This window comes from Phragmites australis, chromosome 3, assembly GCF_958298935.1.
Source record: "Phragmites australis chromosome 3, lpPhrAust1.1, whole genome shotgun sequence".
NCBI lineage: Eukaryota > Viridiplantae > Streptophyta > Magnoliopsida > Poales > Poaceae > Phragmites > Phragmites australis.
Genome location: NC_084923.1, coordinates 21,903,541 through 21,975,629, shown reverse-complemented (window position 1 = coordinate 21,975,629; position 72,089 = coordinate 21,903,541). Strand labels below are relative to the sequence as shown.

Genomic DNA, 72,089 nt, shown 5'->3' with positions numbered 1-72,089 from the left:
ATAAAATGTTTGTTAACGGGTTTAAATGATACTATTGAGTATGTCCAGAAGGTTTGAATCATACGGTTTTTGAAGTCTGTGTATTACGATAGCTAGAGAGGACATGGAACTAAAGGTGATGACGTATACTATTGCATGATTCCTATTGCATTCAACCCTTTTCGTGGGTACAATAGACAATATATGCAGTCGTCTTACAATCTAATTACATAGTTGCCACTGTACAGAGGTTGACATCATCGGTATGGAGGACCTTGTTCGCACAGGACTTTGCATATCCTTCGGATTGCTCAAGCTTTTCAGTCTTCGACCTGCCTTCGGCTTGACTTCGAAATCTGATGTGCTTCATAGCTCCTCCAAGGTGGGATGAAATATCCTTCCCCAACATAGCTCTTCTCAATTGTTAATTACTTCAATATGTTTGGACGAAGCTTCCAACGGAAAATTTGTTATTATCATCAAAACATACCATGCTTGTAATAAATTGTCAAAAGTAGAGCTTTAATTACCGCCCCCTCTCCCACAACAACCTCTAACACACGCACTGTTGGGGCCACACTGCAGATCCCTAGGGGGTAAAAAAAATGTACAACATTGCTGTCGTATAAAGTAAGACTATAATACCCTTATCTCTTGTACTCTGCCACTGTCTCACCAAACGTCTTCTGGAGCAAATGTGGTATTTGTGACCCCCACTTATGTATAAAAGGGCCCTTCAGAGTAAAGATAAGGAGAATTCAATTTTCTTGACACATATTCTTCTCTCGTTCTCTCTCCATCTCCCTACTCTCTTATGCCACGCCCAACAGCTTCCCTTCGTGGGTGAAATTCTCGTCGTGAAGGGATTTTTGTTCTCTTTAGCGCTTCAACAGTTTACCTTCACGACGAGATTCCCAGAGTCATTCCTTTCAGGACGGGATTCTCTCTCCTTTTCCTTCGCGATTCCCCTCGAAGAGAAGCTGTTGGAGATGAGAGAAAATAAAGAGAATGGAACGGAGAAGAGAATCAGAAAGAGAACGAAATGGAAGGAATATGGTTGGAGATGATCTTATAGAAAAAGGAGCGGCACCGCCACCTCCACATAGTCTGTCTGTTGGCCATGTTCCAACACGCACATTCTCCTATATCTAATCTTAGGCTCCAACGCTATAATGCAAAGTGTCCAAATTGATTGAAACTAGGCTAACTCAATTTTAGATAGACTATGTGTACATGCAATAAATGTTAAAACCAATACAAATGGCTACTCTTATGCATACTGTTGGCCATAAACTCTAAACCTAAACCTTCGATGCCCTACATGAGAAAAATGCACTGCAATGCGTAACCAAAAATTGCCCCATGAGTCCATGACGTACGGATAAGATGATGAAACCAATGTCGTACCAACACAAGAAAACAAGAACACTGGCAATGATTTGTTTACTTGGTTTAGCAATATGTTTACGTTCGCCAAATTCCGAATCACGACGATGATTTATTTGCGTGGTTCCTGAGGGTCTGAATAGTGGCAAGGCTTTGTTTGCGCCATTGGAAAATATGTATACGCCCTTTTACAGCTCCATCTATGCGTGGGTTTCTTTCTCTCTTTTTTCCTCACTGATAAAGGTTATAATGATTTTGGGTATATTTATAACCCAAGTGACGTGTCCGTACCGCATGGGTTTCGCCGCATACCCCAAGCCCAAGATTAGGTAACCTGACCAACTTGCTATATGAACAATCATTTGCTTGTGTTTCTTCGAGTTTTTTTTATTTTTATATTTTTTCGATGAAAAATTTAAATAAATAGATTTTTCGTGGAAAAAATTACAAAACTAGACACCTACCGCCATCTGAGGGGGCGGTAAGAGCCTTACCGCCCCTTGAGAGGGCGGTAAGCAGGGAAGAAAATTATATGAGACCCTTTGCAGAAAGGCCTCCGTGAGATCCTGATCTACGCCGTTCATTCTGGATCCAACGATCTGATTGAATATATATGAGAGAAATACAGGACACGTGTCACGCAGAGATGAGGGTCTTTCTGTGAGACCCGGTCTCACAGAATTTCTTTCCGGTAAGCAGGGCGGGTAGCTACAGTACGTGAACAGTAAACCTCAATGGACAGTACTTCGACATTTAATTTTGCTACTATCTTCTCTATTCAAAATAGTGATGTTCTGTTACTCCAAAAATCCTAAACCTTTTTGTACGTGTTACATAATACATGTGCAACCTATTTTAATTGAATTCACCTAAAAATACTGTGTAGAATTTAAACTAAAATTCTCAAAAAAGACTACTTTTATAACTTCTAGCAATTGTTAGCGTCTCAAATAAATCTCTAAAAATCTGGTAAAATTCACTAATATTCTTCTTATGTGATGTGATAATTTCTAAAATTATTTTTAGCACTAGTTTTATATATGTTTGAATTCAAATTAAGTTAAAAGAAGAATATCACATGAAATTATAAAAATACATATAAATGGTGCATTACAAAGGAATCCACTTTTTTACCATATAATCGGGATGAAAATAATTTTAGAAATTAGCACATCACATAACAAGAATATTAGTGAATTTTACCAGGTTTTTAGAAATTTATTTGTGGCGCTAACAATTGCTAGAAGTTATAAAAGTAGCCCTTTTTTTTGGAGAATTTTAGTTTAAATTCTACATAGGATTTTTGGGTGAATTCAATTAAAATGGGTTGCACATGTATTATGTAACATGTACAAAAAGTTTTAGGATTTTTGGAGCAACAGAACATCGCTATTTTGAATAGAGAAGATAAATAGCAAAATTAAACTTCGAAGTACTGTTCATTAAGGTTTACTGTTCACGCACTGTAGCTACCCGCCCCCTCATAGGGCTGTAAGGCTACCGCCCCTGAGAGGGCGGTAAGAGCCTTTGAGACTGCTTACCGCCGTCTCAGTGGGCGGTAAGGCTCTTACCGTCTCCTCAGAGAACGGTAGACGTATAGTTTTGTAATTTTTTCTACGAAAAATCTATTTATTTAAATTTTTACTCGAAAAAATATAAAAAAAAAACTCTGTTTCGTCCCCAATTATGAAGAGGGTTATTGCCCATGGACCCATGTTGTCTTATATGTTGGTTAATCGCACCCTAAATATGGAAGGTGGCACTGATTCTAGTTCTTTTGCACACAAATGCCCATGCACAGTCATAATTCAATAAGGCCAGGGATTCCACATTGGTGAACCCTTTTGGTTAGTGTGAGTCACAGAGAGTAGGTCGTACCACATGCAAAAATTATATTTTCTCTATTTTTTAAAAAAATACCAGGATAACTCATAGTTGTATATATATTCACACCATCATATGTACGCACTCACATAACATCTATTAAAAACCAGATATCCAGAGTTTGAAAATTAATGAAGTTACCACACATGTCTCGCTGTTGATAAATAGATCATCTAACATTGAAAGAAAATTCTACTTTGGTGAGACATATAAGAGCAAATCTGAGTTTTGGAGTTTTGATTGCTAATAGATAAGAATATAACTACCTCCACTAAATATCCAAGCCAAAACTTGATTCTCCTACATTTCTCTACTTACCTATAACTAAGTTTGATGTGACATGATTTTAAGTTCCTTGGCCCCTATGCACTGAGGATGCACTAAGTTTCATTCAAGTAGGTTCGGTGGGATGGGTAGAGAAATGCTGTTGCTTATTAGGATTTGTCACATGTGGTTGACCCTAACCAACGGTTTAGAAGTCGCGTGCTCAAAATGCTATGGTGGTCTTAGGACCCGTTTGGTAGAGCTCTTCCTGATTCAAATTCTCTATGGGGAGTGATTCTCTGGAGGAAGTAATTCTGTGACTGAAAGTGATTCTCTAAAATAAAATATATAGAAGAAGTGATTCTCTGTGGGAAGTGAATCAGGGGAAGCTGTTTTTTTCAGCTCCCCAAATTTTAGTTCATTTCAGAGAATCACTCCCACGGATTCCACTCAGGGAGCTAAAAACTGAAAGCTGCTATTTGTCAGAGCTCCCCCTGATTCCAGCCGGGAAGCTGCTCTAGGAGCTCTGCCAAACAGGCCCTTAGAAACACAGCAAATCAACTGCATGTCGGTAGAATGATGAACCAATAACGCCAACAACCAATAAAACTAATAATGTTGACACAAGCCAGCGAGATGTGACGATGGTTCAAAAAAACTGTTTGAAGTCTGGAACCACTTGGCTGTGATTTTCCAAAATTCGCAAATATCGCAAAAATGCTCAAAATTAGGTGAGAGTTCACTCAAATTCAGTCGATCAAATTTATACATCAGAGGCAAAAAAGATAGAATCGACGATTTGTTAACCGGTCGATTTGAACCAAAAACTGATCAAACTGTACCAAAAACCAATCGCATTTCCTGTATTTCATTTGTGATAAAAAAAAACCGCTCGAATTCGGTCAAAAACTGCTCAGTTTTATCGAAAACCGCTCAAATTCTAAGAAAAATAAAAAAATAACTCAATCTTGTAAAATCGATAACTAATTCATCTAAGTTTTAAATCAAATGAAATTTTTTGTTGGTTTCCTTGTAACATGATCTACATGATAAAAGCATTTATAATCATAAAAAAAAAGTTGTATATTTTCTGTGAGAAAATGTATTTACTAAACCTAGTTAAATGCATAGTTAATTCTTTGCTAATCCAAATATCATGAAACCAATTTTTTTGGTCTTCTTACATAATCCCATGTCTTTTAAAAATATATGAACTCATGAAATAGTTATTGTAATATGTATGATTGTGTAAATATGTTGCAACTATATTAATTAATAACTAACCCATTTATTAACCCATCACATCTCCAAAATTAGTGAAACCACTTTTATTAGTTTACTTATATTATTCTTTATGCAAGAAAAATAATGGCAGTCATGAAAAAGTTAATTACAGTGTTGTTTCTCAACATGTTTATTTTATGCTTGTGAACTTTGTAAAAATCAAGGAGAAATTAATAAAATTCTAATGAAGTGAAACAAATTTTAAAGATCATCTTAAGATATGTCCTACATAAAAAAAAATATGTGTTTGTATGTTAAACTTTTCCTTAGATGGATCAAATCATCATGTTTATACGGCTCATTTTAGTATTTTTTTTTCAAACTTCTTCTCCTTAAAATATGATGCAAACGACATTATTTTTAAAAAAATTCACATAAGGTCTTAGAATTGTCTCTAGTATTTTTAGATTTTTTTGTGTTTTTTGAATTTTTAAATTTAAATTTAAAAACCGATCAATGTCTAAATACGATGCGGATCAAATTGGCTGATATTCGCAAATACCACGCGGTTTTCAACGATGTTTCAAACTCTGGATGTGACTGCTGCACCCTCAACCACACCGTGCGCGCTCTAGCTCTCTCTCTCTCTCGTCCCTCACGCCGCTCGCCTGCCCTCTGCCGCACTCACACCAGCCAGCGAGATGTGACTGCCGCGCCGCTGCGCGAAGGTCCTCTTCGTTTACATGCTGCAGAGATCCATCCTGTATTCCTGTGGCTGTGCAAGGGCTACGAGTGGATGTGGACATGTGGTCAGGGAGACGTCCTTCCATTGCCACATTGGAGACAAGAAAAAAGATCATGCCGGGGAACGGGAGCACATGGCGTCATGGTAAAAGAACTAGTGTTGTGTTGATGAAAGGACCAGATACAGTTTACTCGGCTGTTCATGGATCATCTTCTATATCTAAATCTTCTATATCTAAACGCCGTTGAATTCTCGATCCGTGGTTGAGCCACGGCAGCAAAAAAAACAAAAAAAAAAACCTTGGACCATCAGATCAAGCCAGTAAGCATGATCTTGGACTGTGAACATCGGTGTCCGGAGTCTTCGCGGGTCCTAGAGCATGCCGCTCCTCATCCTTTCTTCTCCCGCTGCCTTGCTCCTTCCTCCTCTCCTTCACCCTCCTCCGCTACTGTGGCTGGAAGGAGCACGGCCGCATGAGGAGCGATGGGCACATGCCACACAAGCTGAAGTGGCGGGATGAAGGTTAAGGTATGATCCGTGATGAGGAGATTGCCTGTCCGATGCACCTCGGCCTCTAACGTCTGCGCGCCGCCGCCCCGCCATCCTGGGACACGCTAATAGTGGCCGGCGATACAGCAACGCGAGGCGCCGCTCTGATGGTTCACGTGCGAAGGCGAGTCTGGCGACACAGATTTGGGTGCATGACACGCACGGTGAGCTGACAAGGCCAAGGTTTTCATTGCCGGTAAATTTTTATTTAACAGGGTCACCGGTAAACATAATATATCAGATTTATCGGAATCAAATTCAAACAAATTGACATGAAGTTACTAGAAATTATCTCTAATCAATTAATTATCATAAATTGCATATAACAACAAAAAAATAAGACGATTTCGTAAATCTATAACACATTAGATAGATTCATTATATCGAACGTAACAACATCATCCTAAATGCATAGTCCTTCAGCATGATTGAGAAAAAAAAAAACATAATCTCAAATGTTATATGTTTGAACTTTATAGCACATACCATCAACAAAGTGCTAAATGAACCATTGTATTCTAAAATATCGCCAACAAAACATTCGAACTTGTTAAGATACAGATCAGCAAAGTACAAAAGAGTATTGCCCAAAACTGAACGGGCATCTCTCTTTGAGAGCACCTCAGACAGGCATATCTACACTTTAAACATTGTATTGTTCATGAAGTGATGAACAACATGTTAAAATGGCTCAAGAGTAAGGCGTACAAAAACCAGATATTTCAAACTGCAAGCAAATTGTTCAAACAAACTGAAGTCAACAAACACTGGTGTTGTACTTCGAACTTGCAAAATCAACAGAAATAACTTTAAACCTCCAAAGTACAGTGACGAGCATGCGGTTTCCAGAACCACAGCAAATTAAGATAGCTTGATGCTATATACATAGGTGACAATCAGAAGAGACATAAACAAGCAAATAGACAAAGGGAAACACTAACTCATAACCATAACAAAAAACTGACTTAAAAAATCCCAAACTAACAAGTGTGCTGCACCAATTTGTAAATTTGAAATTAAGTTTCAAATTCCACTTTGAGAGTTTTCTCTGCTTCACGTTTTCCTGATCTCACTTTGAGAGTCTGAAATGGATATTTTGAATCTCACCCCACTCCAGGCCTCAACAAAAAAAAAAAAATTATCTAAAAGACTTATACACACACATCTGGACAGGGAAAACCTGCGAATTGTGCAACATAAGTTGAAAACAACGTGTAACATCAGTACAGAACCAATGCAATAATAATAGCAGTTGCAGGAACAATGCTTCATGCGTGCAACATCAGTACAGAAACAATGCTTCATGCTGCACTGCAAGCTTCGAAGGAGATGACGAGAGATTGAATCAAATAAAACGGGTTTTCATAAACACAGCCTGACCACATGCTGGACCCTCAACAGCAAGATTCCATGATCAAGAAGTGGCCACAAGTGAGATTTTGGTCATAGATACAGATCACAGCCCCTTCTTCTCTGCACCTATAAACATCAGACACTATCCTATTTTTCTCCCCTTTTCACACCTATAAACATTTTTTTTCTGAACAAACTACGGTACAAATGAGCAACAGTAAGTATATCACCTGCAACACCAACCTTCCTCGACCAGACCAATAATGAAACAAGACAAAAATCAGTGTCTTATACAGTATACACCAAAAAATAGGCAGCCTAAATATCACATGCACTTAATATTTCATCAAAATTCTGCTACCATAGGTCCATGTCAATTATGAAAGCACTTAGGATTTTAAATACTAGTGATATACTAAAATCGATTAGCACCTTCAGATACTTCAGTAATCCAAGTGATATACTAAAAGAAGTGGCGTTCGGTAAAGGCAGATAGCGTAAGGAATTGAAGAGAGCAGATACACATGCACCCAAACGCAGCTCAGTTTCCTGAATGGAGAAACACTAGTACGCAAAGTGTACATGCAAGCATGCTTACAGAAATCATGAGTGATAGCAATGGAAATGGCCAAGATCTGTAGCACGGCGCATGGCCTAGACGGCCTAGATGGCGGCGGACACGTAGAGCGCATCGGAGCCAGCGGGCGTCGAGGAGGAGCTCGGATACGAGGCACTCACCGGAAGCAGCAGCTCTCTCGAGGTCGAGCCATCGAGGGGCGTCCGTCCCCGGCTCGGTGCTGCTCAGTAGGATCCCGCCGTCGGCCGTCCAGGACTCCAGGACGCGCACCAATGCCGTCTCCCGTCTGGCACCCGCTCAGTCAGGGCGTGGCATCGGCGGCGGATTGCAGCAGCCGAGCCCGAGCCCGCGCGCCGCCAGGAGAAATTTCTGGATGAGGCCGGGAAAGGAAAAGGGCAGTTTGGGGATAGGGTTTTCACTGTTGGGCTGGGCGGGCTTTTTTTGGACGGTTGTTTTGTATGGGTATTTACCCAACCCCACCGGTAGAACCGAAATTTCGGGTAAACCAGTTTTCTCAAACCTGTTTTTGATTCCCTGCCATGGACGGGTCTCGCACGGACGTAGGGGCGGCGCGGTGGACATACGTAACTGGATCGGCAGCGAGGCTATTGTGGTCACCATGCCTAACTGCTCGGACTGTGTTAGGGACGAGCACGTTGTAATCAGGGCCTGAGCACATGCAGGATACAATTACTCAAGCCAAGCACATCGTCGACTTTCGTCTCCTCTGCACCGCCACCCCGCCTGTCGTCAACCTCAGCCTCCTCCGCATTGCCGTCCCACCTTGCCTGGATCCGGCACTTACGTCATTTCTCTACGCCTCAAGCTCCCAGTGAGGCGATGAGGAAGATGTGGCGGTGGCCGTTCTCGGCGTGGGTGCCCGGCGTCCCGCGAGAGGGGCCGAGAAGAAGGCAGCATAGAGGCAAAAAGCTGCAGCACCCCTTAACCCTTCGCGCACTCCTGTTCGTTGGCACTGGCGGCGAGCAGATTATCACTTTGCCGTCTCCATCTGCCTCCGTGCGTGGCAGTCCATTCACGTATATATTTCCTAACTTCACATCTTTTTTTGCTAATCAGCACGGTCGACAATGGAGAGCCATCTAGCACTGCCCCTGAATGATTTGGAATTGCTTCATACAACCTAAACAACATGGCGCTTCTTTGTCAATCTGTATATTTGTATGAAACTAATCATACATATTTAATCTTGTACAGGTAAAACCAATCAAGTTAGAACATGAGCGAGGGAAAAAACTTCAGACTAAAGGTACAACCCATAATCCCTACTTAAATAAATAAATTACTTTATTTGCTTGTGGTTACTATCATGATTATCGACCACTCTCTCTCATGTAGGGTGTGTTGTGTTTTTCTGTTTCTGTTTCTTTTAATGCTCTTAGATAATGTTAACTATTCAGATATCACTCATTGATTTGCTGAATAATATGGTTACAGAATGTGGGATAAATCATACATCATTTATATCTGTAATCACTGAAGATGGAAGTGTATTAGTTGGTATGAAATTGATATATCGGTATTTCCATTGTGGTTACATAATGATGCCCGAGTATGACAAAAATGGCAATATACAAAAAATAAGATTATTCAGTCACTATCGAATAGCGATGGGATAGGATTGATGTTCATATTATACAAATAAACATGCTACTCCATTTTCTTTGGTCACTCCATCTACTTGAGTTGTGCAGAATTTTCTCAACCAATGATTTTCTGTCTGTTGCGCCTAAAAAAAGATACTTTGGCTATAAACTCGTAAAAGACTAATTAAGGCGCTCGTTGTCGTCCCACAAAATCTCTCCACTTCCCAACTCCATATGGGCGCCTGTTTTGTTGTATACCATCGTATGATCATCTTCACATTTTTGGGTATCTTTGTTACCCCAACCTCATAGTCGCTACCACCAATAAACTTGCCTCATGCTCCACTGCGTCCGTCTTCTTGGGCTATCCCTCTTCCCACAAAGGCTACCAATGCATTGAGTTTTCCTCTGATAGGATCATTATTTCTCGCCACACTAAGTTCAATGAGATGTCCTTTCCTTTTGCGTCTTTGACACTATCGCCTCCTTCCTCCTCCCTTGACATTGTCTCCAGCCAACCGTCACCACCCCTTCCTTCTATCGGCATGACAGCCCCTCCTTTCCTAGCTGCTGCAAGTCCCATACACATGCCCTCTCCTGTAGTCAGTTCGGCACAGACATCCGCGCCTGTCTCTCAAATAGTGCAGGTACCCAGCTTCTCCTCTCTGTTGCCCGCTACCATGGCTTCCCATGTGCCCATCCCTATTGCTCATCCAACAACTCCCCAGACTTTGCTGCGACCAACTCCCGGCCCATACATGACTGTCACAAGGGCTAAGTTGGGCCTTGTCTTTCCAGTTGATCACTTGAATCTTCATGCCACTCATATTTCTCCTACCTCAGAACATATCTTGATGCTCTTAAGGACCCCAACTGGTGACATGCTCATAGAGTATAAGTTCCAAGATCTTCGCAACAATGGAACGTGGACCTTGGTTCCCTCTCCACTAGAGGCCAATATTGTTTCTGGGAAGTGGATATATAAGCATAAGATTCGTGCCGATGGTACACTGTCTCACTACAAAGTCCATTGGGTCATGCTTGGCTATTCCCAATAGGCTAATATTGAATTCGACGAAATGTTCAGTCATGTTGTAAAGCCATCCACCATCTATGTTGTTCTCAGCCTTGCCACCTCCCGTTAATGGCCAATTCACCAATTAGACAAGAAAAATGCTTTTCCTTCATGTCACACTTGATGAAACCGTATTATGTCATTATCCATCTAGCTCTGTCGATCCCTCTTGACCCCGCCATGTTTGTCACCTACACAAGTTGCTTTATGCACTTAAGTAGGCATCCAGGGCTTGGTATCAGCGATTTGCAAAGTACCTTCGACACCCGCAAAGTACCTTTGAAACATTGGCTTCACAATCACCTCACTTTTCGTTCTTCATCAGGGGACTAAGCTCGCCTACCTCCTCCTCTATGTTGACGATATCATTCTGACATCATCGATCCTCCACTTCGCTACTACATCGGCTCATTCATGCTATGAGCAACGAATTTACCATGACCGACCTAGGTTAGCTTCATCACTTTCTCGGTATCTCTGTTACTTGATTTTGTGATGGTCCCTTTCTCTCTCAATGCCACTATGCAATGGAGCTCCTTCAATGTGCGGGTATGTCTGATTGTCACCCAACCGCCAGGCCCGCTGAACCATGCTCCAAGTTTTCTGCCTCCAATGGCATGCCCATTTGCGATCCCTTGGATTATTTTAGCCTCATCGGGATTCTTCAATACTTGACCTTAACCCAGCCTAAAATTGCCTTCACCATCCAACAAGCATGCCTTTTCATGCATGCTCCGCGGGATTCCCACTTCACCTTGATCAAATGCATCCTCGCTACATCAAATGCACATTGGACAAGGGCCTCCACATTAATGTCTCTTCCTAATTCTCGTTGATGGCTTATTCCGATGTTGATTGGGTTGGCTGCCCGACATGTGTCACTCCACCTCCGGTTACTGTGTTTTCCTTGGCGATAACATTGTCTCTTGGTCCTCAAAATGTCAAGCCATGGTGTCCTACTCAAGCATTGAGGCCAAATATCGTGTCATGGCCCACGTCATTGCCAACATGCTGGCTGCATCAACTACTCACTGAGTTCTGCCACCCGCCGCAGTTGGCCACAATTGTATATTTTGACATTGTAAGTGTTATATACATATCATTGAACCCTGTTCAACATCACCAGACGAAGCACATAGAGATTGGCATACACTTCGTCTAGGAAAAGATGACCCTCGGTGCAGTCCTCGCCCTACATGTTCAGCAACTGTTTGCGGACATCTTCACCAAGGGCCTCTTCACAACGTTGTTCCATGAGTTATGTTCTAGTCTCGGTGTTCAACTCATCCCGCTTTGACTGAGGGGGATATTACCGATATGCTTTCATTGGTTCATTAGTTGAGATAATGCACTCGCTTGTGTGTGTGTGTGTGTGTGTGTGTGTGTGTGTGTGTGTGTGTGTGTGTGTGTGTGTGTGTGTGTGTGTGTGTGTGTGTGACATGAGCAGACGCCCGAATTGTGTGGTGATTTCTCCCATCGAGTCTTGCTTTCACTTTGAAATATATGAAATGATTATAGCTCCTAGAAGAAATAACTAACTGGGAGTTTTGGATTCATCTCATAACAAGATACCCTCTGGTACATAAGCATATGTAAAGTATAACATGAACATGTGCAGATACTTGCGGTAGCCTTTTAACCGCAACAAGCAAACAAAACCGAAAGCTAAAGACGCGCGACAGGAATAGAAGACAAAGAGAGTGAGATGGCTCCGACAATTCCGGGTGCTGCTCTCGTGCCCTTCGAGGGGCTCGAGCATCCCTGATCCTCAACGTTCCTAGCTTCTTCTTCACTGGTGGTGCTCCACCTCTTCTCTCTCCCTAGTGGATTCTGTCAACTCTTTCTGCTTTTGGCGGTGATAGTCTCCTCCTATGGATCTCCCGTGTCTGGATCTAGCTCTGGGACATGCCTTCTAGGAAGAGGTGATTCGTAAGTTCGAAAGATCGGTGGTGCCTAATCTTGGTGAGTTCTCTATGTTTTTTTTGGTGGTCTCTTTCGGACGTGCTTGCTTCAGACTCTCCCAAGAATCTGTTGCTTTGGTTCTTCACTCAATTCTTGGTGGCTCTCAGAAAGGTTTTGCTATGGCTCATTTGAGAGATCGTACATTTTGGTTCTTAGTTGCTTCAAAGGATATTGGCGTTTTCATTTACAAGTCTAAGTCTTATGAATGTGAAGCTTTCAAACTTTTCTTCAATCTCTAGAGTAATGGGGGTGCTCATTGGCAGTAGGAATATGTAACATTCTTTCATGAGCAAGAGGATTCCTGGACACCTGTTCGAAGAAAGTTTGGTGATAGATCTTTTGTTGAGGTTCTCAAGTCTAATCCATCTTCTTCTATGCTTACTAGTGCAAATACAATTCATCTTGGAACCAGGGCTTCAGATCCTTCCCATAGGGTTTTAGTTTTTAATCGTCTTAGCTTCCCACGCAAATCAGTGTTCAGTCGTTTAGGAAATCTAAATTCGTTTCCTCTGCGACCTCGTGTTGGTTTTTTGAATGGAAGGTTCCCTGCTAATCTCCAGTTGCCTTCTTCGCTTTCCTCCAAGGGTTGCCCCAGATGTCTCTCCCCTCTTCGTTCCCGTGAATCATGCACCAATCAGATTAAATGCTATATTTGTTGTGAGTGGGGTCACATTGCGTCCTTTTGTCGGACTACTGTCAGAGGCGGGATTCCTGTCTTGCCATCTTTCATCCCATCCTGCTCTTTCTCAAATTTGATAGAGGCCGAAAAATGGGAAGGACATCTAGTAAAATCCTGGTTCCATCAGCCTATTCCTTCTCTCTTTGGGCCCGGGCCAAATAAGACGAGTTTTCTCCTCTTTTCAAGAATTTGGGGTTGCCGTTTTTGGCCTTCCGCTAGTCACCTCGACATCATCATTGTCTTCTCCCCTCAATTCGGAGCCTAGGGCTATCTCAGAGAAGATGAGGTGTGAAGAAGGTGATAATCAGAGCCTAGTACAAGTGCAGTCTCCAATGGCGTTCAATGAGATTGATCTGACACCTCTCATGCTTCCGGGCTTTGCAAGACAAGAAGTTCAGCATCAACAGCTATTTGCTCTTGTGGTGGTGGACGCTACTGCTATTCGAGTAAATGAAGATGTCGCCATCGCCTCCATCCTGCCGCTTCCTCAAGCTGAGGTGGATTTTGAGAATCTCCATGAAGTTCTGTTGGAATTCCTAGTGGAGCATAGGAATGCTGAGGTGAAGGACGTTCAGTTATGCCCGTTAGGGAGGGGAATGGCTTTTGTCCGATTCTCTTGTGTTTTTGACAAAGATGCTTTGGTTCATCATAGACCACATCTTGCGGGTGGCCTCCAATTCAGTTTTGTCAATCATAATGAAGGGCCTAACCTTAGAGCCGTGAACTTTAATAGAGAGTGCTGGCTCATGCTAATTGGAACTCTTGACTATTGGACCACGGAGCACATCACTGGAGCTATTAAGTCTTTTAGTCGTCTGCTTGTTTGGGAAAGGGATGATGCCTGCCTTGCTCGAATCATAATCAAGGTTAGTGTGACTGACCTTCAAGACATTCCCCGCTTTATAGTGATTACTGAAGGTGACAGTTTCCAAGGTTACTCATGGACAGGTCAATGCGAAATTATTCAGCAAACTCTTCTTGGAGTTCTTCCTCAAGATGAGGATGTTCCTCCTGATGACAATCAGCTTTTGCTTGGTCTGGGATGGAATAATATGCAATAGCAAGATCAGCCTCTTGGTCAGCAATGGGACCTTAATGTGTTTCCCCATCAAGGTGCCCATTTTGTCTTTCAACCTGCTACCCCTCAGATGGACTTGAATATGCCAGTCCCCCACGTTGCAAAACCAATGCCTAAGGGTTTGGGACCTGAAGGGCCTTTGCCGCCAGAAGTGATAGCTCCTGTGTAGCAGTTTGATCAATTCATAGAAGAAGGTTTCCAGGAAGGTAGTGGCTTAAGTTTATCTCTTTCTTTGGGATCAGTAAATTCGGGATCCAATGCCAATTCTGTTAACATGCATGATTTGCCAGATCTCAATGCACTGCTAGTCCTTGCTCTTGAGGCCTAGCCACATCATCCCCAAGTGGAGCAAGAACAAGTGGTTTTTCTTCCAGGCGATATTCAAATTGATGAACTGGTGGTGTTAGATGCTCCTGTAGATCAACATGTTGAGCAGCATGTAGCAGGTGATTTTAATGTCAATCAGCAAGTGGGAATGATGATTTTTGAAGGCAACTTTATTGTTGATCCTGTCTTTGAGTCCTTCCATCAAAATCTAAATGGCACCTGGAGTGTACAAGATCATATCGTGGGAAGCAAAATATGGGCCAAATATCTCTCTCCAGTGGGTTCCAACCTTGACTGGGCCGCCTTTCTCATGATAGCCCTTTCTCCCCCCCATTTATTTTGAATGGGCCAAAAGTTTTCTCTCTTCTAAATCTTGTGACTTTTTCCTTTAGCATTCAAGTAGTAACTCTTTAGTTCAGATTAATCTCCCTAATTCATGTATCCGAATTGAAGAGTTGTCTTGCTCTGAGCATATTCGCAGTGGCTCAGATGGAGAAATCAAATCCACTCCAAAAAGGAAATGAGATGCTGGAGGTCTGGTCCCCCCTCTAGTAGACTCTGAAGTCAAAAGAAGCAACATGCTTAGGGCCAAGAATTATGGCTTCAAGAAGAACTCTTTTTGTGAGAAAAATTGTTTAGCTTGCACGGTAAATCCACCAACTGTTTCACCTAGAGTGATTTGAAGTCTAGGAGAGACTTTCTGCAAGATAACCCCCAACAAATTATTTGATGAACTTCTGGGAAAGAATAAAGTTGTTGTCCTCCTGGTTGGCACCCAAATAGCTCCCACCTCAGGGTTTAGCACGGCTTCCTCCTCTTCATCTGAAGTTGCTAATAAGAACAATAGCACAGGAAGACCAAAGAATAAAAATTCAGCTGGAGATGAAAGAGGGAAAGCAAAGAAGTGAAACATTAATGTGTCTTCTTTTTGTCTATTGTCATTCTGTGAATGATGCCTCTTGGGAGATCTATAATAACTCTATGCTTATAAGTATGGACCTGATAATTTACAACATTTATATTTTAAGTTGGGCTTGTGTTTGCTGCTCCTCTCATGTTTCTCTTAAGATCATTCTTTCTTACATGTTAATCATGTGGAATTATATTCAGACCACTAACCTTAAAGATGAATGGACATCAAAACAACCCAAATCATGATTGGAAAGTTCTTTGTTGGAACATAAGAGGGATAAATTCTGAGGGTAAGTGGAATGCCATAAGAAGTAAAGTGACTGAGTCCAATTGTGATGTTTTATGCATCCAAGAGACTAAAATAGAACACTTTGATTCTGCTTACATAAAAAAAAGTTGTCCAAGCTCTTTTGACAGCTTTGAGTATCTTCCTTCCAATGGAGTCTCTGGTGAGTTGATCACTATTTGGAAAGGCTCTAGATTTTTAGGGAGCAAGGTTTTTAGTAATGAGTATGCTCTCTGCACTGAATTCATATCCATACATTCTGGTGCATATTGGTCTCTTATAAATGTTTATGCTCCTTGTACTCATGAAGGGAAAGCTCTCTTCCTTGATTTGTTCAAGAATTTTGATGTATTAGATGAAGATGACTAGCTCATTATTGGTGACTTTAATTTTTCAAGATCTTTCTCTGGTAGAAACAGACCAGGTGGCAATGTGGGATATATGCTTGGTTTTAGTGAAGCTATAAGCCATTTGAGTTTACTGGAGCTCCCTCTACATGGGAGATCTTTCACTTGGTCCAATAACCAATTTTCCCCTCTTTTGGTTAGGCTAGACTGGTTCTTCACCTCTTGCTCTTGGACTTCCAGCTTCCCTAAATCTATGGTCACTACTCTCTCCATGCAGCTTTCTGATCATTTTCCCTATCTTGTTACTATTGCCACTAATATCCCCAGATCTAAGGTTTTCCATTTTGAAAATTACTAGATGGAACATGAACATTTCTTGCAAATTATTCAGCATGGCTGGTCTATTCTAACTAACCAATCTAACAAGGCAAAGAATATTGTAGCTAAATTAAACAAATCTAAGAAGAGTTCTATGGCTCTCGCAGAAGCAGCTCTCTAGTATGTCGGCCACTATTTCAAATACAAAGATGATCATTCTCTTATTTGATACCTTGGAAGAATTCAGTGATCTTTCCCTTCAAGAATGGAATTTTAGAATCATTCTCCGAGATCATCTTGAACATTTACTTCCTCAACAGAAGATTTACTAGAAACAAAGAGGAACAATCAAGTGGATCAAATTTGGTGATGAATGCACTCAATTCTTTCATGCAAATGCAACTATCAAGCATAAGAAAAGTTGTATTCTCTCAATTTCAGAAAAATCTGGAAACAGCCTTAGTTCTCATGAAGATAAGTCCAAGCTGCTTTGGGATGCTTATAAAGAAAGATTGGGTTCTTCTAAATTTACTGAGATGTTCTTCAACCTTTCTGATTAGCTGAGTGCTACAGATTTGAAGGAGGAACCATGTTCTGTCAAATGTTTAACAAGATTTTGCATATTACATTCGGATTGACGGTGATTAGCAAGGCAGTGTCATCGTTGGCATATTTCCTTAATTGGTCCATAGGATTTCCTTTGTATAATCATTCATAAGTGATTTGCCTCTGATCTCTCATCGTTGATTTATTAACAAATTCGATTGATGTTGAGCAGAAAGACACGTTATGAGACGATAGATGCAGATTCGCAAACAAATAATTTGGCCATTGATAGAAATAACCTGACCCCAAAGATATACTGATAGAGTCATCATGAAAACATCAAAAGAAATCATAAAATTCTGCATCATGATAGCAAGTACAAAGAGTCAGATCACAAGTATGTCAATCAGCAAAGATCCGTCATGAGAGCGGATCCTAAGACTGGGGCGACAATTTCGTATCATCATCCTCCAAGGTAGAGAAAAGTGAAGAGAGCACGATTCGCTAAGAACCCAACCTCAAGCCAAGAGAAACAAACAAAAGAGTACAAGGACTGCAGAGAGCAAAGCAAGAACACGAACAGAGGCATATGCATTGGCCATGGAGTCAGAATCGATAACATGTCAATCAACACAGATCCGGAGGCCGGATCCTAAGTCTGGGGCGACAAAACCATATCATCATTCTCCAACACACCCAACAAAATCAATAATCAAAATATAATTTGAACAATAAGAGACGAGTTTAACTATTCACGGAAACCAAAAAAACTGCTAGAAAACCCAAACATAGCCGGAAGAAGGGTACGAAAAAGATGCTCAAAACTAAGGTGTAAGACTGAGGAGGGCCGGGAGGGGCGCACGTGATAGGAGGAATGAGGAGTTTAATGGGGCGCGCGTCAAAGTTTAGAAAGGTTGACTGACATGGATTCTAAGAGTCAGAGTTTTTTAATGTTATTTTTATGATATTTCAAAAAATATTACACAAATTTGAAAAAATATAAAAATAACCCACTGTCGCTCAATGGTTGAGCAAAATCTAATTTTCACACAATAAAAAGCGAAAATAGAGAAAATATTTTCTACGATTGAAAGAGCAAAAATTCAATTTTTCTAAGGAACTTTGTGCAAAAGCAGGAGCGAAAATTGTTGTATGAACAGTAACCAGCGGATTTTTTTCCCTCTTTCTCTATTTGGAAAGTTGTCGTGCTCCAAAATTCATAAAAATTGTTTTGCAGATCCTATAATTCATGATAGATCCATTTTAAAAAGATTCACCTCAATAAACCATGTAGGTTTTAAAATAAAAAACTCTAAAGAGGGCTACTTTTAGACAATCTAGCAATTTTTAAGGCCTGAAATTTTTTTTCCAAAATTCTGGAAAAATTTATTAATATTCCTCTTATATGGCGCAATAATTTCTAAAATTATTTTCATCCCTAGGTTATTTGGTAAAAATGTAAGTTCCTTTGCAATGCTCCATTTATATACATTTTTATAATTTCATGTGATATTCTCTTTTTGATTCAATTTGAATGCAAACATACATAAATTTATCCAAACTCTTATGAAATACATATAAATATAAATGTGCACAATTTGGGGGTGTGGCATCAAATAAAAAAATATCGACAATCGGACAAGTACCTGCACAACATTACATCGAACTATTTTCGCTCTTTATCGCTCAATGAAAGAGCAAAAACCGTTCAATATAATTTTGTGCATGTTCATCCAAACTCTTGTGGAATACATATAAATATAAATGTGCAAAATTTGGTGGTTTGACATCGAATAAAAAAAGAAATATCGGCAATCAGACAAGTAGTTACACAAAATTACATTGAACGATTTTCGCTCAATGAAAGAGGAAAAACTCTAGTTTTTGCACAACTGTCCAATGATAAATTGAATTTTCACTCTTTCAATCATAGAAAATATTTTCGCTATTTCAATGAGCGAAAATTCAATTTTTCGCACGTTGAAATAGCAAAAATCTAACTCTCGCTTTTTTTATTGTGCAAAAATTAGATTTCTCTCAACCATTGAGCGACAATGGGTTATTTTTGTAATTTTTCAAATTTGTGCAATATTTTTGAAAATTCTGTAAAAAATAATATTAAAAAACTCCTAGAGTCAACAAAAAATGGACGGAGGGAAACTGGATACAGATTAAACTCATAAATGCGGAGCACCAGAAAAGGCGCTTAATAAATTCGGTTATTATAACACTAAAGCACTAAAGAAATTGCATCCCTACCCCCACAATAATGAATAAAGCTCTCCCCAAAACAACCAGCAGCAGCTGCTGCTTCTGCTCCCATTTCTCCCTGAATACAATGTCCTTCTTCGTCGGAGTCGACGGGAGCGGCATGGCGGCGCCGGCACCACTAGAGGTGGAGCGATGGCTGGAGATCGCAGAGATGCTCCTCGCCGCGCGCGACCTCATTGGCGGGAGTTTTGACATATGTGCACCAAATATTTTGCAATGTTTATATAGGTTAAACAGCCACAAAATAATTTAAGCTTTTGAGTGAACCGGTTAGCTTCAACTTGTAATGGATTGGTGGGTCTTCCTAGTAACTACTCCAAATATTTCGCTGTGTTTATATAGGTTAAACAGCGACAAAATAATTTAAGCTTTTGAGTGAACCGGTTAACTTCAACTTGTAATGGATTGGTGGAACTTCCTAGTAAACTACTCCTACAAGGACGCTTGACTGAATTAAACTCACACACGTACTGATCTCTAGTACTAGTACTAATCCTACTTTGTCTAAATCAACAAGATTGCATCCCAACATTATCTACTCTCTCCAATAAAAAATAATTGACATTTTTTGACACAGCACGGTACATGTATTTATAAATATATGAGATTATGAAAATATTTTTTAAGATAAATCCACATATATAATTTTTATATTTTAAAACTATCAAAGTTTCAAAAATTTAACCGTGCATTATTTATATATATATATATGCGCTCGTGTGTGTGATGGAGTAACAGGATCCGTTTATTAAATACCTTCCCAAACGGCGACTAAATATAGCCTCGTCTCCCTACTTGCAACTTTCGAGCCGCCAAGAACAGAGACAATCGAACGTGCGCGCACACGACCGTGTCAATGGCGGACACGGCCACCACCCCGCTTCTAACAAGCCACAGGGCCAAGCCGGCAAAGACGCCATCCATCGACGACGTGATTGAGATGTACATAGGCGCCGCTGGCGCCTGGCAGCTTCTCAAGGCCGTCTTGGTGGCCTTCGCCTGGGCCTTCGACGCGCAACAGGTGTTCATCTCCGTGTTCACGGACGCCGAGCCTCAGTGGCACTGCCTCGGCTCTCCCGGCAACTCGTCATGCTCGCCAGCCGCGGCATCTCCATGCGCGCTCCCGCCCAGCACGTGGGCGTGGGACCGGCCGGCCGAGGCGTCGGTGGTCTCCGAATGGGCCCTCGAGTGCGCCGGCCCGGCGCTTGTCTCCCTTCCGGCGTCGTCGTTCTTCGCCGGCTGCCTGGCCGGTGGCTTCCTGCTCACGACGCTCGCAGACTCGCTCCTCGGGCGCAAGAAGATGCTCTTCGTGTCCCTGGTGTTCATGTCCATCGCCGGCGTGCTCACGGCCTTCGCCCCGAACGTGTGGGCGTACGCCGCCCTACGATTCGTTTCCGGATTCTTCAGGTCGATGGTGGGCACGTGCACGTTGGTCCTGTCCACGGAGCTCGTCGGGAAGAGGTGGCGCGACATGGTGAGCGTGGCGGCATTCTTCTGCTTCACCCTCGGGTTCCTGTCTCTCCCGGCGCTCGCCTACGCGTTCCGCAAGGCGTCCTGGCGGAACATGTACTTCTGGATGTCCGTGCCTTGTCTCTGCTACTCCATTCTGCTCTACTTCCTAGTCCAGGAGTCACCGCGGTGGCTGCTGGTGCGAGGCCGGAAGCAGGACGCCATCGAGGCGCTGCGGCAGATCGTTTCACTCAACGGCAGCAGCACCACGACCAGCTTCTCCATGCTGGACGCGTGCACCGTGCACGAGGACGCCGGGGTGAGCAGCTTGAGCGTATTTGCCACACTACAGACTATGTGGGAGCGGCAGTGGGCGCTCCAGAGGCTGGCGGCGATCATGGCGGCCAGCTTCGGCGTGGGAATGGTCTACTTCGGCATGCCGCTAAACGTCGGCAGCCTGGGCTCCAATCTCTACCTGAGCGTCACGTACAACGCGCTGGCCGAGCTGCCGTCTGCCATCCTCTCGTGGCTCCTCGTCGTCAGGGTGAACCGGCGGAGCTCGGTGATCGCGCTCACCGCTGCGGCGGGGGCGTGCAGCCTCGCGTGCGTCGCCATCCCGCGGGGCGCGGCGGCGGCGCGGATGGCCGTCGAGCTTCTGTCCTTCTTCGCCACGTGCACCGCGTTCGACGTCATCCTGATCTACTCCATCGAGCTGTTCCCGACGTGCGTGCGCAACTCGGCTGTGGGGCTGGTGCGGCAGGCGATGGTGCTGGGCGGCATGGCGGCGCCCATGCTCGTCGCGCTCGGCCGTGAGAGGAACTTCTGGTCGTTCGGTGTGTTCGGGCTCGCCATCGGATGCTCCGGACTCTTCGTCGCCTGCCTGCCGGAAACGAAAGGGAGGAGCATGTCGGATACCATGGACGAGGAGGAGCACAAGGAGGCCACCGTCGCGTCTTGCACTGGCGCGGCCGCCGGTGCCACGTATAGCGATAGCTACCTTGTGTGATTCCGCACGTTCATGTTGTTTTCACGGTACAGTAACTTCTGCTTGGATATCAACCACGTAGCTTAGCTGTCACTCGTGTAATTAAACTGCCATTAATTTGCTGTGTACTACTTCCTCCACTCAAAACACAACTACTGCTCGCTCCAATTATAATTATTTGTTGTTTTAACCAAGATTTAATCAAAATTTTAAAACTTTGATTATTAATAACTTTTAAAATATTTAGTTGAAAAATATAAAAATCACACGTGTAGATTTGTATTGTAAATACTTTTATAATATTATATTTTTATTAGATATTATAACTATACTCTAATAGAAAATAATATTCGAAGTTGCACATAAAAACCTTGAAAAGTCAAAAGCGATAAATATTTATAATCGGTGCATATTTTAATGTAATATGTTTGTAAAATATAGCAAATTTATATTATTATGAAACTATTTTTTAAAACAAATCCACTCGTATCGTTTTCAAATATCCAAACCCAATACATAAAAAATAATTTATAACTAAAATTTAAAATATTAAATACACATAACTCAATACAATACTTATTCGTGACTGAAAAGAGTATATAGTATTAGGTTACAAATTTATACAACCTTGCTAAAAATAAACGAGTTGTGTATCTGCAGGCTTGAGCCAATTAGTGCTCGCTTGCTCTGTAGCAGAACAGCAGACATGTTAATGTCACTCACGCTGTCATGTACATCCATGAATGTCAGCGAGGACTTGATCAAAAGATAAATTTCCATGGTGACTTAATCAAGAACTTAAGTACCACAATTTAATTGTTGAAAAGGAAATCCACGCAGTGTTTAGATGATACTCTTTGCTTAGTCAAGAATACTATGCTCTCCTCTGTTGTTTATGTCAATTATGGGAGTGCGACTAATTTTTTTTAAAGTAAAGCTAGCATCTGGATGTCCGATATTTCGGACGTTGTAACTGTCCATCGCAATATCAAAGACTAATATCTGTAATATTTGAAATCAACGTTCGTAACATAAAAAAATGCACTAAAAACATACAAATCCGAACCAAAAAAATTATCCATTTAAGTTAATTCTATATTCCGATATGCAACATACGAAAATAACTTCTGCAACAAAATTCCATAATATCTAAAATATTCAATTTGAACGTCTAAAACGTTGGAGATAAAAAATATAGGAATTAACTCGAATGGATAATTTTTTCGGATCCGGATCTGTACAATAGAGGTTTTGGGATGCAACATTCTCGAAAAACTTCTGCAGCAAATTTTTATAACGTCTGAAATATTAAATTTGAACGTCTGAAATATTGGAGATATATAAGAATTAACTCGAATGGATAATTTTTTCGGGTCTGAATATATACGCAAGAGATACCCGGGATACAATATACGAAAATAACTACGGCAACAAATTTTCATAACGTTTGAAATATTAAATTTGAACATCTAAAATATTAAAGATGCAAAAATATTTTTAAGCCGGCCCGATGATACTATGGACTGAGTGGGCCGTCCGTCCGATACATCGGACACGTGAAAAGAGCATTTCCTTTTTTTTAAAGGAAGCATTACGACCTATTTTTTCTTTAAGAATCAATGGGGCTCAGTAAGCGCGCCTAAACATTTTTACTTCTTCGAACCGAGATTACAACAAAACCATAAGTGCATGCACCTAAACATTTTCGTATCTTCAAACCGAGATTACAACAAAAAACACTAGTACATCACAACGCAATACAATTAATAGTCTATAGAGGTTCAACTATCCCGGCACAAGCCGAGCCTTGTACCGCTGCTAATACAATGAATAGTCTATAGAGGTTCAACTATCCAGGCACAAGCCGAGCCTTGCACCGCTGCCAAAAGCATGTCGCCGGATTGTATCACCGCGCCATGCGACCAGAGTTGCCGGATTTTCGCTGAACAAAAGTGAAAATCAACTCCAGTCTTCATCAGACCAAGGTGTGGAACATCTTCACACGTCCCCGGCCATCTAGTCCCCACTCTTGTCAACGGCCTCCAACGCCCTTCCTGGGGAGGAACCCTCAGAGAAAGGAGGGACGTTTAAAGAGAATGAGAGGATCCAAGGAGGACCTAAGATATTGCTAACCCGGCTTTTGACAAAAGAGGAAACCACTCTCGTCGACAACCATCGGACACGAAGACATTCACTTTATAAATTAATACTCATCAAACATGAGGCCCTCTGCCACACACAACAGTTCATCATCTAGTGTCTACCAATTGTGGTGGACCAAAACCCCCAGACTTCTCAGGTTGCTATTTAGGGTGTGTTTGGTTACATGAGAACTCAAGCTTCGAGATCGTTCAGCCCAGAACGGAGAACCATACAGTACATGAAACCTCACTTTTTTTTCTGCTCAAACGGGTGGCGAATCCTCGAATTTTCACTTACTATCGTGGTACTGCAATGGTTTCCTACTCCGGTTCAACTCTCTAGCGTCAAATGTCAATAGCCTGCTTCTTTTTCATCCATTTCGTCGAGGGGCGGAGTCAGGAATCGAACACAGAGGCCAACATAAGAAGTATAACATGACGGTATATATGCATAAATACTGACTCAATCAGAGTATAGATAACAATTACAGAATTATAGTAACATATATTTTGCAATACAAAAGAAAATCAATATCTTGTCTGCTAATTAGCTCCAACATAGGATAACAAAACAAGGTAGCATATGCTTGACTATAAAAAAGAATTACATCTCTATTAACTTGAATTTAGCTCTACGAGAACTGACTAGATCATAAGATTTAATAATATCAGCGGAGCTGATCTTCGCTGCTAATTCCTTTTCAATATAAACTATCATATAACTTCACAGAAAATCATCACCTATTTTATTCCGCAAACATGTCTTTACTAGTTTTATAGCTGAAAATGCTCTCTCGGTGGTTGTAGTTAACACTGGAAGAGTTATGACTAACCTTAATAACTTGTCGACTATTGAATAAGTAGAATCTTTTTTCAATTTAACTAGTCCATTTGTCAGATCGGCAAGTGATGGCAATATACTTAGGTTAGGATGGTTGCATACATCAAGTTGAAAATATGGTAGTTGGCACTCCAACTGAACCCTTTCTTGATTTGAAAAATCGATAGGATAGTATTTTTCCACTAGAGTGCATATTTTTAATGGATCAAAGGTGTCGAGTCTTGGATCCAATGAGGCACAAAGTGATAGAAACTCCGTCGTTTAAGAATTAAATCGTTCTTCTAACTCAAACAACTGTTGATCTATAGCAACATTGAACACATCTATTTTATAATGGTGAAGAGTTATGGTGTTGTCATGCTTATTCCAAGACTTGGTTACATCAACATACCTACTAAATGCAATGTAGAGATAAATAAGTTTTATATCATAGACAAAAATAATATTGATGTATTACCACTCATACTTAGGAATTAGGTAACGGAACATACTTGCAATCTAGATCGGGAATCTCAATTTCATGCTTCATGCAAAAGGATTTGACCTCCTCAAGAAGTGGTTCCCAACCATCATTTCGCAAGTCACCAAATAATACCTTTGTATTAGAATAAGTTCCCAACCATCTTCATTATCTTTTCCATCATGAGTAGAATAAATACAAAATCAAATGTAACAATAATCCAAAAGGCACCTGTAGCATCTCCTCGAGAATATCTTGAAATTGAACGATCATTTGCAATATTGCGTAGAACTGAAAGTGTGGCACCAAACATCTTCTTTAAGCTCAAAATTGACTTGTAATGGGAACTCCGTCTAGTGTCACCTGGTCTCTATAGAGAGCCCATCCGATTTGCCTCTCTTCCTGTATTAAGCTCTCCCAATTCAATTTCACGAGCAATTTTCGCAGCTTGATTTGCTAGTAACTCATCATTGCACTTAGGAGAAACGCTAACAACATTTATGATGAAATTTGCATGCTGAAAAAAGTTATGCATTTCTTGTACCTCCCTTGATGCTGCAACAAGAGCCAATTGGCGCTGATGAGCCATACAATAAATATGATGTGCATAAGGGCACTTATTGAGAATTAGAGCCTTTAACCCATTCCATTCCCCTCGTATGTTACTTGCCCTGTCATAGCCTTGACCTCTAATATCTTGTATAATCATGTTATTATCCGACATGACAGCACAAATTGCCTTCTACAAAGTCAATGCAACAGTGTCATTAACATGAATAAGGTCAAGTAAACGCTCCTTTATAAGTCCTTCTGTGTTGACAAACTGAAGAACTATCGCCATATGCTCTTTCTTAGATTCATCTTGAGCTTCATCAACTATTATGCAAAATTTGCTATTATCAATTTCTTTTCTAATTGCAGTTTGCACTTTTTGAGCATATGTGCTAAGAATCTCAGTTTGGATTTCATGTGAAGTGTACTTTGTATTTCTTGGAGCATTTTTTAACACAATTTGGTTCACTTCCTTACTATAAGAGGCCAACAATTTGAGCATTTTAAGAAAATTGCCTTGATTAATGGTATCGGGAGATTCATCGTGGCCTCTAAATGGACATGCTTGAAATGTTAACCACCTAGTGATATAAAGAATGCATAATTTTTAGATTGTACAACATGTATTATTCTACTTGCAATAATAGAAATGGAAAGAAATTCTTATTACCTAATGGAATCAATTGTAGTTGTAAGCCTAAGCCTTGCATGTGCCACACTTTTCTCTTTTTTGTTTAACCATCACATTGTCAATATGAACCATACTATTTTTAAGATTATTGAAACAATAAACTGAATAGTTATGAGCTGAGCTAGCATCCTGGCCCATGTGACATAGAAAAGCACATTTATCTCCATCATTAATATTCTTCCAACTTTTAAATCATGTGACTGTGAACGTGTTCGAGCCGCACTTCCCAGTTGGTTTCTTTAAAAATAGAAAATAATGCAGACAATATGCATGATCAATGTGAGGAGAGTACTCTAGCCACTAAAAATTTGTAAACCAATTGCTATTGAATCGACGATGATGCTTTGATGAATTATTAAATGGGTAGTCTATTAAGATTGGTTGATATGAGCTCTTAGATATATAAAACTGCTTAGCTTCATCTTGTTCCGCAGGAGGGAGTGTCTAAATTTGAAGGTGTTTACTTGGATCCCTCTCAAATAATGTAGTTACAATTCTTACTTGTTGATCTTGTAGTGGTATAGAAGTATTCTGATCAGTAGTTTGCACATCAACCGGTTGGTTCGGTTCAATAGCTTGATCAATAGTCATATTAGTATTTTCAGCACAACCAGAACTTGAATTAACTGGCTTATAAAAACTATCAATTGTCCTTAGCCTCTTCATGGCTAAACAAGTCAATAATTAATTGCTATCAACGTAGGCTGCAATCAGAAATGAAGCTAAATTAGATTTTTCACGGTATGTCAGCATCATCAATTAATCATCACATGTAACAAAATACCTAATATAAGATTGATCATCATCAATTAAAGTATATTGATTTGTGATTAATTTACCACTATGGTTGTTGCTAATGTTGGCTTGACTTGCTGAGTGCTAACTCTGACAGTCTGACTTGTTATGCGATGATCACCCTCGAATCTTTGATGTTACCTGTTAATGACTGGACGATGAACTCAATTTATGAACTAATCTGACAATTAATATTAGCAGCAGCCAGCAGGAACGATCAAATCAGACATCAACACTTTAGTTCAGGGCTTCAGGCTTCATGCCTTCGGCTTCGGCAATCGAGGAGATAGGAACTCGATCCGGCGACCGACAGTCCGGTCTCAAGTGATGCGATCGCCCAGGCCAGTGGCAAAGCGAGTGGAAGTTCAACCGACGAAGTCGCGACTAGCAAAGATGCTAACTCAGCGTTTGGGCGAACGGCATCTCAGCATCGCGTTTGTGAAAGCGGAGTCTCAGCGTCTGGGCAAAGTCAGCGTGGTGTTTTGCACTAATTTACCTCCTGCTGTGTAGGCTTACTTTGGCACTTTGCTATTTGCCTATTAAGGGGTCCCAGATTCATTGGGGGTCAGCCCCTGCGCACCCCCCCCCCCCCCTCTGCCCCTGGTTTCGCCAGTCTTGCTTTGGCATCTACAAATAGATGATAACTCGAGTTCAAGCCATGACAAGCCTGCACTTGTGCCTGTTTCATAAAAAGGCTCCTTTTCCACTCTCTCTCTCTCTTTTTCTCCCTTTCTGGACTGTTCCGTTTCCATGTATCAGTCTAGGAACAAAAATGCCATTGCCATGCATGCCATCAACAACCAAAAGGAACAACAATTTCATGTTTTACTAGCTGACTAGGTGGTTGGGACGTGGGACGAAAAGATAATTTGCTGACACGCAACGGCAATGGTGACTGTCAGTAGAGGAACGTGAATGCAATTCGGTATTCAATAGGTACATTTTGATTACTATTTAAGTAGGTCAAAGTGCATCTTTTGATTACACCGGTTGCCGCCTTGTTTGTTCTGGAAATGCATTGCTGTTTCATGCTTTTATCTTTCTCACATAGGAAGGTACATATAGAGCTCTGTTTCCGGTAACTCGCGAGAAATTCTTCTATTAGAAGATAAGTATGAGAAAATTTGATCACCACAAATTATATAGGGACGAAGATGAAAACAAGAATGAGAACAGGGACGGAAAAATGTTCTCTATCTCCACTCCTCACTATATCATCGATATCATTCATATATATTTTTCTTAATATATAAATAAGCAAACATTACATTATGTAAGGAAAATAATAAATTACTCTTATATTTTTATCTGATAAATCCTGATATGCATCAATAAATTATTTATTTATATTACGAACATATTATTAATATATAAAAATAATCAACTATTTAATTTACATCTTTATTAGAGATCCATTTCTCGCAAAATTCTCCGTAAGGATGATAAAAACTTCCCCATAATTAATTAAGGATAGGAATAGGAAAACATTCCCATAAGATTTGGCCACATTACAATTCCTACTTACTAAGGAACGATAAAAAATAGAGACATGCAAAGAGGATGGAAGATTACTAACCGACAAATCAAAAAATTGAAATATGATGAGTAGCGCAATGCGCCCATACCAGATTGTAGCTGCTCGGGCAATTCGATTGTTTTCTTACTCAGTTTCTCAATGTCTGTCCAGTCCGCGTACCTAGGCGAGGCAATACTTGAGTAATAAGTCATAGAACTATACAAATGACGCACCTGTCTGGCTTAGTAAATAGAAACAGAAATTCCTAGCTTGTAACAAAACATTTGGAAACGCTGGGAAATTGAATTGATACCTTGTTTACCCACGTAGATCAATTCCAATTACCAGCTCAGAAATGCCCAAATCCAAATCCAACAGAACGATGTGACCTGTATGATGATGTCCTGTCTCTCTCTGTATCAAACGGTCTGGAATCTGGATACCAAGGAAAATAATAAAATGCGTCCCCCCTAGAAAAGGTAATTGGTAATTATTTATTTCGATTAATACTGCATTTTCCCCGTTCCCGCACCGTAAAGCTCTCTCCAAACCAAAGCAGCACACAGACAACGCACCATTCCCCGAAATACCATGGACTCCTCCGTCGGCGGGAGCGGCGGCGCCGCCGGTGGCGGCGACGGGCGCGCGCAGGCGGAGCAGTGCCTGGAGGTCGCGGAGAAGCTCCTCTCCGCGCGAGACCTCGTCGGCTGCAAGCGGTTCGCGGAGCGCGCGCTGGAGTCCAACCCGCTCCTCGCCGGCGCCGACGAGCTCCTCGCTGTCGCCGACGTCCTCCTCGCCTCCCAGAACACCCTCCTCTCCGGCCACGCCGACCCGCTCGCCGTCCTCCAGCTGCCCCCGGGGGGCAGCCCCGACCAGGCCGCCGTCTCCCGCGCCTACCGCCGCCTCGCGCTCCTCCTCGGCCCCAGCAACCAGCACCCCGGCGCCGAGATGGCCCTCCGCCTCGTCCACGACGCCTACGCCCTCCTCTCCGATCCATCCCGCCGGCCCCCGCCGTCCGCCGCTGGTACCCCCTCCCAGCCCGCCGCCGCCGCCGCCGACCGCCCGGAGTTCTGGACGGCGTGCCCGTTCTGCTGCTACGTGCACCAGTACCAGCGCGAGCTGGTTGGTCGCGCCCTCAAGTGCCCCAACGTGGCTTGCCGCCGCGGGTTCGTGGCCGCTGAGATCCCGACCCCGCCGACCATTGTGCCGGGCACCGAGATGTACCACTGCGCCTGGGGATTCTTCCCCCTCGGCTTCCCCAATGCGGCCGACCTGGATAGTAACTGGAAGCCATTTTACAAGGTGTTCCCGTGGAACACAGCTCCGAGTGGCGAGGGTGCTGGTGGTGGGAGTCATGGGAAGCGTGGTGGGAGCAATAGTGCTCGGCAGCCACAGGGTGTCAGTGCTCGTGGTGGGTCTTCTAGAGGTAGGGTGAAGAAGACGACTGCTCGCAAGAAGGTCGGGGTGGGGCTCAAGAGACGTTCTTTCGGTGGTGGTGTGGAGAGCGGTATTGATTCGTCCATGCTTGGACAGGAAGGGTGGGCTGGGGGTGAGGAGGATGGAGATGGACAGGCCGAGGAGGTGAGGGGGATTAACATAAATGAGGCGGCACAGACCACAGATGGCACCAGCAGGGTGAATGTCAGTGGTTCTGGCGGGGTTGTGGATATGGGAAACTTCCATATTGATGTCGATGCAACAGAGGATATATTAGGGAATTTGCACAGCATTCCGTTCTTGAGGGTCGACAATCTTGGGCGGATGCTTTAGCTGTTGCTATGGTTCATTGGGGCTAGATAATTGTATTGTATAATTAGCTGGGTCAAAGCAGATGTCTCAGGGGCTGACCCTGGCTGTTCAAGTGTTCATGTTATTGTAGTGTTCCTCCCCCTATCACGTCATGTTGTAGTAGCAGTCTACCTGGTGCTTGTAGTAACTTAGCTGGAGGTTAAGTCGTACCGGGAGACTTTGTGATATCCCCATTAGTTGGGGATTGTACCCTTTGCCTTTGGCAAACAAGATTGCGGAGTTTTCTGGTGATGGGAATAACACTTAATAGACAGAGCACGGTTTGACTGGTTATGCTTATCATGCCACTTTGGTTTCTTCATGGTACAGTGACTGGAAAAGTTTCTGAGAGCAAGTAAGTGAATTGTCCTCTGCTTTATGAGTACATAGATCTTTCTTGGCTACAAATGTATAAGTCTTAGTTAAAACTTATGTGATACATTATTGATTTGATAGTGATCATTACATAATTGTACTATGTGAAGTTGATACTGTAATGCTTTTTGATAGCTTGCTTCGGATTCTGCATGTTAACTAATGAGCTCTATTCAGTTTGCTATTGGTTTCTGCTAATTACAATCGAGTGTTGTTGTTAGGATATATTCATGTAATTGATGTTTACATGTCAAGTGAATGATATATTAGCAGTTAAATATGAGTTATCGCATTTCTGTTTTATATCACAGTTGAAGTGTGCACCAGTCTACAGAAGAGACATGGATCCATAGGTGACTTGGGATGAAAGACAATTTTCTATTAGATCTATTTTTTAGATGAAATATTGTATTGAAGCAAAAATGTTTCTACTCTTAATGTCCTTGAGAATGATGCAACCCAATACCCTTTATGTTAATACCATTTCTTCAATGTATTCAATCATAAGAGACGTGGTTAATCATATAGCAGCCCATTTACTAAATACAAATTCTCAGCTTTCCTGGTTTATCTAATCTTTGAAACACACATGCGGAACCTGTCATTGCATAGAATCTTAGGGATAATATGGATTAGAAATCATCAATTTCTGTCTTATCCATGTTCATTGTGGCATCGTATCCATATGAATGCCATAGTTTATTTTGTTGTCACTATTTATCATAGTTCATTTCCTTATCACTATTTTGCACTGACAAGCATGAAACAATGGCTTCATTCAGAAGGATACTTATGTACAGATGTGATGTGTTCTTCCTGTTATGTAGTTTAGATTGCCCTGAGTCTGTTCTTGAAAAGCATATTGCAGAACTGGGCTAGAGCTTGTTTTGTACTGCTCCTTGGTTTGCTCAATAGTTTATTGGCTGTGTTTATGTGCGATTGCAAGCAAGACTATTTCAAATTTTAAAGCAGTTATATACACTGCCAAAAAAAAAACGATTGCTATTGTGATTGGACATCTGGGGAGTTCTTAGCCGAGCAGTAGTGAAGATACCCTGTATGAACACATGCACCAAATGTAGCCAAGTTCATGTTATGTGACTTTTTACTGTACATTTTATATATGTGGCTTCATATAATTTTTTTACTTATTGCCCAAATAAACCTGTTTGAAATTGGACTAAGTTTTTTTTTTTTGGGGGGGGGGGGGGGGTTTCTTTCAGGTAGGAAGTGAAGCGACTTTGCCCAGCTTAGGGGGGATATCAGTAGTCCTAGCCTGAAGACAATTTCTTTTTCTGTTTTACTAGTTTGTTAGGCTGTTTAGCCCTCTATCTGGAAGAGAAATACATGCAGAACTCCGCCATAAATTTGCCAAGAAATGTTAACTGTAGTCGTTCTGTTGCTAGCAATATCAAGGCTCCAATTATGATTATAATTGCCCTATGCTTATGTTACATATTTAAGCTTTAAGCTTGAAACTTGCAGGGTGCCATCTCAAGTTCTCAACTGATACTGATGGATAATCATTTACCTCCTCACACTATCTGAATGGGAGCCGTTGGATTTCATGTTCCGAGAATGTGATGTCCATTGTTACAGAATGTGGTTGAAGCTTTTGGGTGTCTGAAATTCGGAGCTTCAACCACTGGATGGTAGCACAATTTTTTTACATGTAAATTTGGCATCCAGCATAAAATCATCACATAACTTTTCGTTTTTGAAGCATGCTTGATTGTCTGCTTAAAGGACAATTTTCTGAAGCTTATTTACTGATGGTAATCCAATATCTCTGGGATTATCTATCTCCCTGCATGACTCCACAGTTCATAAGGCAGTAATTGGAAGTAAACGCAAAGGAAGCTGAAGTCATTGTGAATTTGAACTTCTAATCTATGCGTAGTAAATTAATTCCACGATCATGACATGGAATTTATTCTTTCCTTTATCCTTTCCAGTTTTCCCATTTACAAAGAACATGACATGAGTACATGGCTCTTTGATCCTCTACACTGACACTAACCTAATACAAAAAGCAGTGATATAAACATGAATCCTTTAAGGATCTTTAGGTACAGAAGAATGCCAATCATTAAAACCAAACGAATTGCCTCGCCATCACCACAGCATAAGGAGTTAATAACCCAAACATTTTTTGCAGCAGTCTGGTCGATTCGTAAGGGTGAACTTTGTAATCATGAGACGCCGCAATGGCTGCTTATGGATGCAGAATTAACGTAAGCCCTCGCATCAACTGCTTTGCTCTTTAACAAAATCATTGATCACAACTGCATACGGACATTCTAAATTTGCCCAGCTGCACCAGCACGAGTCCTTAGCGCCTCAGTACGTTTACTTCTTTCCATTTGTTCCACGAGCCAGTCTATACCAGATTTGATCCCCCTCCTGCCAGAAAAGCATCAGTGTCACATTAATAGACCTGTAAAACACTATGCACCCAGTAATGGATCAAGTACTTAAGTCAAAAGCTTCTCAGTCTGTGTTGTTGCAGTATCATTCAACTTTTTATACAACCAAAGTGCAAACATAAGCATGAGCAAGTAGTTATTCGACAATTAGACAAATTTGCAAAATTTTGCATGACTAAATTTGATAATTTTTTGAACTCTCATGTGTTGAGTTGAACTATTTCAGGAACCAGCGGGTTTTCTGTGCTCACCCATCATAGGCAGATACAGCCTGAAACATATACGGCCTCTCATCCAACTCTTTAAGATGCATATATCCAGAAAATTCTTCATCAGCAATGACCCCGGGTAAATCCTGATCAAAGAAATCCAGAAGCACATCAAAACATGAGAACATGAGACGCATAATAAGTAAGCAATTTAACAGGTGTGGATCCAGAGTTACAAAAACTGACGGTATAGTTATTGGTTGTCATGTCATGTGAAGTTTTCGGGCAATTTTAATTGATTTAGATACTGTTCATTATTATTATTATTATTATTATTTTGCAAGGAATAGTGTTCATCATTATATGTTGTTTGATTCTAGAAACTCCAACATGCGTTGAGAATCATAATTTGTCTGCATTCCCTCCATTCTAAGGGATGCAAACATGAATATAGCATGGTTGCTGAAAAATTACATCACCAAATTTGTTGTTGAAACTCTAAATAACTCCCATTTTTTTCAGAACATGTTTTTATGAAATAAGTAGTCAAAGATGTACGTTGGATGATGAAAAATCTAAAGTGAGGGAGCATGATCTTTTTTTTCTCTCGTTTCAATGAATGTCAAAATGTTTTAGACTGCATGTCACTGTGGGACATCTGCACATTAATTGGGCAAAACATTTGGCACAGTAATGAGGTTTAGGCTCTTTGTGATATAAAGATGTAGGTTCTTGTTCCTCACAGCATGAGGACTTGACAAGAATGTTATTTTGACTGTAGTGCAGACTTTGTTGTAATCACTGCATCTTTTAACTTTAATAATACATGTATTCTGGTACAAATATATCATAAAGACAAGTCAATACAGGAAGTGAAAGTAAACCCCTTTACCTGTTTGTTTGCAACTATCAAGAGCGGTGCCTCTCTCAGATGCTCATGGCGAATAACCTTCTCTGAAGTAAGAAATTTACGTTAGGTTCTCTACAATGAGTTTTCTCCTTGTTAATCAGAATAGGCAATGCATCTAACAGCACTACCTTTCCGAAAGATCTAACAATAGCAATACACCACAGTTTAGAATTAATTGAAAAAAAAAAACTTACCCAGGGTAGATTTGGCATCTTCAAACGATGATGCAGAGGCAGCATCAACAACATATATTATGGCATGAGCCTCTTCATAATATTTCTCCCAGATTGTGCGTAGGCCAACCTGCCAAGCAAGTAAAATGTGTCAGAAATCTTAACTTGTAGCATGGAATCTTATAGTACTGGCATGTGGTTATTAATATATATGGAGTGAATTTAGCTTTACATTAAATCACGTAACAAAGAGAAGGTGATTCTACCAGTGGAGTTCCCAACTACCACATTGAATATGCGTATCAATATTACAGATAACTCCAATATTGGGCCATATCTCATGTTTGTCCCATAATTTCCTCCTTTGTCAGGCAAATTAGCAAAACACACATATAGCAATGAAAGAAGACATGAAAACAATCCAAACATTCCGAATGCAAATGAGTCAATAGAGCATCCATTATTTTAAATTTGCAACAAAGATTCATGATGAATGTGCAATAATTTAGCAACGAAATTTCTAGTGCATATTCAGTACAATTAAAAGTTCTACTTTGCCAGGAACACCTATGTTACGGTCAGCAAGCAGTAGGCGCAGGCAGTAACAGTCCTTCAATTCAGATAGAGTCCAATTCGGTTTGTTAGGTGAAGTCCAGTTTGGTTAGGAAAGATAGGTTTAAACCAGTATATCTTCTAGCCGGTTTGGATAGATAGAGTCCAGTTTAAATTAAGTTTGATATGTTATTAGAGTCGGTTTGGGATTCCCAGCTGGCTATTAGATCCTGGCGGCTATATAAGCATGGCAATAGCATGTATTAGGAATTAAGCAATAAGAAGTATCTATTTCCTATATCTCTCTCGATATGCCTTTTCTACCTCTTGTCAACCCTCTGCTCCTCCCTGTTCTTCTCTCTTCCCCTCCCTGCTGCAGCTCTGTCTCCATGCTCCCTCTCGATTGCCTCTATTCAACAAAGCCGTGATCACCAGGAGGGTGATCACGGCTCCTACCCACAGGAACTTCAAGACCAGGCCTCGTGTTCATCACTACAACCTACGAAGGCGAGGCCTTACCAACCTATATGATAGGTTACCAATTTAAGCTACAGGATCCTGGTGCTGTAATTTTATAATATGCATTAAAAACATGAGATGACATGTAAATGTAAATTCATGATGCAAACTCCATTAGCTTGACAACTACTGAAAAGAATATCAAGTATCGACCGTAATAGAGGGAGCTGTGGCAACAAAGAGCTTAATAAGAAAATTCAGTCCATAAGATGCATTAGTGATCTAACCTGACCACCCAGATCCCAGAAAACAAGTTTTGCATTTGCATCTTCAATGCGGCCAATGTTAAGTCCAACAGTGGGAGCAACACGATCTGGTGGAAGTCCTCCCCCCTTCAGATATATTGATTTTAACTTCTCCAGCAAAGTCTACACCATCAATTGTAGAAACATGCCAATATAGGTAAAAAATCTATACATCACAATTTAAAACGTAAAACGTTTGCAATGTAATGTAACAACATAGTCACATAGAGCATCGTGGTAAGCAGATTAGGAACTGAAGTATGGCCATGGCACTATTCTCCACTACATCTTATGGATACTTAAAAAAAATCCAGGTTAAGAGTTGATAATTTTGACTAAACTGACAACGTGAACCATAATTGCATAAAGACGTATCAATTTCCTGTTATAAAAAAAACTGAGAGCAATTACCGTCTTGCCAGCCTTGTCGACCCCAAGAATAAGAACACGGAACTCGTCCTTGTTGAACACGTACTTCCATAGGCCATAGAACAAGGAGAACATTGCTCTATCCTGCTGCTCTCACCAAGGAACCAACCGCTTTTCCGGCGATCCAACACCAGCGCGCTGCGTCCTGAAAAGCAAACGTACCATTAGCCATACAATTCTCTACCAGTCCGCCAGATAATCAAAATCACAGGAAACAAATCCTCCATAAACGCTACTTATAGTTAACCACTCCCCAGTACAGGGCCAATGCATCATCAACAAACTTGCAGTGCTCACACTGTAACGTTCCTTCCCCTACCCTATTACTAAAAAAAATTTCGATTTCCCAAAGAACCACCAATTGCCTGAATTGAGGCGTGAGAACCGATGGCAACACCAGTTTAGCCCCTAGGCAAACAACCAACCAATTAAGGCAATTGAGCATGGAGCCGGTCGAACCCAATCCCATTCGTGCAAGCAAAGGGCCGAATCCACGACCAATCGACAGCAGAACAAAGGAAAAGAAAAGAAATGGAGAACTCGATATAAATAAACCATTTGGCGGGATCAGAAAGGGCGGTGGAGATCTGGGTCGCTCACCGGGAGGCCGAAAGAACGAGCTGATTCCGCGATCGGATTGGCGACCGCGGCGCTCCCCGTCACCTTGGCTCGAGCGAGCGCGGGAGGCGGAGGGGGTTTTTGAGTCGTCGGGCAGTGGGAGTGCGCCCACCGGAGTTGGGAGTTGCGGCACTCACCAGTAACCACCCCGTACCCACCCGCTGGGTTTGCTTCGGTCCAGTTGACTCACGATGTTGCTCCGCATGACAGGTGGGGCTACCCATGGTGGGTCCGTCAGGACGGTGAGACAGAGAGTTCCCGCCGGTCCGTGATGGGATGGTGTCGGTGTGGTGGTGGGTCGTCGTGATGTACTGCGGTGGAACGAGATGGCCCACCATATGCTAAGTGTAGTATTAGTAGTACTGTGGTTGACCCGCTAACAGCGGAAAGTACAATTTCGGTAGGCAGACTTGCATACACACACGTACATCGAGGATTCGATTTCGCGTCCTCCTCCTCCACCTCTGTCCCTGCATCCAATCTAAATGCGCTGGTCAAAGTCAAGGGCACCTCTAATAGTGTAGTCCGTTTGTTATTACGGATCAGTTTGGTTAGTTGCTCGTTCGGCAAGACTAGTCTTTCTCTCGCGCTAGCAAGATGAGCACAAGCATTGATACGGTCAGTCCGCGATCCAAAAGAGAAACCTTACCCAGCCAAGAAAGACAAGTCACGACGCGTTCCAAACGCGTCTTACCTCAATTCTCTTATACTCTCGTTTATTTTACTACCGTTTAAGATATTAACATAGTCTCCAATACATATATTTTAACATTTTTAATTATTTTTTAGTAAATTTTGTTATATATAATAATATAAAAGTATATTTCATGATGGATTCAATCATATTATTTACATGTATTGAATCCTAATAATTTTATGTATATTAATGGTTAAAGTTTTTGAACTTTAATTGTACGTATTCTAAAACGACATCTATTCGAGAACGGGATAGTATAAGAAATATACGTCAGTTACCGAATAAGAAAATATATGTGAGCTATCGAATAAGAACATATACATCAGCTATAGATACCACACTACAGGACTGCACGCTAGAATTTTTATCCATCCACCTACCCATCTTTATCTTCGTCCATTCAACATTACCTACTTTCTTCCTTTATCCGACGGCCCGGCTCAATCACTCCCCATCCCCCACCGCTTTCCGCCCTCTCTTTTCCCCGTCGCTCATGTGTATCGAAGTCTCCCTCCCGCCTCCTCATCCATCTCCGATGGCCGGTCATTGCCCCTCCCCCTCAGGAAGCACCGAAGATCCATGTTATTTCATGAATTGTATAAGTTTAGATCATATTGTATGAGTTTTATGAATTATGATCCATGTTATTTTATTTTAAATAGTATCAACATTACTTACATTCTTGCAATTGGTATCATTTATTATTGTATTATAATTTATGAAACTCTCTCTTAAGTACTATAACATTTTTCTTTAAGTTCAACATGTGTTGGTAGTCTTTTTTGATATTTTGACGGCTAAAACAAGATGCATGATTGTTAAGTAAGATGTAAAATTATTTCTTGTATAGGAGAATTTGCATGGGTCGTAAGGGAGATAGTGGCGATGGAGAAAGGGGGAGAATTATCTTCATGGCAGTCACAATAAAAGATGGACAAAATGAAGGTAAGAATAAGGTATAACAAAGATAAGATATATCCCTTACAATTGGTTTATTTTTAATTGGTATCTTTGGTGCACTTCTGGAACATCCTAAATCCTTAAACATGTCATATTAATCATTCATGAGCATCATTAGCACCATAATTGAAGCTTTGAGCAAGTAATTGATTTTTGAAATTAAATATAAATTGATAAATTTAATGGAAAATGATGAGTTGTAAAGAAACTCACAAATTTTCTATGCAACCTAGGGCTTGAAATAATTTGAAATTAGTTCATAGCATATGAGTAATATTAGTGAGTTTTATCGGATTTTTGGGATTCATTTTGAGGCCTTCAAAATTGAAGCAAGTTAGAAAAGGTTGTAACTTTGAGAAATTTTATTTAAAGTTTGGCTTAGAATTTTTGGGCCAAACCAATTCAAAAGGGTTGCACCTGAATTATAGTATCAAATAAAATTTATCCCACAAATTTTGGAGCTTGGAAGATCTGTAAATGGATCAGAACAGAGGAGGGAAGATCTTTTTTCTGTCGGTTACTGTTCACCAGACACATCATCCTCCTCTCCCAGCAAGTTGGTTGCCAGTTTTGTTGACTATCGTGGCCAACGTCATGTCGCTAGCCACCGAGCCTCTTCTAGAGAGAATGACAGCCACACCCTTACCACCTCCCTCGGTCTCTCTATTTGTCTCCCTCACTTGCTCTCGCTACTCTGGCGCACTCTCACTCAGCCCGTAAGAACATAGCAGAGCACAACACACCGAGCAGCATGCCCTGCCAGCCAAATTCACCACACCCGCGAGCCGACTAGCCAGGCTCGACCCTCGTGGAGCATGGAGAAGGCCGTAGGGAGCCTCCCCGTCCATCTCTCATGCGAATCCCGCCCTCTTCCCTGCCGATTCGAAGCTCAAGCCATTGTCTTCCTCGACGTCAATGTCTTCCCTCTGCCCCTCACCATCGAGCTGCCTCCCCATAACTCTTTCGCATCAACCAGCCCATTGGTGAGCTTTCTCGTGACCCTTTGAAGCTTTCATGCGCGTCCTTTCACTTTCAGCCCACTGCTAGCGTGGTTGTACACAGTGGCTGAGTCGCTACCACCTCTAACCACACGCCACCGGCCGAGCTGTAGCCGAGCCCTTTGGCTAATAGCCGCACCGTTGAGTCCACATGCCCGCTGTCGGTGACATAGGAACCAGGGGTCCCCGAGTCCCGAGGCCAGATCAGTAGTTTGCCACGTGGCGCCCTCCCGCGGGGATCATCTTCGTGAGGTACGAGAAGACTAAGTCCTGGGAGAGGGTGCTCGAGGCCATGAACAGTGGTCCCCGAGTACCCGAGTTCTCCGATGACCCGAGAAGACTAAGTGCCGGAAAGGGAGTGCTTGGGGTCGTGAACAGTGGCCCCCGAGCACTCAAGTTCCCCGACGATCAGAAAAGCCGAGTACCGGGAAGGGTGTGCTCTGGGCTGCGAACAGTGGCCCCCGAGCACCCGAGTACCCAAGGAAGTTAATTCCGAGAGAGAGTGCTCGGGGCCGTGAACAGTAGCCCCCGAGCACTCGGTTCCCCGAGGACCCGAACAGCCAATTCCGGGAGAGGTTGCTTGGGGCCGTGAACGGTGGCCCCCGAGCACTCGGTTCCCCAAGGACCAAGAAAGGGCATATCCGGGAGAGAGTGCTCAGGGCTGTGAACAGTGACCTCCGAGCACTCGGTTCCCCGACGGTCTAAGAAGTCCTCCGCCGGTGGCCCCCACAGAGGTCCAGCGGTGAGGTGTCGCCCAGTGAAAGGCCCGATGCCGCAATTAAGAGGGCACGTGGCCTGTCACTTCTAACTGCTCCTGTCACGGTCGATGTCAGTTCCTGCCACGGCCTGGCAGGGAGGCGTGGGGACATTTAATGCACGGGTCCCATCCCGCGTCATCCGGCGCACCTCGGGATAACATCGCGAAGTCCAAGGCACCCCGCCTACCGCCCTGCTGTGTCAGGTGTATAAGACTGGGCGGGCACGTCGGGCCGTTCAGTGGCTGCCTGGTGGGCCCTCCCCGCAGCGCCCGTTGCAGAACGACATGATGACGAGCAGACCGGACGGGGGCGCATTTTCAACCCTCCCCGTCACTTCGCGCAGCAGCCCATGATGGTTGCTTTCCATTTATGACGCATTGGAACTCGTGCCCTCCCTTTCTGGGCACGCTACCGCCGGCGGGTATTTAAGGAGGAACCGGAGGACACGGAAAGAGGATGGGGATTTCAAGGTTGGACAAGTTGGAGCACAGAAGCTGAGATCACCGAAGAACAAGGAGCCCGAAGCTCTAGGCTAGACAAATATTCTTGTAACCAGCAACATCTTTGAGAGACATTCTCAGAGCAATTATAGCGTACACACCGGAGTAGGGTATTACGCTCAGTGCGGCCTGAACCTGTCTAAAAATCCCTCCTGTGCCTTTACTGCATTCTGCATTCGATCCTTCCATCCCACCTGCATCGCATTTACGCCCATTTATTTTAGCCGCAAAACAGATTCAAGATCATCCCCCCGGCCGAATCTCAAAGGGGGTCCCTCTGGATCCCTGCTTGAGGAGTTCACCCTCCGACACCCGCATAGATGCTATATGTGCCTTTGGTTGGGTAGTTTTGGCCACCATTCGCTGTTGGTGATGCTAGGCCGAGCTGCTAGCTGGCTGTGTCTCTGTGCAGCCGGCCTCTTGTTGATTCTGACTGAGGTCAAAATGCCTGGGTCCATGATCATGGCGGTGGCTAGATAGTGCCCGGTGCAAAAAGGTGTTTGGTCATTTTGATATTCGATTAATCAAGGAATTTGCAAAAGAGATTACTTGTTCAATGGTTAAATCAGCTAAAACTTGCAAAATGCATAGGAAAATAAGTATAACACCAAAAATTGTGAAACCAATTTTGTTAGCATTGTATGATCATTATATACGTGTTAAAAATATTAGGATCTATAAAATATGTACTGAGATTTCCATATTTAATGAAATGTGTTTAAGCTTCATTAATTCATAATTAATTATTGGTAAGTCCAACATTTAAACTTGCTACATTATTCCATGTTCATTAAAAATACTCACCCTCATGTTAAACATGATTATCTTTCTATTTAGGGTTAAGATTTGTTTTACGCTTAATTAATTCAAGAAGATATTAAATGTTTAACAATAATCTAAATTAAGAAAAATCTTGAGGCAAACTCATGGCACATTGCATTGCATCTCCACTGTTGTCATGAACTGTAGAGCTTCTCTCATCGCATGTCATCCATATTTATTACGATGCATCGTTCATTTATTTAGCAACCGAAGCTTTGGAGAGTCATGTGGTTGAAACCAAGAATGAATCAGAGGAGTTTTGTGAGTGCTGCTTAGGAAGTATCCAGCAAGCACCAGGCAAGCATCTATCATATCTCCCCTATATTTTTGTGAACTGTTGGTCAATTTACTAGGTCTTACTATATGTTATATATGCATGTTTTAGCGAGTCGATGTTGGGAATCGGGTAGATCCTATTTGTTGTATAGTACCTACCTTGATCAAATTGTTAGCCTGATCCTTGTAGCATGGGTATAACTTATCATCGTCTAACTTAAAAGTGAGACGAGAATTGCTTAGCCTTTGCATAGGTCATCGGTAAAAGTTGAGCGATGGATGTCACCATCATTTGGAAGCAAATAGGAATTTCAACTACTGTTACAAAAGAATGATAAGCTGGGATGATGAATTGGAAAAATAGAGACGGGATGTGAGCGGGCGTCAGAGGCAGTTCGGGAGAGGAGACCCGGGTGCCATAGACCGCTTGTATCATTTAAGCATCGTCCGTGATGTCTGTTGGCTTAAGCACTTTTCGTACTACAACATGTCAATCTAATGGTAAGATAAGTTGATTATTGTATGCCATGCTAATGCTTTCCATGCATCCCTATGACGCGTAATAGAAAAATAATGAGGAGAAGCATGGCTAGGACTTGCTCGTAGTAACCCCAGTACCATAGGGACATGTACAAGTGGGTAGTTATGGGTATGAGAAAGATTTCTTTGAGAGTAAAGAGGATGGACCCGAGTTATGTGGGTAAAGATGTACCCCTGCAGGGTATAGAACAATTCGAATTGTCGTGCTCTCGATCTTGAGTATCATTAAGTTTCCATCTGGCAACATCGTAGAGTTTTCATTCAGTTTGGGAAATAGAAAGTATGTGGGCTTCTGGGAGAAGCATGTACCGATACTTATTTAAGTTGAGCAAGTTTACAATCTTGGAGGTTTATGTTTATTGTCTAGTTAATGCTAGTTGTTCAGGTCATTATATTGATTAAAGTTCTTTTTCGCTGAATTAACTTAACATTGTGGCTATTCTTTGCTATTCATCCAAATGCATTATCCTTGGAGTCAGGATAGTATTTACCCATACTGTGTAAGTTTTGGGAGTACCTTCGTACTCAGGATGCTGGTCTTAAGTTGATGCAGGTAACGACGAACTCATGTATGGATACTTTTATCCTGCCGATGTTGGTGATGGTCAGGGGTAGGGGAGGAAGGTCTAAGCTAGTCTCGGTGGTGCATTGTGGGCAATGGTGCCATTGGACTTTTTTTATTAATATCTTCCTGTTGCGTATGAAAACTCTGTTACTAAGTAGACACGGTACTTGAGAACAAGGTCTGTAATCGAAGTTAAAACTTTTGCACTCTATTTATATCTTATGATGAAACTATGTTGTAAACCGTATATGTTGTGATCTTGAGCTTTGTTGAGCATATATCTGGATTGTCAGAATTATTTTTGTTTTAATCGACTTAATTATCTATTAAGTCAGGTGTAATTTAGATGGGTATGACAGCATGGTATCAAAGCAAGATTGATAGAGTTAATCATAGCTTAGTTAGTAAGTGAGTTAATTAAAAGTTGATAACTTTATCAATTCACTAATTGAAGCTAAAAATCAAATTTTAGCATGGTTTCTCTATTTTATTCCTTCTCTACCCTCAAGCTATTCCCATCCTGCTACTGAACCCTTAAAATTTGAGAAAAATTTGCTCTCCAACTTGCCTCATTTTTTTTATGGGTTGGGGACAAATATAGTCATGTGAGCATGTCTCCCGTGTTAAGGAAATTAGGTCAATAAGTGAAGCTTTTTGAACTTAAGGGACATGAATTAGGAAGTAGTTGGGTAATCGCAAAACTTGTAGAACTAATTACTCCACTATTTTATGCCCTATATATAATGACCTTAAGGTTTTCTAGGTTTTGTGGGAAGTGTCCAACTGTGAATGACACATTGTTTAGGGTCATGAGCATCTTCATATCTCATTTTGCATGCATGCATAACCGTTAAGTTGGAATGATTCTTCCACTTGATGGTTACTAGTTTATTTCTCCTTTTGTTTGGAGTTCTTTATCTATACCTACCCTTTAGAGCATCCTCGTCATCACTAACCTTGGATAAACGACAGGATGAGGACCCGCAACAACACCGTAGACAATGAATGGAGCCCACCCCCGCCGCCAACCATGGCAGAGATGCTGATGAGAATTGAACAGAACTGTCAGGACCAAACCCAACTTCTCGAAGCTCTGGTTCAGAATACAGCTCCTCACCGTGGAGGTGGAGCAAATCGCCAGGACGACTACTCTGACTTCCTTCGCACTCATCCACCCATGTTTACTCGCGCCGAGGACCCCCTCAACGATGACGACTGGCTTCGCACTATCAAGCAAAAGCTTACTCTTGTTCGGTGCGAGGATCATGAGAAGATCCTCTATGCTGCGCACCAACTTCAAGGAGTAGCTGGGGCATGATGGACAAATTTACTTGCCGTGCAACAAGCCAATCATCGCATCTCTTGGGTAGAGTTTCATGAAGCTTTCCATGCCTATGACATCTCTACGGGCATGATGGATATCAATAGGTGGGAATTCGTGAAACTTAACAAAGGGGCAAGTCCGTGATGGACTACGGGCGGGAGTTCAAGAACTTGGCCCAATATGCCCCTGAGGAAGACAACATCGACACGAAGAAGCATGATCATATTATAAATGGGCTGTCAAGCAAGATGCAAGATAAACTTTTGGCTCGTAAGTTCACCGACTTCAACAAGCTAGTAAACACGGCTATCACAAAGATGAGATATATCCCTTACAATTGATTCATTTTTAATTGGTATATTTGATGCACTTCTGGAACATCCTAAATCCTTAAACATGTCATTAAGCATTCATGAGCATCATAATTGAAGCTTTGAGCAAGTAATTTATTGAATTGAAATTAAATATAAATTGATAAATTTAATGGAAAATGATGTGTTGTAAAGAAACTCACAAAATTTCTATGCAACCTAGGGCTTGACATAATTTTAGAAATTAGTTCATGGCATATGAGTAATATTAGTGAGTTTAACCAGATTTTTGGGACTCATTTTGAGGCCTTAAAAATTGAAGCACGTTAGAAAAGGTTTCAACTTTGAGGAATTTTAATTTAAGTTTGGCTCAGGCTTTTTGGGCCAAACTAGTTCAAATGGGTTGCACCTGAATTGTAGTTTCAAACAAAATTTGTCCCACAAATTTGGAGTTTGGAAGATCTCCAAATGGATCAGAACAAAGGAGGAAAGATCTTTCTTCTGTCAATGACTATTCACCGGGTCCCCTCGTGATCCTCCTCTCTCAGCAAGTCGGTCATTGGTTTTGCTGACTATTGTGGCCAACGCCACATCGCCGACCACTGAGCCTCTTCTAGAGAGAACAACGGCTGTGTCCTAATCTCCTCCCTGGTCTTTATCTCTCTCCCTCACTTGCTTTCTCTACTCCGTCCCACTCTCACTCAGCCCGCAAGCACAGAGTAGAGCGTAGCACACCTAGCAGCATGCCCTGCTGGCCAAATCTACCACGCTCGCGAGCTGTCAGCTAGGCTCGACCCTCATGGAGCACGGAGAAGGCTGTAGGGAGCCTCCCCGACCGTCTCCCATGCGAATCCCACCATCTTCCCCGCTGATTCGAAGCTCAAGCCGTTGTCTTCCTCGACGTTAGTGTCTTCCCTCTGCCCCTCACCGTCGAGCTACCTCCCCATCACTCCTCCGCATCAACCAACCCATTGGTGAGATTCCCCTAGACCCTTCGAAGCTTTCATTCATGTCCTTTCACTTTCAGCCCGTTGCTGGCATGGTCGTCCATGGTGGCCACGTCACCGCTGTCTCTGGCCGCACGCTGTTGGCTGAGCCACAGCTAAGCCCTTTGTCCAGTAGCCACATTGCTGAGTCCGCACACCCACGCAGATGCTCTAGGTGCCTTTGGTTGGGCAATTTGGCCCCCCATTCGCCGCTGGCGATGCCAGGCCGAGCCGCTTGTGAGCCGTGTCTCTGTCCAGCCGGCCTCAGGTCGAATCCGACCGAGGTCAAAATGCCTGGGCCCACAGTCATAGTAATGGCTAGATAGGGCCCGATGCAAAAAGGAGTTTGGTCATTTTAATATTCGGTTAATACAGGAATTTGCGAAAGAGATTATTTGTTCAATGGTTAAATCGGTTGAAACTTGCAAAATGCATAGGAAAATTAATATAGCTCCAAAAATGTGAAACCAATTTTTTTAGCTTTGTATGATCATTCTATGCATGTTAAAAATATTAGGATCCATAAAATATGTACTGAGATTTCCATATTTAATGAAATGTTTTTAAGCTTCATTAATTCATAATTAATTATTGGTAAGTCCAAAATTTAAACTTGTTATTTTATTCCCTGTTCATTAAAAATACTCACCCTCATGTTAAATATGATTAACTTTCTATTTAGGGTTAAGCTTTGTTTTAAGCTTAATTAACTCAAGAAGATATTAAATGTTTAACAATAATCCAAATTAAGAAAAATCTTGAGGCTTTAAACTCATGGCACAATCCATTGTATCTCCACTGTTGTCATGAACTATGGAGCATCTCTCATTGCATGTCATCCATACTCATTACGATGCATTGTTCATTTATTTAGCAACAGACGCTTCAGAGAGTCGGGTGGTTGAAACCGAGAATGAGCTAGAGGAGTTTTGTGACTGCTGCACAGGAAGTATCCGGCAAGCACCAGGCAAGCATCTATCATATCTCCCCTGTATATTTTGTGAATTGTTGGTCAATTTACTAGGTCTTGCTATATATTATATATGCATATTTTAGCGAGTCGATATCAGGAATTGGGTACATCCTATTTGTTGCATAGTACCTAGCTTGATCAAATTGTTAATCCTGATACTTGTAGCTTGGGTATAACGTATCATGGTCCAACTTAAAATTGATAATAGAATTTCTTAGCCTTTGCAGGGGTCATCGGTAAAAGTATAGCGATGGATGTCATCGTTGTTCGCGAGCTACAAGAATTTTAACTATTATTACAAAAGAATGATAAGTTGGGAAGATGAGTTGGAAAAATTGAGACGAGATGTGAGTGGAAGTTTAGGGCAGTTCGGGAGAGGAGACCCGGGTTCCATAGACCGCTCGCATTATTTAAGCACCATCCGTGGTGTCTGTTGGCTTAAGCATTTTCTGTACTACCACATGTCGATCTAATGGTAAGATAAACCAATTATCTTATGATGTACTAATGCTTGTCATGCGTCCTTATGACGCATAATAGAAAAAGAATGAGGAGACGCAAGGTAACAGGGAGCTGGAGCATGACCAAGACTTGCTCGCGGTAACCCTAGTGTCGTAGGGGCATATGCAAATGGGTAGTTCCGGGTATGAGAAAGGTTATCTCAAGGGCCAAGAGGATGGACCCAAGTCGTGTGGGTAAAGATGTACCCCTTGCAGGGTGTAAGAACAATTCGAACTGCCGCACTCTCGATCATGAGCATGCTAAAGTTTTCATCGAGCAACATCGTAGAGTTTTCGTTCAGTTTGGAAAATGGAAAGCATGTGGGCTTCTAGGAGAAGCATGTGCTTATACTTATTTATGTTAAGCAAGTTTACAATCTTGGAGGTTTATGTTTATTGTGTAGTTAATGCTAGTTGTTCAAGTCATTACATTGATTAAAGTGCTTTTTCGCTGAATTAACTTAACCTTGTGGCTGTTCCTTGCTATTCATCCGAATGCATTATCCTTGGAGTCGGGATGGTATATACCCATACTATGTAAGTCTTGCGAGTACCTTCGTACCCAGGGTGTTGTTATTAAGTTGATGCTGGTAATGACAAACTCGTGTACGAATACTTTTATCCTGCCGATGCCAATGATGGTTAGGAGTAAGGGAGGAAAGATCTAAGCTAGTCCCGGTGGTGCCTTGTGGGAAATGGTGCCATTGGCCTTTCGTTTTATTAATATCTTTCCACCATGTAGAAAACTCTGTTAGTAAGTAGACACGGTACTTGTGAACAAGGTCTGTAATAGAAGTTACAACTTTTGCACTCTGTTCATATCTTGTGATGAAACTATGTTGTAAACGGTATATGTTATGATCTTAGGCTTTGTTGAGCATATATCGGGACTACTAGAATTAATTATATTTTAATCAACTTAATTATCAATTAAGCTAGATGTAATTTGGACAGGTCTGACAACTTCCAATTGGTGTCATTAATTTTCTTACAATTGGTATCATTGGTTGTTCTTACCATGCATCCAAGTAAAGTTCTTACCATACATCCAAGTAAAGTGGTAACGTATTATGCACTTTACAAGTGTTATGATTCATTATTTGTGCACTTTACAATTGGTATCATCTATTTGACACTTTCTTTGGTTGTGTTATCATCAATCACAAAAAAGGGTGTGGCCTTTTATGACATGTATGTGATTTTGATGATTAATGACAACATAGTCAATGGGACTAGTATGTTTGTCAAGTATATGCTTTAGTAGGTCATATGAATGCAATACTTGAAGAACCCACTGAAGTAGAACTCAAGAAAATGTGAATTGGACATGCTTAGAAAAGATTACAAGCTTCGGATGGTCCGACGATCAGAGAATGTACACGCCGAAGTGTTTTGACTTAGAAAAGGTTATTCTTGTTTACATGATGGATGGTCCAGTGTTGAGGTGATGAACACGCCGGAGCATTTTCCAGGAGTGGTATTTCTCGATGGAAGAAGGAATTTTACACGCCAGATGGTCTGGTGATTAGATGATCTACACGCTAGACAATGCTCAGTGAGAAGTAGCTTGGTTGGTCCGGTGATGGAGTTCAAGATAATACCGAAATATTCGTTGTTCACAATGAGTTTGAGTGCGGTTCCAATGGCTAGTTTTTGCTGTTGTACACGTTGGATGGTCCGGTGTTTGTATTACTGTTGACGCCGGATCATCCGGTGTTCATAGCCTTTTTTGACCGTTGGATCAACAGCTAGTTTGCGGGCTTGAAGCTATAAATACCCCCCTACTTGGTCATTTGAGTGTGTTGGAGTCTAAAGAAACTCATAGACACTTGAGAAGACATCGAAGCCACCAAAATGCTAAAAAAATGATCATCCAAGGCAATTAGCGCAATATTAAGGGAGTGATTAGTGCTATTAAGCCTAGAGAGAGTTGTTGCTAGGTGTTGTTGCCTATAGATGGGATCACAGAGTGATCATACATTGTAACAAGTGGTATACCTGCACCTTGGAGTCTTGATGACTCACCGGCACCATGAGCCTTGGTGGCTCATGCCTGTTGACCCTCCAACTTGGTGTGGAGTGACAGCAAGATGCTTGTACGAAGATGCGAAGACACTTACCTTTGTGGCTAAAACTTCAAAGTGAAGACGGCGGCAAGTAACTATAAGAGAGGCTTGTGGTGAGGCCTTGCCTTGGTGCCTTTGTGGCTCAATCTACTTGAGGCCAAGGTGCCTCAAGGGTCGTGATCGGGTGCTGTCCAGGAGCTATAGCCTAGGTGGCTGCTCCAACGTGGGCTAGAGGTGATGTTTATGCCATCGATACCACGAGATAAAAATCCCTTTTGCTGAGGTTGCTCTCTCTACTATCTTTACATTTCCGCATTTATATATTACAATCTATATTTGCATGTTTACCTTCCTAGAGTAGTTTGCTAGGATTGGCTATAGATGCAAACCTTTTTGTATAGTACAGTAGATATATTAGATAAGTCTAGAGCACATTTAGATAGAAATTGATATATGTTTGTCTTGTGAAGTTTTTGGAGCTGGTTAGTTTTAGGTGTCATAATTCACCCCCCTCTTAGGACGTCGCCGATCCCTACAGCAGCTGCGCGTGGTATAAATGGCGCGCAAGTAGTGTAACACCCTGATTTTTAGAATTTACAACTTTTTAAAATTTTCTAAGATTATTGAATAGCTTCACCAGTAGAATAGGTTTAAAACCTATTTTCTTAATCAATTAATCAATATAAGTTATTTTTTTGTGTGTATTGCATGTTGAGTTTTGTGAGGAGCCAGATAAATACATTGGAGTTCTTTTTCTCTTTCTTTCTCTTTTGTGTTTTGAGTGAAAAAGATTTCAAAAAGTTTTTTGCAAAACTCAATAGTGAATAAGTTAAGGATCTTAATGGTTGGAATTCAAAATTCTTAAATTCATCATCTATTCAATCATTAATCATATCAAATCCTTCTCTAGTTCAATTCAAATTTCTCTACAAAAGTTTCTTTTCTAAACCCTAGATATACCTGAAGTGTCTTTGAGCTCAATCTTTTTGAAGTTCAAACTCTTAGCCAAATCTTCTAGAAGGCCCAACAAAAGGATCCATGAAATCTGTAAATATCCGCAGAGTCCTACAAATCTTCCAATGCAGTTACGGAGTTTAAGATGGCCTCAAATGCAAATCTTGACAATGACAAAGTTGTAGGTCTCGTTTAGAGCTTCGATTTGAATCTATGGAAGTCCCCTTTTGGATAATAGAGCTAGGAGTTATGGCCCCTAAAATCAGTGTTGCGTAGATGAGTCTCAGTTTAAATAGTTTATCTTTTGACACATGTTGGAAATCAAAATGACATTTTCTGAAGTTCGAATAAATACCAACGTTGTAGATCTTTTCGAATACTACAATTTAGAGTCTATAAATGTGAAATTTGGAGTCCGGACGATGGAGATATCATCATCGGAATAGAGGGTTGCAAAAAAGGGAACCGTAACCGATTCGAACTCGAACCCAAGTTGCACGCCCTCTCCTAACCCTATTCCACCTTAACCAGCCGCCCCTAGCCCTATAAATAGGAGTTGCACACCCTCTCCTTACCCTATTCCACACCCCAATGCCCTAGTCACTGCTGCTACCCTGCCCGTGCGCCGCCGTTTGACAGTCCCACCGTTGCCCATGATGCGCTATGTCATCGTCTCCGTGAATCCTCCTTCCTCGACCATAAAAGCAAGGTGAGGACCCATCCTTCTCCTCTCTTACGCCAGTTTTACCATCGTACTAAGTCTCTAGCCAAGTCCTAGCCCTGGCCAAAGCCCGATCTACGCAGCCACGGTCATCGCCGTTGCGGATAGCCGCACCATTACCAATTGGCATCAATGTTTCTAGCTGACCATAGGTCGAATCATGATACACTTTGTTCAGAGTGTGCCCTAGAATGTTTCCCACACCCGCACCAACCGGGTCGTCCAGTAGAGCAGCCAAACCGCTAGGATCAAGGTCGACATGCCCGCTGTCCAGTTTCTGGACGCGCTCTGCGCGTGCACTGAGATTGCTGTCACGTTCCCCATCAATCTGGAAGATGTATGAATATGACATCTATGTCACGACATGTCCCATGAAGTCTTCTACATGACCCTAGGATACTTTGACCGGTTGTGCAGCGACTCGACTGAAATGTGATTGCCAACTGCAGCATATTGCACCATCAAACATCTCATATTCGCTGATCATTCTTTCTCTCAGGAGATGATCTGCCTAAACCCATACTATAGCTTTGTGTTCCCGGATAATATGAATGTCTCTATTCAGACAGTTCCTCAAAATTCATAGCCAATCTTCGGGAACGCGAGTGTCTTCTTTGCTGCATCTGTTCGCAGTCACCACAAACCTAGCAGCAGTCGTCTGTTTTGCCGCTACCTTGGACGACCCCTTCCAAAACCAATCATGCCTTTGAGTTAGCCTTTCTGCATTTTACACCATGCTTTCCTCATTTCGCTTAAATGCCATAAAATCCCAATGTCAATGTTAATGGCCACGCGCTTGTTCGCTGTCTTCGACGAAACTCAAGTTGCCACCGCTATGCAGACTTATCGGTAGTATCCTTAACCTAGAAGCGTAACCCCGACCATTTGATCAAGGGTAGTCGAGACTTGACCTCAGCATACATCTTCTTTAATCCAAGTCGATGCTTGCATAGCATGTCAAGTCGGCACCACATCGTCCTCCTTAGCCTAATCAGTGAAGTCTAGTCAGCCATATACTTCTTGAACCTTGCACAATGACGTTGTCTAGCCTAACGCAATAATTGCACAATAAAGTATTTTCCCATAGGAAGATAACTCTAGTAAACCAGTCTTTCCTTTTCAGCCTAATCCATCTTTCGAAAGTCCATTCTCTTTCACCTTAACTCTGATTTAGATGATTCTTGTATCTAAATATTTCTAAAATCATACCTATCCAACCATAGTATTTTTAAAGTATTTTGATGATATTTGGTATGTTGTTCTTAGTGTTTGTTTTGTGTTGTTTGTCGGTAGTTCCCGCGATTAGTCGATAGCGTTCCGGAATAGATCGAGGGACATCGAGACCAAGGTTTCGTCAACATTGAGCAGCGTTGGGTAAAAGGCAAGTGTACTTCTTGATCATCTTGAACCTATATTTTTAAATATTTTGTTTCAAATTGCATGCAGTGCCAATTTGATGGGTAGTCACCTATGTTAGGATTACCTAGTTTTTCCTTTACATTCCTTGAAGCCTAAGCAATACATATATGAGTTTTTTGGGTTGAATTGCTTAGCCTTCCTGTCACGATGTTGGCAAGTGTCTTACACATGATTAAAGAACATATGCAACTTTGATAATGAACATGAGGTAGAAACATGGAACCTTAGGCCATGAGCATAGTGGCGTTGTGATAGTGATCATGCTTATGTTATTGGTTTAGTATTTGCTCAAGTAACCTAAGCAAGAACTGGTTCGTAGAGCAATAACACAAGAAGTAATGTATCAACCACGAGCCTGATATGGGTAAGGCGTGACATACTAGTTAGAGTTCTATCTAGTGTGTGTCGGGTCAGCACAAAAAGGGGCTTCTGGGTTAGAAATGTTGTGTCCTTTTCGTAATCCCTGGCGGTGAAACCTAGTGGGAAGATACATACTGGAGTGGGCTCTGGTTAGTGGTAAATGTCATAAAATGTTTTCTTGGCGACACACCACTGGCGCGTGTTAAGTGTCTTGCAAACATGGCAACATGGAATTCATTGACTCGCGGGAAAAGTTGGACAACCTCTGCAGAGAGTAAAATCTGATATATTAGCCGTGCTACAGTTATGAGAGACTTGGATCCTCACATGATTACTTGGTTATGGTTTTGGTTATAGTACAAAGAGTACTAGATGGTTATGGTTTGCAAGGTGGGGAGCCTTGTCTAATAGTTTTTGGGTTGTTTGGGTTACACTCTCTTAATAACACTTTAATGCTTTTAAACTACATTACTCTTTCTTTACCCGCATTTACACAAATATCCCATGTGTCAGCCTATTCTTGATATAAGGCTGCATATCATTATTCTCTTGTACACTTGTTGAGCGCGTTATGTGCTCACATTTGCTATTTTTCCTATATCATGTGACATGTGTGGTGCTGCTCGGTGAGAAGATGTTGAAGATTATCAAGATGAGGTTGTGACATTCTAGGTGTGTGTCTCCCGATCGGTTGTATGTGGTGTTGTTGGGCACTAGTACTTCTATTCCGTTGCAGATATCTATATAGAAGACAATATATGTCAATTGTTGTAAGAGTAAAATGTTTATTCTACAAAAGTATTACATTTGTTACTTCACCTGTGATGTCCTTATGTGTGTTAAACATCCTAGGCACATATAAGCCGTATCTGGTTTTGTCTGTTAAAACCGGGTGTGACAGGTGGCATCCACTAGCGCCAGACATCGGCGGTCGTGCGTGATGGCTTAAGGGAACCACAAAGGTGGCCACACAGTGGCCAAATAGCATGGAGGGGGCGGTGGGGGCGGCCATGGGGCAGGGCAACCTGTGGTTCGGTCCTTGTCGCGATGCATGCCGGCGGAGGCCGATTGGTGTTCAGCGTGGGCGCAAGATGATAGGGGTGTGGGATGCTTCAGGCAAAAGCCTAGCTTTCCTCCAGTTGAAAATTCTGACGTCTTTCGAGATCGGTCAATGGCGACTTCTTTGATGTCATGTCCTCATGGAGGCATTGCCTTGGAGCTCCTTGACTTGGGCTGGCGGGGACTGACGTTAAGATTGTCGGTGATGAGGATATGGGCCTGAGGTGATGATGAAGCTTCTGCCTCCTTGGAGCTGCGCTTCATGCTTCATGGTGGGCGACTGACATGCTTAGTTGATCATGTTGGCATGGAGTCGGAGCTGCTACGTCATTGGGGTGCGACGAAGCTTGGTAACGATGACACACAATGTGCTCTTTCTCAAGGCTAGTTTAGTGGTAGCTGCGTGCATGGATGCATTAATAATGAGGCATATGTTGAGGCACGTCATGAGAAGTTAATGTTGCTATGTCGCTATTGCGATGAGCTTGGCAACGATAACTTGTGTTGGACTTTGCCATATGTAGGTTGAGTGGTGCTAAGCCTTGGATCTTAGCTGTGCGATTGTATGGTTTTTGAGCCCAATTTTCCTCATAAATTAGGTCAACTCCATTCTTGTTTAGTGAATTGCAGGAACTCCCTGCCCTTTTCGAAGGTTCTTCGAAAAAAAAGACAGGAGAGGAGACGACAAGGACATAGTGGGCCCCACATGCATGGAAGTGTGTGCTATCAGTTACCGCTTATTGAAGCAATAGCTTTTCTCTTTCCAAACTTTCTCTCATCCACATGTACAAAAATATCTAGCTGATATGTACAGTTTGGGACACATAGGCTCTAGCCATAAAAATACTTTAAAAAATAGCAGTGAGATACAACATAGTATAATAGTATAGCTTAACCATTGTGTTTAGCAATAGGCGGTCCGGATCCATGAAATATGCGCATGATATAGTATGTAGGTCTCACTAAACATTTAAATGTAACAAAACTTATTTTCCACATATCACAATTTTTTCTCCAACCTATCTCATTCTTAAACCTCCCCATCCTCCTCCTCCCTTGCGCCCATTTCTCTTTCCTCACTATTATCCCTCCTCCTCTACCTATTTTATCACACACCCTATCTCCTCCTCCTTCGTCAAGGGCGTCACTACAACTCTAAATCCTCTCTCAAATAAATAAATAAGATAATATCTTCACATATATGGATATATGTGGTAGTGGTAGGTCACAAGATGTAAAATTAACAGGAAGTCATACAATGGAGGCCGACAAGTGCAGGCGAGTCAAGTTTAGCCGAGGGTAGTTCACGTTAAGCATGACGTCAGGTGCAACCCCTACCCAAAATGGTGTTGCTAAGAATGATAGTACTGACCAACAAGGGGCATCATTTAGATAGAGGTGACCTATACTCTCTCTATGTTCCTTCTCTCGCCTCTAAGATTTGGCTAGGCTAAGAGATAGTTGAGGCAATACTACTGTACATGTCCTTACCATGTTTTGTTTTAAATTTCTTAATCAACATAGAGAGATTAACATGTCCCTGCATAAATATAAGGGCAAGTACCAAGCTACTTGTCAACGATAAACAAAACACTGATCTTACGAATACATGATGAAAGTAGGGGATACTCCCTCTTGCCGAATCAAGCACCAAAGACAGAGATTTTATATAGGTTTAGGTCTCACGGAGGATAATTACCTTACATCTTGTGTTCTTGTATTGATATTCGAGACAAAGTACAAGGGGGGTCATTGTTAGCCTAGAGTGATCTAAAACTAGTCGAAGGCTTCTTGTGAGTCTGGTGAGTTGTCGATGTAGATCGTGCTTTTGGTTGTGTTTGTGTCTAGATGGCTTGGATGACTTAGATCACTTGTCCAAATATATTGGGGTTGCTGTGTAACATCTGGACTCCTTTTCGAGTAGGATTTTGTCATCCTTAAATTTAGGGATATACTTCCTTATTTAAGGGACATCTTGACACCCACAGAAGGTTTCCATACATTCGTCGATTCCCTTCCTAAATAGGATCGTATGCTCTGTGTATCTATGGTACCCCCAAGGATTCATATATGTATTGTGCATGGTAGATTTATATTATTCATCATCAAGCCCCTCATCAATACGTGAAATGAGACTGTGATGGATCAAGAAACTTAGCCCACCCAAGGAAGGCATCTCGGCAGACTAACTCTTCGAGTGATAACTCTGGATTCCAGGTAGGATTTATATCTAACCATGTTTCTGGTTGTCCTCGGGTCATCTAGTTGGGATTAGGCCTATTCTAGGTAGCTCCGGGAGAAGGTCTCTTATCTGAGTCAGAGATTTGTCTAGTGCCTCTATAAAAGGGACCTGGGGTGACTTAGGCAACACTTTGGCTTCCCAGTCATATGTTTCCTTGAGATCTTGCCTTTTCTTCTTCCTTCTTATACCTACAATTGTCCTTCTGAGCACTTCTTTTCCTTTTCATTACTTGAACCTCCATGGGTCGCAAAAATCTTGGAAAGCAAACCGCCTCCTTCACCGATGACTCTGCGGTCCCGGCATGGGCGACGTCAGTGGTCTTGAAGGAGATATTGGCCCAGCATAAGCGCGATGAGGTTCCTCTTCTTGTGCTTTGGTTTCTTCTGCCCTGGATTTGTTCCACACTGCTTTGATCCTTGCCTGCATCGTTGTCGTACTTAGGATACTTAGTGAAAGTCTTCTTCTTACTCTCACACCAGTTCTTGTAGAACCTTATCCTTACTTCGCTAAGGTATTAAGCCCAAACATAGTTGAGTGTGCGGAGGCCATGGGGAGTCTTTACATAGGCCTCAAGACCAACAATGGCAAGAGGAGGGGCTCCCATATACTGACAGCTTCATAGGTTTCCCTCTTGTGGGGCCCTGTGGTTACATATCTGAAAGGTTGGTTGGTCTAGTGGGAGACCGAGCAGACCCAGCCACAATCCAACTTGAACATGAAATCCCAGGGTAAGTGTTCCTTCTCTAGAATTGTTTGATTTTGCCTTGTGTATCTTTCTGACAAACTTCTGGCTTGGTTGTAGAGATATATGAGGATCGGACGCCCTGGCTCAAGTAGGGTTCAACATGACCTCCATCCGAAAAACCCTCAACTCCACCCTAGACTTGTTCCATGCCGCTTTGAATTTTCTAGGAATGTAGGCCCAGCCAAGTGACGGAGTTGGTCTGGGTCTTTGACAGCTTGCGACCGGCGATCATTGAGAACACCACTAGCCAAGTCCGGAGTGGCACATAGGAGGTGGTCACCCAAGCGTTGGTGATCCTTAAGGCTTGCTTGTCAGAGGTGGATGCCAATGCCCTCCAGGATGAGTTCCCGGTAGACACTGATGAAGAAGCTGCTCAGTTGGTGGAGGGGATGTAGGGCGCGGCCAAGGAGTACATAGATGGGATGATCTTCTTAGCATCCCCTTGGGATTTCCTTATTTTGATGTTACCTGCACTTTATGGTTGAACATAACCTTTTGTTAGTTAACAAGTAATATCTGAAATATCTGTATGTGTAGTTGGGGATTTGATACCGAGCTTGACAATGCATTACAATTAGTTCTACTTGCCTTTCCCTTTGTCTAAGGTAGGAAAACCTTGTCATTACTAGGAGAGCTTAATCAGTCAGCCTTAGGTTCAACATGAGTGGGAGGCGTCATGGCATCCAAACACTCATAGACGTGATGAGGAACCGTGCCACATCTCGTTAGGTCATAACTTAGAAAACCATCCCTTTGTGAAAAAAGCAGCTTTTGCACAAGCATAATACCTTGTCATTAGCTCTTAGTATGTTGTACCTGTCCAACCCTCGATTAGCTATTTGGGAGGAAATCTCAGATAGGCAATCAAAGAGAAAAGAATATAATGTTCATATTGCCCCTTTGGTCGTATACTTTTGTTACCTTTGTCGATCTTGTGTCACATTTTCCCAGGCGTACCCGGGTGCATGTGCTAGGAGGTACCTGAAAAGCGACTGTTCACTGATGTACTAGTCTTACGGGTGCTAGACATTGAGTTGTGAGAGAGACAGAAAGGCACAAAAAGATTCATGCAACCTTATGGGAAATATGAGCTTTATTAATGTGAACATACTCTTAGTACTTACACATAGAACTTTCAGAGCTGGTTGATGTTCAAAGAATCATTAAGGACCCATCCATCCTCAGTTGCTAACTTAAATGACCAAGGATGAGTAGACTCGACCACCATATATGGACCCTCCCACTTCGGGGATAACTTGTTGTGGTTACTATGGTTCTCTTTAGGACGTGCTAGTCGTAGTAGTGCTAGAGGCACTACAACATAACTGGTCATCCACGCTGGATCATCAGTGCTGATTAGGTCAGAATATGCATTGATGCAATTATCACTGTCGTTTCGTAAGGAAATCAAAATCAGTGTTGGTTTTAAAAACCAACTAGCACAGATAAGTTATTATTAGTTCCATTTCTTACTAAAAACCGGCATTAATACTATTAGTGTCGGTTTTTAATTTGAACTGGCACTTCTGAGAGAGCCAGACCCAAAATTTTTATTGTATCACTTCCTGGCTCACCTCACGTTTGCGGCTCTGCTCTCTCCACCTTATATCCCATACATTAGATCCCGGCCCTCTCTACCTCACCTCCCGTCTCTCTCCACCTTATTCCCTCGCCACCGTGCTCCCCCTCCTCCCCTACCAACCTCCTCCTCCTACCCCATCAGCCTCTGTCTCTCTCCCTCATCCCCTCACTGGCCTCCTCCTCCCAGCCTCCCCCATCGGCCAGCAACTCCACCCCTTGCGAGATCCACGGTGGGATCCAGTGGATCTAGCCATGGATCTCGCTAGGGTTGGAGATCCACGATGGGATCCACAGGAGAGTTAGCATTTGAGACTTGGCTAAATTATTTGAAGATTTATCTAATTAATTAAAGAGCCAAGTAATGTGAAATTATATTTACTATATATCTAATGTCATTCTATGAAGGTAATATTCTATCAAAATGTCTTAAATTCATATTATACATCATTGTGCTAGATTTATTACTCCACACGTGTTCTGTCATCCTCCAGAACCCGGCTATTCTGGCCTAACCTGGATGTTTTGGATTATGCTAATTCATCTAGAAGTTCTGAGTCCATCTCAAATTCTGAAAATTCCTAGCTCTTTGCATATGTAGGTTTTGTATCTATGCTTGTTTTAGAGTTTATGCTTGTTCTAGCATATATAGTCTTTATTGCAATCTTGCCATGCCTATGATTCATATACGTACATGTCTTGATTGTTTGCTTGCTAAAATGTGCTATAATTTTTTTTAGCACTTCTAGCTTCTCTTACCGACTAGTATGTGTAAGTCATATAACTAGTATGTGTATGATACATAGCACACTCATTTGTTGATTGTGTAGTTTTAGAGCCTTATTTGATTTTATTCGTCTTATTGAATTCTATTTTTGCTCTTTTGGAGAAATTAATGGAATATCACATTATGTGGGAATATTATGCTTTGTGCATCTTAAATACCCATAAAGTGTGAATATTTGAGCAATACCACTTAGAATTGATATCATTGTTTATCTAGTATCTATGTGGTATGTCAAGCTCATATAAAGCTCAATTTTGCAAGAATCCATTAATTAATCTATATTTGATCTTAAATTGAAACTTGAGATTCTTGGTACTTCTCTAGTGATCTTTTAATCTCAAGATTTTAATTTGAATCATTTCTCATTCGGATCAAATATACTATGGTTTTTATGTGTTTACATGTAATAGTTGACTTTATAAAGAATGTGTTTGAAGCATGATGTTTAATTTCTAAAATGCTTCTTCTCGTGCTTGTTTAAAGAAAGTTGATCCATGCCTTGTTGCAATTATCGACTTGTGAAATCTCCATATATCATTGTTGTCTTACAATTGGTAGTAATACAAGTGGTAATCCTTGTTGATCATCTTTGTTTCATATTTTGCTTCTTTGTGACTTCTTTCTTTGTGAAGGATTTCATCTAACTCCTATGTTAGGAATATTGGTATCTTCAAGGAAACTTTCATTTTGGAGTTCATAGAACCTTGTTATCTCAATGCTTGTATCATGTTCAATATACTCACTTGAGATAAGTTTTGGAGCATGTTTGGAACTTCTTCATGTCTCTATATGCTCAATCTTCACTTAGTTCATTTGTTGAACTTTGTGAATGATCATTTGTTAATCTTTTGATCTTAGATGTAATTTGGACAACATTTTTATATTTGTCTTTCATTTGGTATCTTCAAGTCTCATATGCTATTTTTTTTCCAATTATATCTTTATCGGATCTTGAAAGTGACAAGCATATTTGTTTGACCTAAATGCTAAAATATATAGCACATTTGCTTTGTTTGATCCTACATTTAGAGTAAGCCATTCTCAAGTGATTTTATTGTCTAAAAGGTGCATAGAGCTTTCATTTGATTTCAATTGGTATATACCTTCATTCGGTATATATTTTCAATTGATATCTATCTATTAGTATGAACTTTAATTGTTATTATTTCCATGTTATATCAATATGCACAAGTTTACGGGAGAGTTTGCTCTATGTGGTGAGTTTTGCTAACCTCTTCAGACCCAATAAGTTTGGGACCAAATTATACTTGAATGAGTTTAGGTACAATGAAGATGCATTGGATGCTTAGATTAATTAAAATGAAGATCCTTTCAAGTAGAAGATCATTTCAATTGGAATTCATGAAGATGATCTTTACCTTTCAATTAGTATCGATAAAGAAGATCATCTCCTTCAACTTCAATTGGAATCAAAATGAATGATCATATCAAAATAATGCTAAGCAAGAATGAACAAGTTACCGAGATGACAAGCTACCGAGATCAAGTAAATTGTTCTTAATTCATGCATTTTGACATCATAGCATGAAAATGACTTGCAAAAATGTGTTTTTCTTGCAAATATTTAAAAAACCCTCTCTGTTGCAAATATGAGCAATTTGAAATAACATATTTTTGTGGGAACTATATAATCATATTTATGATTCATCAAATCCCAAATACGCAAAGAATTCATTTCAATTGCTTAGTTGCTCCTATATGCAATATTAATAAAATTTGCAAAATCTTTTGCCTAAGGGTTTTAGTCCGCCTTAATTGCTCTTTTGGACAAATATGCTTATGTAATGTTGACACTTTGTGATAAACGATATATTCGTTATAATGTCAACAATATTGCTATGTTCAACATTGAGCCTAATACATTGCACTTGTGCTTTGGATATTTATTTTGGACTCATACTTGTTTTTCCTTCAATTGAATTTGTTTCAATTGACATTCTTTTCAATTGGTATCTCTTTCAATGGGTATGCAATTAATTTCCTTTAAAATTTTAATTGATATCTTTGCTATAGCATTTGTTATCTTTTTCTATTGGTATCCTTTTAAAATCTCATTTGGCATCTCTTTTGAACTCCTTCGACCTATTGTATAGCTTGTTCTCCTCACATAGTTCATAATTGGATAAGTGTATTTGGTTTAAATCAAATTATGAGAAATACACATATCATGAGGACTTTACACTATACATGGTCATACACTAGCTTTCGATGATTCCCTCTTATGGGATAGGGATAATGTGTTTTGAAGAGAATTTCTCTTTTGGTGAGTCCTTCATAATTCTTACCAATTTGACATCAATTGGGGGAGAATTTGTTTTGATGATTCCATCTTAGCATTGATATCAATTGGGGGAGAATTTAGACTAGATGTTATATTTTGTAAGGGGGCTTTGCTTATGGGGGAGAATTATTGCCCATGGGGGAGATTTTGTAATCCCTTATGTTTGTAAAGAGAATATCATTTGGAGGAGTTTTAAAAGCAAAACCATGCATTCAGTTTTTGGGAGTTTTGCTTTGCATGAGTATATTCATCTCCATACATATTTTGTCATGTTTGCTTTATATGTATAAAGAAAACTCTGTCTAAAATTTGAGATAGACAATATATGCAATAATATTCAAGATTCAAACATGCATAGACTGTGGCAGAGTTTACTATATATGTATATGTGTATATATATATATATATATATATATATATATATATATATTAGTTTTTACTAACATCAAAACCTTTGTGGTGTTTGATACTAGTAAAACTAGTTTTAGTAATCTCAAATATCTGTGATGTTTGAAGTTTCCAAAAATTGTTCTTTGTATGCATTCATCTTTGGATTAAATGTATAATTAGAACTTTAAATTTTGTCAAATATAATCATCTAGTGAGATTGTAATCAATTACCAAAATGAGGGAGATTGAAAGTGCATCTAGCCCTTATGCGTGGTTTTAGTAATTAATGATAATACCTATGGACTAACAATGTTATTGAGAATTATTAGTAGGTTATTCCATAAGTGATGTATGGAGAAGAGATATGCATGAGCTCTAAGTGAATAGGGAGATTGAAAATGTATCAAGATGAATGAGCTCTAAATGATGCTCGGGTAAGTGATGACAATACCTATGAACTAACAATTATGTTAAGAGTTGTTATTAAGTTATTCCATAGGATATGCATAAGTGATGAATCATGGATTTGAAATACTATGAGAACAAAAGAAATGCATTATTGTCATTAAGCTCTTAATGATGCTCATGAGGAGAAGGAGAAGCTCAATAAGATTGGCAATAAACTTGAAGACTAAGTTACTTGTGGAGATCAAGTAACTAAATGAATGAAATTGTCAATTAGGTTTTATAGACTAACACATGTGCTTTATGCTTAGGAGTGAGTTGGGGTTAGGATCCATAAGAAGGCATGAGTTGAGTTGAGATATTCTATATGGCAAGAGTTAAAAACAAGATTGGACTACATATATGATAAAGTGAATTTATTAAAGATTTTGAATGCAAAGTGGTTTTCTATAGGAAGATGGTGAAGGTCAAGTAAGACTCGGATGTGATGGATCATCCGGTGGTGAAGGGCAAGCAAATGGCTTGGTGCCGAAGGACCAAGGCAGCTGTGAAGAGCGGGTGAAAAGTTTATGCCAATGGACCGTGTGAGGCCATAAGAAGTTATGAGTTATTCACATCAATCATATGAATAATCAAGGAGAGATGGAATGAAGAATATATGGAAGTTGGCAACTCTCAAGGTTTGTATGAAAGAAGCGGTACTAGAAGGTATTCAAAGGCTCAAAGTGGTTCAAACAAATTTTATCTTTGAATTTGAGTATAGGTAAGCCGCGCTATTAAGAGGGATGCAACGTAGAACTAATTGTCATGCTTTAGTGCTCAAGAGTTTTCTAACCAACCCAAAGTGATAGTTAGCTTAAGGAGCCCGGTGCGAAAAGTGTGGAAGTGTCTGAATTAGGTTTTAGAGTGTTACTAGTATTATGCAATGTGTTTAAGGTCATGAATTGAGTGGGGATGTGTAGCCCTCTGAATAAGCTTTCTATAGAGTCCAAAATCATCAAAATTGGACTTGGGGATCAAAAGTTATCGCTGTTTTTCAGAGGGTCAGTTATGTTGAACTCGGATACTCTGGGTTGACCTGAATACTTTGGGTTGTCCAGAGTCTCCGGGTGAGGTTCTGAGCCGAGTGGTCTGTTAAGTCTAAGTGTTTCACCCGGATATTCTGGGTTGACCTATAGACTCTGGGTTTCAGACCCTCCAAGTTGTACTTCGGTCAGAGCTCTCGGTTACGCGTTCTAGTGCCAACCTGGAGACTTCAGGTTGAACCAGATACCATGGGCATGAAAGAAAAACCTTCTAGAGCCGAAACAACTCCCTCTCACTCCAAATCTAGTGTGTGATTTAAGAAGAAAAGTGTGTTGGGTTGAGAGATTGAAAGATTGAGTGCAAGCAAGCTAAAATCCATTTTTGAGCACTCGAGTTCATTAACAAGAAGTTCATAATTGTGTTTGTTACTCTTGGAGCTTTGAGCTCCTAGGCGGTTAGGCGTTGCCGACAAGTATCCAATGTTGTAGTGTGCTGCAGGAAGTTTGTAAAGGCTTCGATTTCGCCTTCGCAAGGGAAGAAATAAAAAGTAGAAACCAAGCACAAGTGTGACCAAGCTTGAAGAGGAAAAGGGTTGAGAGAGACCCGGCTCAAGTGTGAACGAGCCCCTCAACAATGACTTAGGAACCTCTAGAGGAGGTGTCCGAACTTCGGGAAATAAATCTTGTGTCTCCTCTCTTGTATCCTTGTTCTTCTGTTCTTGCTCAACATTTATGCATATTGCTCAATCTACTTGCACGTGTGAATTTGATTGTAGGTTCTTCATGGATCTACTTGGGATCATTACTTGGAACACATGACTTCATTTGGTTTGAGCTAGAACTCTTTAACTGTTGTTTAATTTTAGTTTCGAGCTCATTTTCTGCTGAACCCGGAGGTTCCGAATTTAACCTGGATACTCCGGATACTGTACATTCAGTTCTGAACTTGGAGTATCAGGATCAACCTGGAGACTCTGGTGAACAGTGTTTTCAGGATTTTCAACTAGAGTTTCCTTGCATATCTTCTGCTAGTTTTAAATAATCTTTGTCACCCTAGGATTGTAACTTTTACACTTATTTAGGGTGATTGTGTAGTAGTTGAGCGTAGCATATTTAGGATTTTCATTTGTGAAAAATTCGTTAGTTTATTTTCCGCTGCAAGTTTAGGCCAACGGTAAAAGGGGGCGAATTTGTATAAAAATGCCTATTCACCCCCTTTAGGCGACATCATTGTCCTTTCAATTTCTTTGAGTAGTTCGCTACCCTGCTTTCAAGAGATACACCTCATGAGCACTCCATGAGTTACATCCTGGCTCTACGAGAAATATACTTGGGTAGTGCCTCATCCTCAGGTATCTCTTGATCCTGAAGAAACTTGTGGATTGGATTCATCCATGTATCCTCATATTCGAGTGTAGCTATGAGTTCCCCGTGACTCCTTATGGAGCATCAATTCCTGGTGAGCTCTTGAGTTGGTTATAGGTCTCTTGGGCCACCACTCATTCGATTGTCATCTTTCGATGTCATAGACACCTTCGAGAATCTTTATATAAAGATCCCCGAGGAGGCTAGTCAGGCAAGACTATCGGTGAGGTAGTTATGTACTTGACCTTGAGTCTAATGAATTTCTTCTCTAGTTTCCTCACCTCCGCAAGGTAAGCTACCATGGTCTTGTCTGAAGTTTGATACTCCTTACTAACTTGCTTCACCACCAGATGTGAATCCCCTTCACAAGAAGGCAACAGATACCAAGCGCATAAGCTACTCGAAGACCGCAACCAAACCTTCGTACTCAGCCACATTGTTTGTGACCGTTAAGTTATATGAAAATCATATTGAAGTCTTTCTCTGGTTGAAGAGAAGAGTATTATCCTAGCCCCCGAGCCTTTGAGTATTAGTGACCCATCAATGCAAATAGTTCATATATCGACCATGCTGTCATGGGCGTTCTAGGGTTGCTCGAGCTCTATCCATTGTGCGATGAGGTCCATGAGCACTTGTGACTTGATTGTTGTGCATGGGATTAAACGAACGTCAAATTCCCCAAGCTTGATAGGAACTTTGCGATCCATCCTATGGAATCTTTGTTGTGGAGGATCCCTCTAAGTGGAATAGTTGTTGGTATGGTAAACTTGTGAGCCTGAAAATAGTGTCTTAGCTTGTGGGAGACCAACATCACCATATATAGAAACTTCTACGCTTGTGGATAGCGCCCTAAGGACCATGAAGGACTTTGCTAATGTAGTATACCAGTCTATGGCTCATCTGATCCTCTCTCCTACGTCTTCTCTCCACACACGGCTGCATAGTGCTTGCCTCATCTGATCCTCTCTCCTATGTCTTCCCTCCACACATGGCGGCATAGTGCTTGCCCCATCTGATCCTCTCTCCTATGTCTTCCCTTTGCACATGACACCCTCCGGTCCCATCTCCAGCATGCCATGGAGATGGTGTTGCCCGGCAATCATGCAGTGTGATCTGGCACGATGAGACGAAGTCGCAGAGGGCGGAGAGTGTCGAGAAACACGCAAATGTAGAAAGGCTGGTGGCAAGCATGATCAACAAGCTCGGAATCTAGCATTGAGCGCTCTAGAGGGACATGAGAGGAGGTCAGGTGGCGGTGGGAGATCATGAAGAGCGGACACGATTTCGGAAGCGATGACAGATTTAGGAGGAGGCTGGTGGAAGGAAGGTTAGGACCATAGAAATTGGTAGAGGGACATGAGAGGAGCTCATTTTGATGGTCGGCGGCGAGCAAGGATGCTGGATTCGACAGCAATCCATTGAGATGCTAGAGTTTCTTTACAAGGAGCGAGAGAGACATGAGGGGCAACAATCCGTCGATGTGAACCAAAAAACTATGTATTCCCTTACATTGTTACCTCTCCCAGCATCTTTTAATACCATTTACGTTTGCATTTGCTTTTGCCAACGAAACAAAATCTTAGATAAATGAGATGTTGTAATTTCAGATAAGTAAAACTTATAGAACTATAGATATAATTTTATTTAGCAGAGAAAACAAGTACTTTATTAGCAAAATATATGGGCCCATTTTAGGAGCTCAACAAAGGAGGCCAAAAAGCCCAAGTGAAGCACCTTTGAGCCCTGACTCATTTGAGGCACCGCACAATATGACCTCCACTCTCACAACCTCGCTCACCAGCTTACCCCTCCATCTGACGAAGTCAGGAGTGACGTGAAGAGAGATGGCGAGTAATGAGAAAACTTCGACGATCAAGTGTGTACAAGCGAGACTTTTGCACATCCAAGGTTGGGTAATTTCTCCCTCGATTCATCCTCTTGGCCAATCAAAGATCTGACCTTTCTGTAGTAGAAATCGCTTGGGCTTCCTAATTCTTGTTTTCCTTTCTCCATCTGGGGTTCAATATCGCCCCATTTGTTGGATTCCTTCACATCTCTTAGTTCATCTGTACTCCAACTTACAAGTCTTAGCTTGAGTCCACAACATCACATTTGTCTTGTCGATACAATGAAGGACACGATTCTAGTAGAATTGTGTACAAAACTACAAAACAGGGTATCACTGCCAGTCCAAAACTGGCATCAGTATCAGTTTATGAACATGCAGTGATAGTAAGTATCACTGCCGGTACAATCCTAGAACCAGCTATGATAATCCAACTATCACTGTCTGTTCAAGCTGAGAACCAGCTATGATTATCCATTCACATGTGCAAAAAAAAAAAACTCTACCGCAGACTCTTTAGTATGGGGATCTGCCTAAGTTTGATCTCAAACTTAGATAGAAATTTCATACCAAAATGTTCATGGTAGAGTATTTTACAACTCAAACTTAGACAAATAGGAACGGATATTGCAAAGCTAATATACCAGAAGCTCTATGGCTTGAGATCTAGGCTTGTAGTATTACACCATACGTTGAAGTGCTCTTGGTACAGCCGCCTTACGCTATCCGTTTTACATCTTGAGCTATCTGAGTGGCAATAGTACATCTAAATGAATGGAGAAAACACAATCATCTTAAAGCAAATATATTTTTGCCACTCATTTAGATCTGTCTATTGCCACAATCTAGTTACTCAACATGCAACTCAAGTTGCCACTCATTTTGTTGGGGATATGAGGAGACAGGCTCGGGAGACGGGGTGATGGGCTATGGAGCCAGGAAACTGTGAGCTCAAGAGATGGCAAGGTCAGCGAGACAACGACGAGCACGGAGGACATGGAAGTTGGGCCCAAGCAATAGAGGTGGGTGTAGTGGCAACGGTAATCATCACACCCATTCGACTGCCACTACCCCTTGGGAACGGCTTCTAGAGATCGGGAGTGCAACAGGCTCGGTAGGGCGGTCGCGAGGTGGCTCGGGTGGTCGCGAGGGGGCTCAGGATCTGGAGACGATGACACTACATGAAAAAGGTCATGAGTGACGGGTGATAACCGTCATGGGTGACGGGTAATGCACTCATCACCCCGAATGTGTCACTGGTGACTAGTAATAAGTAACGGGTAAAGACCTGTTACTAATGATATTATAGGTGACAGGTCACAACTTGACCCATCACTAATGAAGGTCATAAGTGATGGGTCATAACTGTAACCCGTCACTTATGACTTTATAAGTGATGGGTCACAATGTTGAACATTTTTCATGTGGCGAGTTATGACCCATCACTAATGAAGGTCATAAGTGGCGAGTTATAACCCATCATTTATGGCTGATGAACGTTCTTTATATTTTTTGAACATGTAAAGAGTCAAATTTTTTTTTATCCCAACGCAGGGGCCATCACCACTCATCACATGCCACATGCTATTTTTTCACACAGTTTTTAAATCTGTGTTTCGTAGGAATCGAACTCTTACCTCCTCGCATGCGTTGCCTCTTACCACCACATCATCGCATGTGTTCTCAAGGAATTTAGATATTTTATCTTTTTAATATTTTTTACCAAAGGTCATAAGTGATAGGTCATAACCGTGACCCATCACTTATGACTATCATAAGTGATGGGTCACAGTTATAACCTGCTACTTATGACTGTTTTGTCAAATTGTAATTTGATAGGTGACTCGGAGTGACCTTCAGTAAAGTAGGCATAACTTTTGCATACGGACACCGATTTTGACTTTTTTTTTACTCTACGGACATCTACATAAAAAGTTACATCCGTTTCTCCCTGACTTTGTTGAGTTCGCCGAATTTTTTGAAGCCAAAAATGGCTTGGAACATTGAGTTCTCGTCCTCTGAAGTTCCAACACTATTTTCAGAATGCGTGTTTGTGTTCATAGCCACCACCCTTTACATCAAATTTGAGCAACAATGTATAATGGTTCCTATTCTAGTGCTGCTTATGTGAGAAAAAATAAGAGAAAAATAATAACAATAAAAAAGTATAGCATCCTGCTATGTACATATTTACTATATAAGCAAAAAAAAAAGTAAGTTGTGATAGTAAACTGGTTGACTCATACATCTAATGATTGATTAATTAAAATTCCTTCACCTACTCTGTTTTATCCAACTGGTCATTAGTGATGGGTCACTACTTAACCCGTCACTAATGACTCTCTAGGATAACCTATCACTTATGACTGATCAAGGATGACCCGTGATGGGTCACAACTTAACTCATCACTTATAACTGGCCAAGGATAACTATGACTGCTCTAGACTGACCCCTCACTTATGACTGACTTAGGATGACCCGTCACTTATGATTGGTAATAAGTAACGGGTCACAACTACGATCCATCACTATTATCATAAGTGACGGATCATACAATCTATCATTAATTTCGTATCTCCTTTCTCTATTTTTCACGTAGTGCGACAAGCGGAGGACATGGAAGCCAGGCATAACCGATAGAGATAGCTGCAATGGCAACGGTGACCATCATACAACTTCGACTACCACTAACTACTAGATAAATGATTTGTACATATGGTTCAAAAACCTCATGTGGGACACTTTTCTGAACCATTTGTACTAAAGAGTCTATACAAATTAGGTTTGTACATATGGTTCCAAATTGAAACCGTCTATACTAAGTTTTCAGTAGCCAAAAATCTAAAAAAAACTATTTTTCCTACCCACACTAGCCCCATATATTATTAGGAACCGTATGTACTAAGTTTTCTAGAGCTAAAAAATCTAAAAAATATATTTTTCTACCCACACCAGCCCTCTATATTATTATGTAGACATGGTCATAAGCCACACGATTTTTTACGCGGAATACCTCGCGTGCATTTTCTAGGAGTTAAACTCCCAACTTATAACCTCGCGCGAACCTTCTTTACCATCTCACCTGTCAGTGGTTGCTAATTATTATTTGAAAACAATCTTTATAAGAGATATACTCAAAATGAGTAGGACACTATTAGTACAGACAGTTTCAAACTTGGAACCATTTGTACTTTTCTATTTGTACAGACGGTTCCAAATTACAATCATCTGTACTATTACTGTATATAGTACATACAATTTTAAACTAGAACCATCTATAAAAAATAGTATAAATGGTTCCAGTTTGGAACCGTCTGTACTATTAGTATAGAGAGTTGTAGTTTATAACTGTCTATACTGTAGCGTCCCGCTTGGTGGAACTGTTTGTTGCCATTTTCTCAAACGGTTCTAGTTTAAAGCAGTCTATGGTACTCTTTGTACAGACAGCTCCATAGATCTTTCTGTACAGGAGCATCTCACTAAATGGATTTTATAGTAGTGACTACCCCTCGGGAGTGGCTTCTGGAGATTGGGAGCGAAGTGAGATAGGGCGCCGACTGAGGGAAACGGGCATAGGATTTATAGAAGCATTATTACTACCGGTTTAGAATACAAACTAGCATAGATAATAATTAACACTACTAGTTCATATTCACTCAATTATTGCTCCGTTAGTGAGCATATGAACCGATAGTGATAATCATTATTACTATCGGTTTAGAATACGAGCCATCATAGATGAGGATTATAACTACCAGTTTCTATTGACTCAATTATTGCTCTGTCGGTGAGCTTAAGAACCGGCAATAATAGTTGATATCATTGTCAGTTTGCAGGTAGAACTGACAGTGATAATAAATATTACTATCGGTTCTTAAGGGCTTACGATTAGATATGCTAGTTCAGCTTATGAACTATCAATGATATCTTATCACTTTTGTTTATTTTTGAATCGGTAGTGAAACGAGGGTAAAGATGATTTTTTTTAGTAGTGTGTTGGTGTGGTTCCTTGGTGTGTGTAAGTAGCTGGATGTGATGGTGCGGCCACTGATGCATACTTGGTCAATCTAATTTTATAGGGTTGTGCATATAGAAAATTTTCTGGTGGATACAGGATATATCATGCGGCAGATGAGAATGAGATCTGTTTACTTGTCCAATTTGTGAGTATATTTCATTTGTGTGAAATGTATGTTAATTTTCTGTTAGGTTGCAAGTTTTATGTGAGGTTGTTATATTTGACACCGGAAAAGCGTGTATTGGGCAAAGGAAAATACTTAGGACTATCTGGTGAGCTGTCGTGATAACATTAAGTGAGTGAGTCGGGTCGCATTATGTGAACGTGTGTTCCTTGGTATGTATCACGGTTTGATTGGTTATGCTGAGATTTTTTTAAAGACTGTTTTTAAAAACTGCTATTGAAAAGTTGTTTATAGTAAAACTACTTTTGAATTGTTTTTTATGCGAATGAAATGTTTAATATATATAATACCGCTCAGAACATCATCTCCGGAAGCTATAAAGCTACATCAGACTAGTTTCTGGCTTCCAGTAATAATGGCAGCTTTTACTTCTCATAAGCTATTTCTATAAATAGATTATTTGATTTAGCTTTTTACTTTTAAATATCAAAAGCTAGCAAATCTGAACCAAATAGGATCTGAGTTGTAGGACGTGATGGACTCATGGTCTAGTCAGTGATGCATGCCTTCGTTAAAGTTTATTGGTATGTGCGTAGATATATTTTTCTATGGATACTACATGCAACATATGAGGAACAAAGATCATTTTATTTGCCCATTTTTAGTTAAACATCTCACTATATGGGTGCAAAGCAACGGACCTTTTGTTTGTATTCCCATCTCTCAAATTCCATTAATAAACATCGGGCTATCACTATCAGTTCATCTAGAACTGGTGGTGATAAAATACCACTGTAGGTTCAAGCCATTAACTAACAGTAATAACCCATTCGAAAAGAACTGACAATGATAATAAAGTATAATTATCTGTTCATCACATAAAACGACAGTGATAATAAGGGAGTATGATTGCAGGTTCATGCCATGAATCGACAACGCTAATGGAGATCCAAATTTACAGCTCATCTTCAAAAATTCATATTTTTTCATACAAAGTTATATCGAAACAAGTTTTATATGAAAAGTATAGCTATCGACAAGATCAATAACTTTGTAATTGTCAACTTTTTTATTTAAGGTCATTTAGATACTCAAATAAATGTAAAATATTTTAGACAATAAAGGTCAAAAGGTAAAATTTCCTATTGACGTCAGGTGATAGGAGAGATGGCAAGGACATGTGTCCGCTCACATAAAAAATATAACATATTCTCTCTCACTCTCGGATGACGTAGACAAGCTGGCGGGTCGACCGGTCGACACTGTTGCCCGCTCTACAATAGCGGAAAGGAATGGGTGCGGTGTCGGGTGGTAGGACGTTGACGTTAAGGATGTCACAAAGAGTAGTTGTGTTGAAGCGGGAGACGAGCTCAATATAAGAGGAGTAAAAACAAAAATAAGATCTGATCCAAGAGGATGACCCATCTATTCA

At 41.2% G+C, this 72,089-nt stretch overlaps 3 protein-coding genes, 1 long non-coding RNA gene and 2 other non-coding genes across 6 annotated transcripts; 2 read left to right on the top strand and 4 right to left on the bottom strand.

Moving 5' to 3' along the window:
• Positions 1–7,371: 7,371 nt before the first annotated feature.
• LOC133911088 (uncharacterized) lies at positions 7,372–8,351 on the bottom strand. Its single transcript, XR_009908589.1, has 2 exons — positions 8,123–8,351; positions 7,372–7,627 (listed from the first exon to the last, which is right to left on the bottom strand). It is a non-coding gene; the product is annotated as an uncharacterized LOC133911088 (long non-coding RNA).
• A 9,127-nt stretch (positions 8,352–17,478) lies between these two features.
• Positions 17,479–17,566, bottom strand: LOC133913859 (small nucleolar RNA U31b). The gene has a single exon (XR_009909101.1). It is a non-coding gene; the product is annotated as a small nucleolar RNA U31b (small nucleolar RNA).
• Positions 17,567–17,698: 132 nt separating this feature from the next.
• Positions 17,699–17,783, bottom strand: LOC133913862 (small nucleolar RNA U31b). The gene has a single exon (XR_009909104.1). It is a non-coding gene; the product is annotated as a small nucleolar RNA U31b (small nucleolar RNA).
• A 2,410-nt stretch (positions 17,784–20,193) lies between these two features.
• Positions 20,194–21,939, top strand: LOC133911087 (organic cation/carnitine transporter 2-like). Its single transcript, XM_062353304.1, has one exon. The coding sequence runs from the start codon at positions 20,223–20,225 to the stop codon at positions 21,819–21,821; it is 1,599 nt and encodes a 532-aa protein (XP_062209288.1). The 5' UTR covers positions 20,194–20,222; the 3' UTR covers positions 21,822–21,939.
• A 7,390-nt stretch (positions 21,940–29,329) lies between these two features.
• Positions 29,330–30,878, top strand: LOC133912631 (uncharacterized). Its single transcript, XM_062355474.1, has one exon. It carries the CDS (start codon positions 29,388–29,390, stop codon positions 30,564–30,566), a length of 1,179 nt encoding a protein of 392 aa, XP_062211458.1. The 5' UTR covers positions 29,330–29,387; the 3' UTR covers positions 30,567–30,878.
• A 1,972-nt stretch (positions 30,879–32,850) lies between these two features.
• Positions 32,851–37,192, bottom strand: LOC133912632 (uncharacterized). Its single transcript, XM_062355475.1, has 7 exons — positions 37,023–37,192; positions 36,405–36,567; positions 35,976–36,116; positions 34,699–34,807; positions 34,487–34,548; positions 33,637–33,740; positions 32,851–33,362 (listed from the first exon to the last, which is right to left on the bottom strand). The coding sequence occupies exons 2-7, from the start codon at positions 36,495–36,497 to the stop codon at positions 33,260–33,262; spliced, it is 612 nt and encodes a 203-aa protein (XP_062211459.1). The 5' UTR covers positions 36,498–36,567; positions 37,023–37,192; the 3' UTR covers positions 32,851–33,259.
• Positions 37,193–72,089: the final 34,897 nt, after the last annotated feature.

Bases quoted from the DNA above. Each gene is read 5' to 3' on its own strand.
- LOC133912631 (XM_062355474.1), top strand. From the start codon at position 29,388: ATGGACTCCTCCGTCGGCGGGAGCGGCGGCGCCGCCGGTGGCGGCGAC.
- LOC133911087 (XM_062353304.1), top strand. From the start codon at position 20,223: ATGGCGGACACGGCCACCACCCCGCTTCTAACAAGCCACAGGGCCAAG.
- LOC133912632 (XM_062355475.1), bottom strand. From the start codon at position 36,497: ATGTTCTCCTTGTTCTATGGCCTATGGAAGTACGTGTTCAACAAGGAC. The intron at 33,741-34,486 runs GTAAAGGGGTTT...TTCTTTGATCAG, and splicing joins TGATAGTTGCAAACAAACAG to GATTTACCCGGGGTCATTGC. The intron at 33,363-33,636 runs GTGAGCACAGAA...CTTTTCTGGCAG, and splicing joins GCTGTATCTGCCTATGATGG to GAGGGGGATCAAATCTGGTA.